The 72,089-nt window shown below is 44.4% G+C and overlaps 2 protein-coding genes across 10 annotated transcripts in view; one reads left to right on the plus strand and one right to left on the minus strand.

Annotated features, from left to right (window-relative positions):
* Positions 1-4,374: 4,374 nt before the first annotated feature.
* Positions 4,375-48,051, plus strand: LOC142497908 (myelin-associated glycoprotein-like). Of its 2 annotated transcripts, none has more exons than XM_075606328.1 (9): positions 4,375-4,513; positions 5,665-5,767; positions 13,901-13,956; positions 15,453-15,824; positions 16,198-16,497; positions 36,124-36,316; positions 37,453-37,546; positions 39,399-39,588; positions 47,674-48,051. In XM_075606328.1, exons 3-8 carry the CDS (start codon positions 13,917-13,919, stop codon positions 39,585-39,587), a joined length of 1,188 nt encoding a protein of 395 aa, XP_075462443.1. In that variant the 5' UTR covers positions 4,375-4,513; positions 5,665-5,767; positions 13,901-13,916; the 3' UTR covers position 39,588; positions 47,674-48,051. The 2 variants fall into 2 exon arrangements, with proteins under 2 accessions (XP_075462443.1, XP_075462442.1); XM_075606327.1 differs by having other exon boundaries at positions 36,124-36,396; positions 47,674-48,049.
* Positions 48,052-59,566: 11,515 nt separating this feature from the next.
* Positions 59,567-72,089, minus strand: part of LOC142497909 (sialic acid-binding Ig-like lectin 16) — a 242,733-nt gene continuing 230,210 nt past the window's right edge. For 4 of the 8 annotated variants that reach the window (XM_075606330.1, XM_075606331.1, XM_075606329.1 and 1 more), the window contains 2 exons: positions 71,226-71,337; positions 59,567-62,956 (listed from right to left, as the gene is read on the minus strand). In XM_075606330.1, the coding sequence (XP_075462445.1) occupies positions 62,722-62,956; positions 71,226-71,337 (347 nt within the window). In that variant the 3' untranslated portion in view covers positions 59,567-62,721. Of the gene's footprint in view, positions 62,957-64,386; positions 64,493-71,225; positions 71,338-72,089 lie in introns of those variants that run through there. The other 4 variants (XM_075606334.1, XM_075606333.1, XM_075606335.1 and 1 more) reach the window with 4 other exon arrangements.

Genomic DNA, 72,089 nt, shown 5'->3' on the forward strand with positions numbered 1-72,089 from the left:
ATGGATGGATGGCACTATGTAAGAGATGTGTGCAGAGGTACATATAATGGAGACCGATTTGGGTGCAATTATATCTTAGCTTTATTGAACCTGTTCCTTTATCCAGACAAAACATACAAAAACAACAAAATAACAAAGCCCCTATCCCTGTGTAAGGGCGAACTTACTTCCCTAGACCCTATCTGCAGGAATGGAGGGATATTCCCATTACCAGCCTATCACCCCAAAGTCTCAGGAAGTACCTTGAGCAGGTGGCCCTCCATGCCAGTCTCTGGCAGGTTCCTGGGTCCTTTGTGTCCAAGAAATGTAGGTCTCTGGGTGTCTTGATCTCAGCACAGCCTTTGTGCTCAAGACAGTGTCTGTGTGCTGGCTTCTCTGCTCTCCTTCTGTCAGCCCAAATGTGAGCTAAGGAATCTCTCTCCTGTGTCTCACTTTTTACAGAGCTCTCATTGGTCCAGGTGGAGGCTAGTTAATTGAGTGGCTGCAATCAACTATCTCTCTGCTGGATTCTCAGAGCTCTGAGGCTGCTTTATTTAAGCAGGGAGAAGTCCCTGTTACAGGGCTGCTTTAGGTAACGTGGGCGTGTATTAGTGGGACGTTTCCTGCAGAGCATTGCACCATACTAAAGTGCCTTAAACTTGAGACGGGGAACGTTTCTGCCTAAATCCGCTGCAGATTGTTCAGTTCCTTTGAGCCGCGGATTTTCACAGATTAGTCTTAAAAAGGCAGATTTGCCACGGGGCTCCCCCTTCCCTTGGCGCCTCTGACCCTGGTGCTGAGCAAACCCATCGAAGATCTTCCTCCGCCGATGTCAAGGCTGATCACGGCAATGCTGATAGCATCCAGATGCTCCATAGCGGCCGCCTGGAAACAGGTTAAGCCCCCCTCGAGAACTACAGGAGTCAGAAGAATCAATGAGGTCATCACTATGGAGAAGCTGACAGCTATGCTCCAAAAGAAGATGCCTCAATTTCGGAACACATGGGACCCCTGGTTAGAGAGATAAAGCCCAAAAAGGCCAACCACCTAGACCTTTAGTCCCCTCCAGACAGCAGGAGAGAGAATCAAGGAAGCCTCTGGACGTACCTTTACCCAATTCACCCATTCCCCCCCCCCCCCTCACATGTTTGATACCCTCTCTCCCTCCCCTCTTTCCCACCCCCCTCTCTCTCTTTTCCCCCTATGAAAAATGTGAAAACGTTACTGGTCACCACCTGATTGTATTGAGTTGAGATGATGCGGACTCGTGACATTTCTGTATATAATTTTATATGTGAACGTGTCCAATAAAAAAAAATTGTTACAAAAAAAAATAGGCAGATTTGCGCTTTTTCCTATTACTAAAACTCAATTTCAGGGATCTGACATCCGAATCCATCAGATGGAATTATAATAGGGGGGGAGTATATAAATAGTGGTGCATTTATGTTGAATCCGATATCGGATTCGATATAAACATGTTCCGTGGACCAGATTTCCGTTAAATCCAACGTTGGATTTTGTTTTGTTTAATCCGAGGATTTCAGCCACCTGGGTGGGTTTTAAACAATCCGACGCGGGCTAAAGTGGAGCAAATCCGACTCCAGATTTCAGTACACCGATCGGATTTGGCCGGAAACACACCAGGAAAATCCGCCAATCGGATTCTCACAGGTTCGCCCACCTCTGATTAAACCCATCGCCGTAATACAGTACAGACCGTGGAATGGTTTGTGTGTGTGTGTGTGGGGGGGGGGGGGGGGGGGTTGTAGACTAGTTTTGGGACAGTGAGAGAGAGGGAGAGATTCGCAGCTCGTTTGCTAGTTGTACATATATTTCACAAATTAAAATGGCTATTTCAGAGCCCCAACCCTTACTCTCCGTTCTGTGCGTCCCCAAGAGGTTGAGGAGGCGCAACCAAAATAACATTTTTGTTTGTGTGGGAGGGCTTTGTAAAGAAACAATGACGCTGTGTGTGCCGAGCACGCGCGTTCTGCGTGAAACGTCTTCGTGTTTTGTCAGTGAAATTGTATTTTGATGTTTTTGATTGAATGAAAGACTTTTGAGAGTATAATTACAATTTCAGTGACAAAACACAAAGCAGTTTCACTTAGGAGGCGCGTGCTCGGCGCACACCGCGTCTTTTCTTAGGATATGGATTGCCTTCTATTTTTATTTTTTGTGGTCTTGTTTTATTGTCCTATTATTGTGGATCTAAAGATAAAAATGCTGAATACATGGATGATCTGTAAATCGTTTGTTTCTTCCCCCTCCCCCCCAACCCATGGCAGAGGAAGAAAACGCTGTGTGAGTGAAAGAGATGGGGGGCCGCCTGCAATCCCAGAGCTACTAACACCTAAAAAAGGCATCAGATGCGGGGACATTTATTTTTAATTGCTGAGCATGGTTTATGTTTTGTATATCTACATAAAAAAAATTGTTATGGGTACAGAGCATTAGTTTGATAAATTCACAGACCCAGAGGTAAGTGACTTGGGTATGTAGATGCAAGGAGGAGGCTAAGGCTGAGGTCCCGCTGCTTCCGATGGCGCATGCGGCCGTGTGTGCGCCTCTCGCCCGCGCCTGACTTCCTCCCGAGTCGGCCCCAGTCCCTCCTCGCTGCCAGGCTCACTACGCACTGTGACGCATCAGCCAGCAGGGGATGCCACGGGATTGCGTTCCCGTGCGGGGACGCGTCACGCGGTGCGCCGGGAGCCCATACATCTTTAGGTAGTGGGAAAGCAGGTTGTCCTGGTGTGTTTAGGGCTGTGAATGTCCTTGCTGTTGTAACATAGTTTTAGCCCTGCAGGCTGGAGTCAGATGAAATCAATGAGAATCTATTTCCCAAGCCTAGTAATTAGGAGACACACTGTAGCCTCTTTAAACCCATCGTTGGCGTCCCTGCAACTGATCCCCATAGTCCCCTCATCCTAAAGAAATTAATGACAGACTGGGAAAGCAGAAGATATTAAAAGTGCGTTTGTGGGGAAATTACAAGAATTAAATGCGACGGCCAAACCAAGAAGTATTTCCCTTGTAACTTCAGGGAAGTTCCTGAATAATTTGCTTACTTTAGCTCTGAAAAGTTCCTAATTTTTCTTGTATTCTCAGTTCCTTAAAAATAAATGTGTGTGGGGCTGCTGCAGTGCTATGTGCTGCTGCAGTGCTGTGAGCTGCTGCAGTGCTGTGAGCTGCTGCAGTGCTGTGTGCTGCTGCAGTGCTGTGAGCTGCTGCAGTGCTGTGTGCTGCTGAAGTGCTGTGAGCTGCTGCAGTGCTATGTGCTGCTGCAGTGCTGTGAGCTGCTGCAGTGCTGTGAGCTGCTGCAGTGCTGTGAGCTGCTGCAGTGCTGTGAGCTACGGCAGTGCTGTGTGCTGCTGCAGTGCTGTGAGCTGCTGCAGTGCTGTGAGCTGCTGCAGTGCTATGTGCTGCTGCAGTGCTGTGAGCTGCTGCAGTGCTGTGAGCTGCTGCAGTGTTGTGAGCTACTGCAGTGCTGTGAGCTGCTGCAGTGTTGTGAGCTACTGCAGTGCTGTGTGCTGCTGCAGTGCTGTGAGCTACTGCAGTGCTGTGTGCTGCTGCAGTGCTGTGAGCTGCTGCGGTGCTGTGAGCTGCTGCGGTGCTGTGAGCTGCTGCAGTGCTGTGAGCTGCTGCAGTGCTATGTGCTGCTGCAGTGCTGTGAGCTGCTGCGGTGCTGTGCTGCTGCAGTGCTGTGAGCTGCTGCAGTGCTATGTGCTGCTGCAGTGCTGTGAGCTGCTGCAGTGCTATGAGCTGCTGCGGTGCTGTGCTGCTGCAGTGCTTGTGTTTTGGCCCCAGATAGCGGTGAAGTGCCTTCCACGCGCCGCCTGGACGCAGTGCGGGCGCGCTGGCACGTGTAGCGGGGCCTCTGCCTAAGGCCGTCACACACAGGGGGTGAGCTGATATAAACTAATCCTACGTAAATGCCATTTGTTTATAATCTAATGTTCAGCATTGATGGAGGAAAAACACTGGTTTACACACCGCTACATGATAGAGGATAAAGAGTTACTGTGACCGCACACTGGGTTCTGCTGCTGTTCACAGACTTTGCTTGGAGTGGGGCAAGGGAGAAACAACTTTGATTATTAAAAATCTGCTTTGGTGTTGGGGGTGCAATGTGCGTAGGCGGCGCCGGCTGCTTCCATGCCCGCACCTTATCGCATTTCTGTCTCCAGCAATGATTTTTAGTGCTTTGAGATTAGCCAGCAGAGGTGCAGGCGCATGCGTACGCTCGGGCGCGCGCCTTACTTCCATTATGCATTTTCGTCTCCATGAAGGCGTTTTGTCCTATGAGGAATTTAGCAGGTGCCAGCAAACAAGTTTCACTTCAAAAGCTCTGGGTTACTGTGTGCTAATAAGTTAATGTCCCCACCATGTCATCTATTTCCTGTCAGTCCCGCACAGTCTCAAACTCCTCTGTGTCTCCTCTGTTGCTGTAAGGAGGAGAGGGAGAATGAGCCGCATTCCCCCGTAACACAGAGCGGAGAGAAGGACCAGGTGCAGACTGGCATCCAAAGAAGTGAGTACAGAGGGGGAGAGGGGGGATTACAGGAGGAAAGTCATCTATAAACCCCTCTACCTCTCTGCTGTTAGAGGAAGTAACAATGGGCATGTTTCTTTAGTATCACCGTTGTTAAATATTGTTGCAGTGACATATTGTAATAAGTGCTTCAGACATAAAAGTAACATTGTGGAAGAGGAGTCCCTGCTCCAAAGAGCTTACAGTCTAATTGGTAGAGAGAACATACCGAGCTTGTAGGGGGCCAAGCTTTATGTATGAGGTGTATAATGTTAGCCACGGTGCTACTCATATGCTTCTTTAAGCAAGTGTGTTTTAAGGTGGGTCTTAAAGATGGATAGAGAGGGTGCTAGTCGGGTATTGAGGGGAAGGGCATTCCAGAGGTGCGGGGCAATCGCTGAGAAAGGTTTAAGGCGGGAGAGGGCTTTAGATACAAAGGGGGTAGAGAGAAGACATCCTTGAGCAGAACGCATGAGTCGGAATGGTGCTTAGCGAGAAATTAGGGATTATTAACGCTTGTTAACAGGGAGACTGCAGTAAACCTTCCTATTAGCTGTTTCATAAAGTCAATAAAGCAGTTCCAAGTCTCAGCAAACTATTGTCGTTATGCTCATCATTACCTACTGTACCATGCAAGTCAGCGTGCAAACTCCGCATTGCAGCTTAGTGAATCTGGCTCTAAATGGTGTTGCTCTAACATTCTCGTATACTCTTTCTCTTCCCTCTACTGCCCCACTCTCTTCCCTCTACTGCCCCACTCTCCCCCTCTTTGCCTTAGTCTGCCTTTATAATAAATAGTAACCCAATATAATGGAATTAACAGGACCTATTTGCAGCTGTGTGTATGTGTGTATATAATTGCCCACATTCTGCCATACGTCCTAAATGCTCGTATAACACTGTAACTCTTCCAGGCAGAGCCAGACAGGAGTTGAGTTATGACTACCTGGTTTTAATATATTTTTTGCTTGAATCAAGATGTGTGTTAGCCACAGCCTTAAATTCACACCCCCCTCCCCCCAGCCCCCGCACAGCTTTCACCCCTTACTGAGCTTTTCTCTGTGCTGTGGGTGCTGTGATTTCCTGTGTGAACTTTTAGCCTTTGCTCATCTTGCTGAAAGCGTTGGGCTTATTTTCTGCTTCTCTGATAGGATTTGATAGGGGAAGTTTACAGTGAATTTCATGTCCGGAGAACAAGATCATAAGGAGAGGAGCGCACAAGAGGTTAAAAAGATATCCAGTCTTTTAATAAAGGTAAGTATACACAGCTTACATATGAAATAAATTCAAGCTGTTCACGGGGTATTTTGATGGTCTCAAGCGTTGCTGTCCGCAGATGTTATACACAAGGGGACCCCCTGATATTAGCAAAAATACGCTGCCCGGAATCCCACGGTCCACCAAACATCCTCGTGGTAGCGTGGTTACGGGATAACATGATGACGCAGCAGTATTGCCACCACGCGTTTCGCACAAAATAGTACGTCATCAGGTGGCCAGGCTCAGTGGTGATCTGATAAACTCGTGGGGTTATTTACAGATTGCTGAGACGTTGCAGGAATCAGTTTGGTGCTGCAAAACAGGGCCACGAAATGCGTTGTGATTGCTCTGCAAACACAGCCGGCGTTCTGATTATTTATGCAGACGAGCGCTTCCTTAGGGTCGCACAAAAAATTGGAGGCACAAATAAAAGCAATAATGTGTGAATTCTCCTCCGTGCCGCTAATGATTAACGGTTTCTACAACCGTGCGCAAATAGTGAATAAGTGAACAAAGCGCAAATGAGTCAATAGTGAAAAGATGTGCTTATGAACAGTAAGAATAGTGTCAAAAATAGTGTCCAAAAAAGGTAATCCTTGTGGTTGAAACGGCAACAATCTGTAACCCTTTGCTGCTCTTTAAGTTCGGAGAGCGAACTCCATCTCTCCATGTGTTGTGGCACCTTACTGTGTAGTGATACAGGGAGTCACTGCACACACCCTGAATTTAAAAAAAAGTGTGTGTGCCGAGCACGCGCATTTTAAGTGAAACTTCTTTGTGTTTTGTCACTGTTTAGTCACAAAAATTGTATTCGTGATGGTGATGTTTTTAATTAAAAATCAAAACACAATTTCAGTGATAAAACGCAAAGCAGTTTTGCTATTTGCACTTCTATTTTTATAGTAACTGTGAATTCCTTGTGTGTGTGTCTGTGTGTATGTGTGTCTGTGTGTGTGTCTCTGTGTGTGTGTGTGTGTGTATGTGTGTGTGTGTGTGTGTGTGTGTGTGTGTGTGTGTGTCTCTCTGTGTGTGTGTGTGTATATCTCTCTGGGTGTCTGTGTGTGTGTGTCTGTGTGTGTGTGTCTCTGTGTGTGTCTGTGTGTGTGTGTGTGTGTGTGTGTGTGTGTGTGTGTCTCTGTGTGTGTCTGTGTGTGTGTGTGTGTGTGTGTGTGTGTGTGTGTGTGTGTGTGTGTGTGTGTGTGTGTGTGTGTCTCTGTGTGTGTGTGTATCTGTGTGTGTGTGTGTGTGTGTGTGTGTGTATGTGTGTCTCTCTCTGTGTGTGTGTATCTGTGTGTGTGTGTGTCTCTGTGTGTGTGTGTGTCTCTCTCTCTGTGTGTGTGTGTCTCTGTGTGTGTGTGTGTCTCTCTGTGTGTGTGTCTCTCTCTGTGTGTGTGTGTCTGTGTGTGTGTGTCTGTGTGTGTGTGTGTGTGTCTCTGTGTGTGTGTCTCTGTGTGTGTGTGTGTCTCTCTGTGTGTGTCTCTGTGTGTGTGTCTCTGTGTGTGTGTGTGTGTGTCTCTGTGTGTGTGTGTGTCTCTCTCTGTGTGTGTGTGTGTCTCTCTCTGTGTGTGTATCTGTGTGTGTGTGTGTGTGTGTGTGTGTGTCTCTCTCTGTGTGTGTATCTGTGTGTGTGTCTCTGTGTGTGTGTGTCTCTCTGTGTGTCTCTCTCTGTGTGTGTGTGTCTCTGTGTGTGTGTCTCTGTGTGTGTCTCTCTGTGTGTGTGTTTCTCTGTGTGTGTGTGTGTGTGTGTGTTTCTCTGTGTGTCTGTGTGTGGCTCCAAGGGGGTTTGGTTGGCATGTCCCACGCTCCTGAGCTCCATTTACCAGCACCTTGGCAGCAAATCAAATCAAATCAAATCAGCTTTATTGGCATGACGAAAGAACATTTCAGTATTGCCAAAGCGTGAATAATAGGGGGTGGGGGACAATAATTACACGAATACTAGGGATAGGGTATAATGATTGCAGGGTATATGGGTAACAGTTTCACACAGGGGTGTGGGGGTTAATGTACGTCTCTCAGCTTGTGGCAGGTGCTGATATAGTGTGCAGCTAGTTCTGCTGTGGTTTCATCTTTTCCCAGGAGGATCGCATCTTTTTTGGTTCTCTTCTATATTATTAAAGTTCTGGATAACAGCAGTGAGTTTCTCTAGGTGGGCACTCCTCACTTCAGAGTATTTTGTGCATCGCAACAGGAAGTGAGTTTCATCTTCTACCTCTCCTAGCTCACATCTTTGGCACAGTCTCATCTCCCGGGGCTTCCAGTTCTGTCTGTGTCTGCCTGTTTCTATTTCTAGGCCGTGGGCACTTATTCTGTACTGGCCCAGGGTCTGTCTCTGTTTTGGGTCTTTTACCTTCAGTAGGTAGGGTGCCAGAGTGTATTCTCTCTGTAGGCTGTGGTAGGTTTCCAGCTTCTTTGAGCGCTGGATATCATTTCCCCACCTTGTCACATACTGCTTCTTCATTTCGTTGGAGATTGAGTTGATTTCTTTTTTCGGCAGGTTGTTAAGCTGTGTGGGGTTTTGTCCTTGGAGTGAGAGGACAAGTTGTTTGATGGCACAAGGTTTAGTGAGGAGGTCCTGACTTTGCATTGCTCTGTAGCAGTAAGACTGTGGATGGCTGGTGTTTAGGTGGGCCCAGAATGTCAGTGCTCTCTTCTGTACCGTGAGCAGTAGAGGAAAGCGGCCCAGCTCAGCCCGGCATGCATTGTTTGATGTACTTCTGTGTACTTGGAGAAGGTGTTTGCAGAATTCCAGATGCAGTATTTCTGTTGGGCTGGTATCCCATTTTGTGGAGTCTGGGTATGTTACAGGGCCCAACACCTCGCTGCCATACAGAAGGATGGGTGTGATGATGCTGTTGAATATTTTCATCCAGATTCTTATTGGTGGTTTGAGGTGGTACATCTGTTTCTTTATTGCATAAAATGCTCTGCGGGCCTTCTCCTTCAGTGTATTTATGGCCAGGTTGAATTTCCCTGATGAGCTGATTGTTAGACCAAGGTATGTTTAGCTCGTTGTCTGTTCCAGTGCATTGTCGTCCAGTGTGAATTGAGATATGGTTGGATGTTTTTTAGATTTTTTCTGGAATACCATTATTCTGTTTTTTTCTAGGTTCACAGAGAGTGCCCAGGTCTGGCTGAATTTTTCTAGAATTGCCAGTTTCTGTTGGAGGCCTTGTTCTGTTGGAGACAGCAGGAGCAGGTCGTCTGCGTATAGTAGAGACATAATCTCAGTTCCAGCCAAGTTGAGCCCAGGTGCTGAGGAGGATTCTAGGGCTGCTGCGAGCGCATTGATGTAGATGTTAAAAAGTGTGGGACTCAGGCTGCAGCCCTGTCTAACTCCACGGCCTTGATGGAAGAAGTCTGTCCTTTTGTTATTAACTTTCACGCAGCATTTGTTTTCAGAGTACATACTTTTGATTGTGTCGTATGTTCTCCCCCCGATTCCGCTCTCTAGTATTTTCAGCAATAGGCCTGGATGCCAGATGGAGTCGAAGGCTTTTTTGAAGTCCACAAAGCAAGCAAAGATGTTGCCCTTGTTGGTGTTGTGGACGTGCTTATTAATCAGGCTGTGTAAGGTATAGATGTGATCCGTGGTGCGGTGGTTTGGCAGGAAGCCTGTCTGGCTCTTACTTAGTACACTCCGCTCTGTCAGGAAGGTGAGGATTCTGCTGTTCAAGATGCTGTTGAACAGTTTCCCCAGGGTGCTGCTGACACAGATTCCTCTGTAATTGGATGGGTCCATCCTGTCTCCTTTCTTGTGGATAGGGGTTATCAGTCCTTCGTTCCACAGTTCAGGGAAGTAGCCAGTAGTGAGGACCAGGTTGAACATTTTCAGTATTGCTTCTTGTATAGATGGATTGCTATACTTCAGCATCTCTTGTAGAATGCCATCTGGTCCGCTGGCTTTCTTGGTTTTTATTAGTTTTATTTTTTCTTTTATTTCCTGGATTGTGATTGGTATGTCCAGGGGGTTTTGGTTATCTTTTATAGTGTTCTCCAGTGATGTTTGTTTGGTGAGGATTTGTTTTTGTTCTTGCGTCAGGTTTTCTTCTGGGATTTCTTGGTAAAGGTCCTCGAAGTAGTTTTTACAGATCTTGCCATTCTGAATGGCCCAGGTGTCTGTTATTCTGCGTTGTATCCAGATGTTTCCAGGTTTGCCAGAAAGTATTTTCATCTAATGCTTCTTCAATTCTTTCTAATTTTTTGGCAATGTGGTTTTGTTTTTTCTTCCTTAGGGTGTGCCTGTAGTGCTTTAGGTGTTGGTGGTACCTCATTCGTAGTTCTGTGTTGTTTGGGTCTCTGTGTTTTTGGTTTGATATTGTTCGCAGGCTTTTTCTAAGGGTGTTGCATTCCTTATCAAACCATTTTTCTTTGATTTTGTCATTTGTTGTTGGTCTGTTAGGGCTAGTTTTTTTCAGGTTTGATTTCTTTGCTATTAGATGGAATATTTTGCTGAGATTTCTTACTGCCAGGTTTACACCGTGTTTGTTCTGCTCGTAGTTTGTGTCCTGGAAGCTTTGGAGTAGGTTTACAACTTCTGAGCTGTTGATTATTTCTGTGTATGTCGCGAGGCTCTGTTTTGTCCATTTGTTTATGGCTTTCAGGCTATGAAGGTTGGAGAGGGGTTTTTGTGGTGTGCTTGGTTGGTCTGGTCTCTTAATAAAGAGCAGGGTTTGATTGTGGTCTGATAGGGGTGATGGTGGTGTAACTATGAAAGCACTGATGGCTTGTGGGTCTATGTCGGTTATTGCGTAGTCCACTACGCTGCTGCCCAGCACAGAGCTATATGTGTATCTACCCAAAGAGTCTCCTCTTGTCTGTCCATTGATAATGTACAGTCCCAGACCACGACACAGGTTTAGGAGCTCTTTACCATTTTTGTTTGTTGCACTGTCATAGCTGGTTCTTTGACGTGTCACAGAGCTATGACAAGTGTCATTTCCAAAGATGTAGTTATTTCCATCTGAAGATATGTAGTCCTGTTCTCTGCCTGTTCTGGTGTTCAGGTCTCCACATATCAGCACTTTACCCAGGGTCCGAAAGTGGATTGCCTCTGTCTGCAGGGTCTCGAAGATGTCTGGATTGTAGTATGGGGAGTCGAAGGGGGGAATGTATGCTGCACTTAGGTATGTGTCATATAGATGGGTGAACATGGAGCCTTTTATTTGTAGACACAAGTGGGTATCTCCTCTCTTCGTTGGGTTTATTTGGCTGTTATGCTCTTCCTTGTACCATATTACAGTATGATTCCTCCTGAATGACGGCCTCGTTTCACACCTTTGTGTTTTTGGGCTGGGACTAGGAGCTAACCCATAGGTATGAGAGACATCTCCTCCGATTGGATCCATGTTTCGTGGAGAATAAAAATGTCTACGCTCGTCAACTTGTTTATGAAGTCTGGATCTTGTGGTTTAGAACCAAATGCTGACGCATTCAGGCCCTGAATGTTCCAGCTGCTAATTTTAAAAGATCCCATCTTGGATATTGTATAGGTTATATATCTTGTCTTATGCCTTCCAGTGAGCTAATTTGCAAGTGTTTTTTTTTTTTTAACTAGTCTTTGTTGATACAATAAATGTGGGTACGTTCATTCTTGTCATTTCTGTACTTCTCTTTCTCTGCATGTAGTGGTGTATGCTTGTTTGTGGTAGTGATTTTGGTAGGATTATGCATTTTTACATCAGTCTGGTGCAGATGGTAGTGAGCAGTTCCTGGATTTCCTTTAGTTCGTTGCTAGCCTTTAGTCTGGTTCTGGAGGTTGTTGTTGTGATGCTTTTCTGTGATGCTGTGTGGTTGTCCCAATGCTGCTGTCTATATGGGTATCCCTGTGTCTCGTGAGATCTGTGTAGTCTAGGTCCCTGATGCAGTGTCCTGTCCTGCAGTGGGTATTTGGCTGTTCTCTCCAAGGTGACATCTTTCAGGGTCTTTGCAAAGTAGCGCATCCCTTGCTGGTTGAGGTGCACGTGGTCATACAGGTGTTGTGGTATGATGGAGTCATGTTTAGCCAGGTGTACATGGGGGAGAGATGTGCATGTTTTTGCCAACTCTGTGTTGATGTTCTGGATGGTATCTGTTGGGATATCTCTTCTTGGTAGTAGGGTAGACATAATTATCTTTGTGGTGGCGAATTTTTGTGTTGCTCTCTGCGCTACTTGTGTCAGATTCTCAGCAAGATTCCTCTGCTGGGTCGGGAGGTCATTGGTACCAGTGTGGATGATGATGTATCCAGGGTTTCTGAAGTCTGGTTTGTTTAGGATATCCAGAGCTTTCTGTGTTGTGGGGCAGTGGATCGTGGTTACGTGTTTGCCTGGGAATAGTCGTTCACTGTTTAGATATCTTCCATTTGAGTCTATGAGTATTATTATGTCAGTGTTGTTGTGCCTGGTGTCTGTTCCAGTTGTTTTGCTGTACTCCCTGTTGCGTTCCAGGTGTGCATTGTTGTGGGTTGTTTTGGGGACATTAGGTTATATTGTTGAGCCAGTGGTTGGCGTTGAGTCTGTCTTTGTTCTTGCTGTTTCTATGTTTGAGCTGGGGGTTTGCTCTGTGCTGTGTGCTACTGTCTCCTGTCTTTGTTCTTGCTGTGTCTGTCTGAGCTGGGGGTTTGCTCTGTGCTGTGTGTTACTGTCTCCTGTGTTTGTTCTTGCTGTGTCTGTCTGAGCTGGGGGTTTGCTCTGTGCTGTGTGTTACTGTCTCCTGTCTTTGTTCTTGCTGTGTCTGTCTGAGCTGGGGGTTTGCTCTGTGCTGTGTGTTACTGACTCCTGTCTTTGTTCTTGTTGTTTCTATGTCTGAGCTGGGGGTTTGCTCTGTGCTGTGTGTTACTGACTCCTGTCTTTGTTCTTGCTGTTTCTATGTCTGAGCTGGGGGTTTGCTCTGTGCTGTGTGTTACCGACTCCTGTCTTTGTTCTTGTTGTTTCTATGTCTGAGCTGGGGGTTTGCTCTGTGCTGTGTGTTACTGATTCCTGTCTTTGATGGTTTTCAGTGATTATGGGCTGGTTGTCGCTATCTTGGGGAGCTTTTGTTAATGAGGTTTTTTGTTGCGTTGGTGTTACAATACGAGTCTCTGGGTTTTCTGTCTTATTGGTTGATACTATCATTTTATGTTTCTCTTCGAGTTTCCTCAGTTTGTCTCTGATCTGCTTATTGTCTTGTTGCAAGGTAATAATAGTAGTTTTTTGTTCTTGCATAATTGCCATGGCTTCATTTTTTATGTTACTAATTTCTTCTCTTAGTTGGGCTTGCATCTTTCTCGTGTAGTCATTTTTTATTGTATTAATTTCTTCCCTTAGCAGATCTTGTATATTAGCCACGTTTTCGTTTTTTATTTGAATAATTTCTTCTTTTAGTTGGTCAGTACTCATCTCTTGTTTACTTAACATGTGTTCTTTGAATAGTGTGAGATCTCTCTCCAGCTGGGACAGGCTGTCTGCAATCGTGTTGGGGGGTGGAGACCTCCAGCTCACAGAAGTGCACATGTTCACCCAGACCACGCCCACCTAGCAGGACACGCCCACTGCCCTTTAACTGAGCTCGGGGGAGAGGTATCTAGTCCTATAAGAAGTGGTCCCAATCAGGCACGCCCTGCAGCCACATCACCATGGCCATATAACAATATAGCTGTGCATGCGCCCGAGCGCCAAACCGGCATGCGGCCTCTGTGGCCCACAGTGACGCGCGGCAACGGCCTCTTTTGCCCACAGTGTCTTCCCTTCCGTTACTCTTGTTCCGTCACCATGAAGGTAATTTGTGCCAGCAAAGAAGATTCACTTCAAAACTGCTTCCTCTACAACCGACCCCAACACATGTCTGAAACCGGTCTTCTGATTCCATCGTCCTAGAGACTCCAGGCTTTGCCTATCTGCCCTTGTGTTTCTCCCTCTGACACAGGGATACAGTGCTCCGTCTCACACCCCCTGATCTTCACAATCTTACAGGTGCCTAGACTGTTCCTGTCTCCTGTGCTAGAATAACAGACGCGGGAGAAGGGGTAGGTAGTGTGACACCGTGTATTCCCGTCTCCTGATACTCTCTCTTTCTCTCCTGTGCTAGAATAACAGACGCGGGAGAAGGGGTAGGTAGTGTGACACCGTGTATTCCCGTCTCCTGATACTCTCTCTTTCTCTCCTGTAGGTGACTTTTCCACAAAATGTTTCAAGATGTCCTGACTATCCTTCTCTTGTTGCAAGGTAACATTGATCCCTACACACGTGTTGGAGTTTACTCTCATGTTGGCGTCCACGCCAGCGGGAGGTGTGCTTGGAAACGGAGCAGCCTACTGGCCACTGACACTGCTTTGAGGCGGTCTGAATCTGGTTCCAATCCCAGTGTAGGCTCCGCGTGACCTTAAGCAAACTCACTTTTTAGTTCTTTGTGTTTAACCACCAATATTTAGATCGGTGGTGCTGAAACTCTGTTCTCAAGGGCCACCAACTGGCCAGGTAATAAGGATATCCCTGCTTCAGCACAGGTGGCTCAATCAAACTGCCTGAGCCACTGATTGAGCCACCTGTGCTGAAGCAGGGATATCATTGAAAGCTGGCCTGTTGGTTACCCTTGAGGACTGAGTGAAGACAGTAAGGGGCAGAAACTAGAGTCTGTGGAAAATGATCAATTATGTAAGAAAATATGATTGCTAATTATCTATCCTAACGTCCCTGAGCTACTCCATGAATTCATATCTATTGGATGTACTTATTCTGCCCTCTCTTTCTTTGTCGGCACTAAATAAATATGTGATGCGACACCTTATTTTCACAACTTTACAGTTACCTTGGTGACTTAACGTTAGACGCGGGCGAACGTGTCAGAATCCGATGCGCTGATATTTTACCAAAATTAAACTCGCACGGAGATCCAAAGGCGGATTGGGGCTTGAAATTTCAGGCAGTCACATCCTAATCCGCCATCAAATCCCTTCCACGCAGATTCTGTGAAATCCACATATTATTATTTTCCACATATTATTATTATTTTCCACATATTATTGCTGAGAATTGTCCATCCGGTAGAGGTGCAATTTTTTATCTTCAACTCCATTGATGTGAGTGCTCTCTGTTAACTATCATTCACGGTGTAATCTAGGCGTACTGTGGTGTAATAGGATACATCTTTAATTGATTGGGTTACACCTAGACTACTGATCCAGGCTGTAAAGGGTTAACTGCTTGGTGGTGGTGGGTGTATGTTTATGGTCATTTCCATCACCATTTCCGGAGTGTTTAGGGTGCAATAGCTTCTAGTGTTCCCATTCTCACAGAGGTGACAGCATCTGTAATTAAGTGTGTTACATCTCGTTGTTTCTCTGCATGTTTATACTTTTCATGCATCTGATGAACCACGTCTCGTGGACGTGGAGTGTGGTGACTTACAGCCCCACTTCACTTCCCAGTTGTTTAGCCAATATGGCTGTAGCTGGAAGACATCAGAAGACACAGTCTGACCCGCACCGCTTACTAAATCTACCCATAAATCTTAAAGGAATACTCATGCATAAGGGGCATTTGTTTATTTGGAGTCTAAATGCTATCTGATATTTTGGAGGCTGTAGTAACCTGCGTCTTAATAATAATAAAAATATAAGAGAAATGGGTCTCTTTGTAGTGCTATTGCAGCCTTAATATTTGTTCAGTTTTCTTATGCCCAGCACCACTTCTATGGCTCATAAAGTGTCTATTTTTATCAGGTGTGTTACCATTCACCATGAGTACCAGGTGGGACGCCATCATCCCTAAACACCTCTCTACAGTCAAGAAGTCCTGTGTGGTCATCCCCTGCCTGTTCTCCTATCCAGGATCTGTCAAAACTGGGACAAACTTCGCAGCATTGTGGTTTCAAGTCGCAGAGGACAGATATCCAAAGGAGACACTCTTTTTCCACAGTGAAAATAGGCTGTATCAGAAAAGAGCTTCGCTAGTTGGAGATATGTACATCAAAAACTGCTCCCTTTGGATCAGAAATGTAGGGGGAAATGATGCCACGACCTACCAGTTTCATGTAGAGATTGAAGGTTATCAAAATTACAGCTACCCCTCTGTGGTGAAGCTGGAGGTTAAAGGTAAAGAATGGTCTGGGAGACATTGAACTTTTCTCATGTTCTGGGCTCTTGTATGTGAAAATATTGATGGGGCAACTAAAATGTACATGCACGGACCCACTTGGGGCAATCACTAAATTAGGTTGGCAAGAACATCAGGATGACTGGAGGTAAGCAGGCATGTAGAAAATAAATATCTTACTTTTGTATATACTTATTATATTCTTTATTTATTGGAAAGTGAAATTCTCCAGTGTTCCAGAGCTATAAAAACAGTTTAGATAAATTGGTTATTCAATAGATATCACTACTTTATTTGTTAATCTTGTTGTAGATTTGTACCCTATGGCAGGAACATCTGTGACTTGTACTGTGTCCTGCGTGCTTCTTCCAGACACTCCACCTGGCCCTGACCTCCAGGCCACCACATGGGAAATCGCTGAGGGCAAAGAGGTCACGCTGACCTGCAGGACCAATCACACATGCCCCATGAATCCCCCATCCTTGGAATGGAGTGTTTCGCTTGGGTTTGAACAGAAAGACCACTTGGAGATGAGAGACGGTATATGGCAGGTTGTGTCCAGCCAAACATTCACTGCCTCCCGGCTTCACCAAGGAATGAGCTTCACCTGCACAGAAAAGCATGATGGAGGGGCAAACTCCCAGCGTACAGGAGGTCATCTTAACATAGTATGTAAGTGTCACTCAATTTGACTCTCTATTTGTCTGCCATGCATACAGTAATAATGTCTCACTATCACCCACTCATTTAACCAAGAAAATATTATTATTGAAGAATTTAACTTTATACTTATTACCATATATGTTTTGTCAATTGGATGTAGCATTGGGCACCCGTGTCTCTTGTTGTATACATTTGCCACGCTCAGTAGCACTCCTTTTGACATAAATATATATATATATGTGATGTGGTGGGTGTTGGGGTTTGAGCTTGCTGGGAATGTGTGTGTTGAGTCACCCACTCTCACACTGACACAAGTATCATTTTCGCACCTCTCTGCATATAACATACACAGGCAGCTATTAGTTATTCTCTACCTCTTTTATTGTGGTATTTTGCATTGCTTCTCTTTCTATGCAGAATATTTCATATCTTCCTCTTCCTGGGCACGCCGAGGTTTATGAAGTAAAAGAGCCCCGTTTGTGCATTGAATGCAGTTCGTATTGAAATCTTTCCATTGTGTTCACTGGTAAAATGGAATTGAGCTGTGAAGGGATTTAACATATTAGACATTGGATAGAATAAAGATATACAGGGGCACTCCCAATGCCAACACCAGCCAATTTCTGTTTTACAGCATAATTAGAGCAGAGCTACCGTTACGTTTCGGGGTCACAGCCCCTTCCTCAGACAATAAGGCACCCGTGTTAAATGTACCCCCTAACAGTCTATAAATAGCACCCCTAAGTGCCCATCACCTGCATCCCATCACCACAACTAGCCGCATGTCCGTCCAACCGCTCCTCCGGTACGTCCGCCATTGTTGTGACATCAGTGCACACGTGACGCTGTTCCCCGCTCATGCGCGGTGACGTGACCACACCCAGAAAGAGCTTCAATGTTGCTGCCTGGCAACCAGAATAACAAAAACGTAGTGAGCGTGCCAAGGAGGACGCGCATAAGGCCTCAAAGGAATAGAATGGGGTTTTGGATTGACAGATGAAGATAGAAGATTAATGAAAAGAAAGAAATAATGACAGATGAAGAAAGAAGACGGTGATAGAAGATAAAAGAAAGAAGAATTTTGTTACCTGTTCCGGATTTTCAAGGTGGATGGCGTTGGATAAGTGTTAGGACCTTCTGTGGTCTGCACAGGCCGTTCCTTAATTAAAAACAAAGTCTTGGTACAAATAATTGCCAGATGGCGTTATGCAAATAAAGAAAAAGGTATTCACAGTAAATCCTTGTCTTTTAGATCTTTTGTATGTTCCATTACAGTATAGTTTAATTTTCACAGAGAGGGATCCATTTGATTTCATAATCTTTTTTTTATTTTTTTATTTCTGTATTTACTGTAATCATAAGTATCAGCCGTGTTTGGTTATCATTCCTGCAAACTGAGCCATTGAAAAGCTGTAGGATACAGAAGGAACATATTCCTAAATTTCATTATAGGTGCAAGAAAAGTCTTTTTCAGGAGAAATATCCAAACATATTATTCTCATAGCCAATATTGGGCAAGACATTATCCTGACGTCAAAACAATGGCGGACGTACCGGAGGAGCGGCTGGACGGACATGCGGCTAGTTTTGGTGATAAGGTGCAGGTGATGGGCACTTAGGGGTGCTATTTATAGCATGTTTGGAGTATCTTTAAACACGGGTGGCTTATTGTCTGAGGAAGGGGCTGGGATCCCCGAAATGTAACTGTAGCTCTGCTCTTATTATGTAGTAAAACTCAGCAACGTGTTCCATCAGTACGTGTGTGCTTATAGCATTATTTTTCTGTTTATTAGACAGTGAGTGGGAGCGGGTGTTTGCTTGTCAGAGCAAGTATCAGATTTATAGCAGACGTCATTGCTCTCGCTGGTAACACCACATACTGTATAGGGGCCTATGCACTGAACACCAATAAGCCACTTATCGAGACCTTTTCGTCAAAAAGGCATACTGCGATTCAGTAAGCCCTGATAAGTCACCGCTAAAAGCCCTTTTCGGCATTTTCTTTTTCAGAGGAAATTTTTTTTTAAAAATCGCCAAACGAGCGGCGATAAGCCACATATTGGCAGGTTTTCAAACGCGCACAATTCTTGTAGCTCCGATTTAGCTGATCGGGGACAATCACAGCTCTAGAACGGAGATTTTGCATTTTTTCTGCATCAGATGGATGCCGGGGGTGTCCGGGGCTGATACCCATTAATATCAGCACCGGAGACACCCGGCATGAATCCCATGCAATAAAAATGGATTTACAGACAACTTCATTACCTTAGCGGCTAACACACTTACCTTCCCTTCCAGCGACGCGTCGTCATGGTAACTCGGCGTCAAATGATGCAGTGGGGTCACATGATGTCACAGACCCTGACAAACTGGTCAGGAACTACAACCCTGCCTTGTCCTCCTCTCTTGATCTACATGCCCCGCTTTCTCTCTGCCGCACTCGCCCTTTTAACCCTAGACCCTGGTTAAATTCCCACACACGCATGCTGCGTTCCTCCACTCGTTCCTCTGAACGCCTCTGGAGGAAATCTCACACTCTCGCAGACTTCCTTCACTACAAATTTATGCTATCCTGTTTCAACTCTGCACTCTCGCAAGCTAAACAAGCCTACTTTTCTTCACTAATCAACATGCACAAGTCTAACCCACGCCGACTGTTCTCTGTCTTTGATACTCTACTCAAACCACCCTCAGCTGCCTCTCCTTCCTCCATCTCCGCTCAGGATTTTGCTGACTATTTTAAGGAAAAGGTGGAATCCATACGTCAGAACATCCCCTCTGTTTCTTCCTCCCATCCTACACCTCTTCCTAACTCTCCTCCTGCCTTCCTTGACTCTTTTTCCACTGTCTCAGAGGAGGATGTGTCGCTGTTGATCGCCTCTTCTCCCTCTACCACTTGCCCTCTTGACCCCATTCCCTCCCATCTCCTAAAACCTCTTGCTCCTACTATAATCCCTACGGTCACGCACATTTTTAACTCCTCCCTCTGCTCTGGAACCTTTCCATCCTCCTTCAAACATGCAACAGTCATACCATTACTCAAAAACAGCAAGCTTGACCCTACCTGTCTTTCTAACTATCGACCTGTCTCCCTCCTGCCTTTTGCCTCTAAACTCCTTGAACGTCTTGTATTCGCTCGCTTGCTCCATTTTCTCAACACCTATTCTCTCCTAGACCCTCTACAATCTGGCTTCCGCACTGCTCACTCCACCGAAACAGCCCTCACTAAAATAACTGACGACCTCCATGCTGCCAAAGACAGAGGTCATTACACTCTGCTCATATTACTCGACCTCTCTGCAGCATTTGACACCGTGGACCACCCTCTTCTCCTTCACATTCTCCATACTCTTGGCATTCGGAACAAAGCTCTATCCTGGATCTCATCCTACCTCTCCCATCGTACTTTCAGTGTCTCTTCTGCTAATACCTCCTCCTCCTCTATTGATCTCTCTGTGGGGGTACCCCAGGGCTCTGTCCTGGGACCTCTTCTCTTTTCTCTGTATACACTCTCTCTAGGTGACCTAATAACATCTTTTGGGTTTAATTATCACCTCTATGCTGATGACACACAAATATATTTCTCAACACCCGACCTTACACCTGCTGTACAAACCAAAGTTTCTGAATGTCTCTCTGCTATATCATCCTGGATGGCCCTCCATCGCCTTAAACTCAACATGGCTAAAACAGAGCTCCTCATACTTCCTCCCAAACCTGGCCCTACTACCTCCTTCCACATTACTGTTGGAACTACGATCATTCACCCAGTAGCCCAAGCACGCTGCCTTGGGGTCACACTCGACTCCTCTCTCACATTTGCCCCTCACATTCAAAACATTTCTAAAACCTGTCGCTTTTTCCTCCGCAATATAACAAAGATACGCCCTTTCCTCTGTTGCTCGACTGCTAAAACTCTGTCTCAGGCCCTCATTCTCTCCCGTCTTGATTACTGTAACCTCCTGCTGTCCGGCCTTCCTGCCTCTCACCTGTCTCCCCTACAATCTATCCTTAACGCTGCTGCCAGAATCACTGTACTCTTTCCTAGATCTGTCTCAGCATCTCCCCTCATGAAATCCCTCTCCTGGCTTCCGATCAAATCCCGCATCTCACACTCCATTCTTCTCCTCACTTTTAAAGCTTTACACTCTTCTGCCCCTCCTTACATCTCAGCCCTAATTTCTCGTTATGCACCATCCAGACTCTTGCGTTCTTCTCAAGGATGTCTTCTTTCTACCCCCTTTGTATCTTAAGCCCTCTCCCGCCTTAAACCTTTTTCATTGACTGCCCCTCCCCTCTGGAATGCCCTTCCCCTCAGAACCCGACTAGCACCCTCTCTATCCACCTTTAAGACCCACCTTAAGACACACTTGCTTAAAGAAGCATATGAATAGCACTGTGGATATTCTGAACACATGGCACATAAAGCTTGGCCCCCTGCAGATGCACTTACCAGAACTCCCTCCTACTGTCTATGTACGTTCTCCCTACCTACCAATTAGACTGTAAGCTCCTCAGAGCAGGGACTCCTCTTCCTTAATGTCTAAAGCACTTATTCCCATGACCTGTTATTTATATTATCTGTTATTTATTTGATTACCACATGTATTACTGCTGTGAAGCGCTATGTACATTAACATTAACGGCGCTATATAAATAAAGACATACAATACAATACATAACAATGGCAACGTGATGTCACATGACCCTGCTCATCATTTGACGCCGGGGCTGAGCGGGGGGGGGGGAGGGGCGAAAGACGCCTAGCAGAGCAGGCAGGGGTGTGCATGGGGAAAAGTTTGCGCACCGCAGTACTAACCACCAATACACATACCATTCACCACCTGTGCTCTCACATAAAAACATTTTTTATTTTTTGATACACAGGATGTGACATCATCCCTTAAAGTTATGTCACATCCTTTTGAACTAATGTAACCTATCACATGGTACAGCAACCAATGGGATTGCCTTCAATCCCATTGGCTGTAATACCATGTGATATAGCCATGTAGTGTTAAGGGTGTTATGTACCTCCCTTGGAGATGACGTCACGTCCTTAACAAACAAAAAAAGGAGGCAGGCACATGATACTGCGTCCAATCAGATTGGAGCTGTACCATCTGACCTGAAAATGTTAGTCACAGGCCATATATAAGGCCTGTAGGTCTCATTTAACAAGAAGACGACGAGAGAACATCCTGTTCCGGATTTACCATTAGGTTTTGGATTGACAGATGAAGATAGAAGATTAAAGAAAAGAAAGGAATAATGACAGATGAAGAAAGAAGACGGTGATAGAAGATAAAAGAAGAATTTTGTTACCTGTTCCGGATCTTCAGGGTGGATGGCGTTGGATCGACTTTGATGACGTTGCGGTACGAGAGCTTCCTGATACGCCGAGATTCGGAGGGTCAACTCTTCTAAAGGCAAGAAAAATATTAAAAATATATGAAAGTTTTTAATATAAAATGCTAGTGTATTGTAGCAGGGGGTCCCCGGAGCAGAACAGCGTTGATTTGAGGTCCGGGGACCACCTGCTTCCCGAGATACAGGCCCCGTTATGGGGTGCGGGAATCGCCTATGCATTTTATTCCCACGGTCACGTGACGCAGGACATTTAAATGCATAGGAGATATCGGGACCCCATAACAGGGCCTGTATCTCGGGAAGCAGGGGGTCCCCGGACATCAAATCAAATTCTGCTCCGGAGAACCTGCTATTGTCCCTTAACCCATTCATTGCCTTAGCGACTATTCGCTAAGGTAATGAAGCAGCTTTAATGTCATTTTTATTTATATAGTGTGCGGGAGCAGGCGGTCTCCTGAGATGAATCGCATTGATTTCAGCCTCGGGGACCCCCTGCTTCCTGAGTTACAAGCCCTGGTATGAGGTGCCGGTATCTCCTTCATAATTTAAATCCTCCGGTCACGTGACGCGGATGATTTAAAAATGGCGGAAATACCGGCACCCGATGCCCCATACTAGGGCTTGTAACTTGGGAAGCAAGGGGTCCCTGAAGCAAAAATCAAAGCGCTTCAACTCAGGAGACGCACTGCTCCCGCACACTATTAATAAAAATTACATTAGAGCAGCTTCATTACCTTAGCGAATAGCCGCTATGGCAATGAATGGGTTAAGACACAATAGCAGGTTTATTGAGGGCAGAGCGGGTGAGTGAAGGGGGTATATGGTCCTTCACTCACCCGCTCTGCCCCCAATAAACATTACAATATGTGCTACCCACCCCCTGTGCCCCCACATAAAAACATTTGTATTTTTATCTGCACAGGATTGATACCAGAGGCCGGCGGGGGTCCCCGGGTGGTCCCCACAGGTGTCTGTTGGTCCTCAGGTGGTCTTTGTGGGTCCCCGCTGACCTGCGGTACCAATCATGTTGCAAAAAAATTCCCAGAGCATTATATACAGTTTTGCAGGATAACACTTTTTTTGTGTCAGATCCCCCTGAAAACACATCTGTGATTGTGAAAGATCGGGATATCAGAGAAGGACAAAACCTCTCCCTGACATGCTCCAGCCGAAGTAACCCCGCAATGACACAGTATGTCTGGTATGGGGTAATGGAAAACGGCACTACGGTGACCCTACCACAAAACCGACGTGACTTTCTTATCTTGAACCTTAGCAGGAGCTTACACTATTACTGCTCAGCTGAGAACTCACTGGGATTGCATGCCTCTCCAGTGCTGGCTCTGAATGTGTTACGTACGTTTTTTCTGTATGTAGCACATGTACCCCCCCCCTCCCCCTCTCTGGGAGATACACGGCTAGTTACTGTCTCTGTGTGGCGCTGAGGCATACCTGTTGGTCCAGGAGAGCTGAGTGGATTTGCGATGTAGTGGAGATCGGGACAGGCTTGTGATATCATCGGGTCCGGTGTCAGCGCCTCCAGCTTCAGGGAACTCTCGTAGTACCAGAGGCAGTCTCCATCTGAAGCATTATCCCGTACCCCTCCTCACTGACTCAGTCCAGACAGGTATATCATAGAACAGGGACTTTATTGAATCACTGCAGAGATGTTACAACAGCGGGTACAGGGTCTCAGAAGATTCCAGGCTTCTGGATAATGCATGCTCTTGAGTCTGGAGCCTTTAGATCTTAAAGGCCAGCCATTAGTCCTGACTGGCATCCCCTCCCAGCCGGGAGAGAGGGAACTCACATTCACCTCATAAGGAGGAGGGGATCAGACTCTAACTTTTGGCTCTTCCCTTCAGAGGAACCAGAAGTGGCAGGCTCAAGGTCTGTACCTATACCAGATAGGCTGTTACCAGGCCATGAGTCACTACCACCTTCTGTCACTCAAAAGGGAGCAGGAGGGGGGTCAAAAGCCCACAGATTAACCTGTGACTGCCCCGACTGCTTAGGACTGACGTGACAGGTAGGAGATACAAGTAGAAGGGACTTATCATGTTACACTCTCCCCTGGGTGAAATATCAAAATCTTCGCTTGGGACCAAATTTGGGGCACCATCTGTCAGCCTGGAATTGGCAAGATGAAAAACAGGTTACATGTAAGAGGGTACACATAACCATGATGAGCTCCCTGGTCATCCAATGATAACAGCGATAATATACAATTAACTCTTTAACTGCAAAGAGTATGGAGAAGCCACTTGTAATATTTTGGGCAAGCTTCCTAAGCCCCTGCCCATTGGAACCTTAGGAGCACATTTAGAGTGACAAAAGGAGCCGTAACAGTGGCCTGAGCTGGAACAGGAGGGGTTGTAGCAATGTCCACAGTGTCTGGCACAGGGGTATCATGGGATGGGACATTGAATGCTAGGGCCGGTGTCAGGGGCATAGCACAGTCCGGAGATTGTCTAGATATGACAGGCTTACCCCTACCCCAAGGAGGGGCTATTGGAGTGGCATAAGGTGCACAGTGTTCTTTCAGCTGGCACTGGGCCACAAAGCAGAGAGCATCTGAGGACAACAGTCCAGAACCGCACTACTATGGGAGCCGGCGGCGGCTCAGTAGAGGCACTTGGTTCCTCAAGCGCCATCTTGGTAATGTCACAGCGCATCGCCAGTCTCACGAGACCACCAGGACAGCTCAAATGACAACTCAAGCCCGGTGCCAGTGATGATGCCACTTCCGGTGAAACCGGAAGTTTGTCACCGAGTTGTGCACCGGACAAGGCCACACCCGGCGCCTCATCAAGGTAGGCCGCAACCGGACCCTGGAAAGCAGAAGGAGCAGGAACCTCACCAGACTACAAGTAGGCAAGATTCCCAGATTCCTCCGCAGGCTGGTCGGAAACAACGATGGTGACATCTGGGGTCGCGGAACTCCTCGGATGAACTGGAACTTCCGCAGCCTCAGGAATGGACACAGTTGAGCTGGAACTCTGCTCCGGGCGGCAGGTAAAATGTGGCCTCTTCTCCACAGGGCCTGGCTGGCCTCTCCCTCCCAGCAGGGAGAGGAAACTCACATTTACCTCCTAAGGAGGATGGGATCAAACTCTAACTTTTGGCTCTTCCCTTCAGAGGAACCAGAAGGGGCGGGCACAAGGTCTGTACCAATACCAGATAGGCTGTTACCAGGCCATGAGTCACCACCACCTTCTGTCACTCAAAAGGGAGCAGGAGGGGGGTCAAAAGCCCACAGATTAATCTGTCACTGCCCAGACTGCTTAGGACTGACTTGACAGGTAGAAGGGAATTACCATGTTACATGTATGTGACTGCTAGGACTATGAGACTCGGAACAGACCTTCAAGGTGTTAGTACTCTTTAAAGAAGAGGCATCCAAGTGAATAATTTAATCAAAATTAACTGCTTTTACTTGGAAAGTTAGTAAGAGTTGGAATCTACTACTGGGCTTTTTCAAATTCGTTCTACACATTGCAATAGCACCAAATAACAGTTGTTGTTGCCACAGTGTTCAAGGCAAATTTAATTAGTGTATAATAGGCCTGTATTAAATGTATTAAGTGTATTTATGGGGTAATGCAAGGGGTCATGTTTATAAATAGAACACAAATGTAAAAAGTACCCCTTAATTGCACGCTTCCGCATTATTTATTTTAACACAAATAATACATGGTTCAAAAACAGTTACAAAAAGTGGGTGCACGGAGTAAGAGTTGGTAAAAGCAAATACCATATACAGTATAAAGCCTCATACAAATACCGTACTTATTGCACATACAAATACCGTACTTATTGCACATACAAATACAGTTCTTATTACACATACAAATACAGTTCTTATTGCACATACAAATACAGTACTTATTGCACATACAAATACAGTACTTATTGCACATACAAATACAGTTCTTATTGCACATACACATACAGTTCTTATTGCACATACAAATACAGCACATACAAATACCGTACTTATTGCACATACAAATACCGTACTTATTGTACATACAAATACCGTACTTATTGCACATACAAATACAGTACTTATTGCACATACAAATACAGTTCTTATTGCACATACAAATACAGTTCTTATTGCACATACAAATACAGTACTTATTGCACATACAAATACAGTACTTATTGCAAATACAAATACAGTACTTATTGCACATACAAATACCGTACTTATTGCACATACAAATACAGTACTTATTGCACATACAAATACAGTACTTATTGCACATACAAATACAGTACTTATTGCACATACAAATACCGTACTTATTGCACATACAAATACCGTACTTATTGCACATACTAATACAGTACTTATTGCACATACAAATACAGTACTTATTGCACATACAAATACAGTATTTATTGCACATACAAATACAGTACTTATTGCACATACAAATACAGTACTTATTGCACATACAAATACAGTACTTATTGCACATACAAATACAGTACTTATTGCACATACAAATACAGTATTTATTGCACATACAAATACAGTACTTATTGCACATACAAATATCGTACTAATTGCACATATAAATACAGTACTTATTGCACATACAAATACAGTACTTATTGCACATACAAATACCGTACTTATTGCACATACAAATACAGTACTTATTGCACATACAAATACCGTACTTATTGCACATACAAATACCGTACTTATTGCACATACAAATACCGTACTTATTGCACATACAAATACCGTACTTATTGCACATACAAATACAGTACTTATTGCACATACAAATACAGTACTTATTGCACATACTAATACAGTACTTATTGCACATACAAATACAGTACTTATTGCACATACAAATAACGTACTAATTGCACATATAAATACAGTACTTATTGCACATACAAATACAGTACTTATTGCACATACAAATACCGTACTTATTGCACATACAAATACAGTACTTATTGCACATACAAATACCGTACTTATTGCACATACAAATACCGTACTTATTGCACATACAAATACCGTACTTATTGCACATACAAATACCGTACTTATTGCACATACAAATACCGTACTTATTGCACATACAAATACAGTACTTATTGCACATACTAATACAGTACTTATTGCACATACAAATACAGTACTTATTGCACATACAAATACAGTACTTATTGCACATACAAATACCGTACTTATTGCACATACAAATACAGTACTTATTTCACATACAAATACCGTACTTATTGCACATACAAATACCGTACTTATTGCACATACAAATACCGTACTTATTGCACATACAAATACCGTACTTATTGCACATACAAATACAATACTTATTGCACATACAAATACAGTACTTATTGCACATACAAATATCGTACTTATTGCACATACAAATACAGTACTTATTGCACATACAAATACAGTACTTATTGCACATACAAATACAGCACATACAAATACCGTACTTATTGCACATACAAATACCGTACTTATTGCACATACAAATACAGTACATATTGCACATACAAATACAGTACATATTGCACATACAAATACCGTACTTATTGCACATACAAATACAGTACTTATTGCACATACAAATACAGTACTTATTGCACATACAAATACAGTACATATTGCACATACAAATACCGTACTTATTGCACATACAAATACAGTACTTATTGCACATACAAATACAGTACTTATTGCACATACAAATACCGTACTTATTGCACATACAAATACCGTACTTATTGCACATACAAATACCGTACTTATTGCACATACAAATACAGTACATATTGCACATACAAATACCGTACTTATTGCACATACAAATACAGTACTTATTGCACATACAAATACAGTACTTATTGCACATACAAATACAGTACTTATTGCACATACAAATACCGTACTTATTGCACATACAAATACAGTACTTATTGCACATACAAATACCGTACTTATTGCACATACAAATACAGTACTTATTTCACATACAAATACCGTACTTATTGCACATACAAATACCGTACTTATTGCACATACAAATACCGTACTTATTGCACATACAAATACCGTACTTATTGCACATACAAATACAATACTTATTGCACATACAAATACAGTACTTATTGCACATACAAATATCGTACTTATTGCACATACAAATACAGTACTTATTGCACATACAAATACAGTACTTATTGCACATACAAATACAGCACATACAAATACCGTACTTATTGCACATACAAATACCGTACTTATTGCACATACAAATACAGTACATATTGCACATACAAATACAGTACATATTGCACATACAAATACCGTACTTATTGCACATACAAATACAGTACTTATTGCACATACAAATACAGTACTTATTGCACATACAAATACAGTACATATTGCACATACAAATACCGTACTTATTGCACATACAAATACAGTACTTATTGCACATACAAATACAGTACTTATTGCACATACAAATACCGTACTTATTGCACATACAAATACCGTACTTATTGCACATACAAATACCGTACTTATTGCACATACAAATACAGTACATATTGCACATACAAATACCGTACTTATTGCACATACAAATACAGTACTTATTGCACATACAAATACAGTACTTATTGCACATACAAATACAGTATTTATTGCACATACAAATACAGTACTTATTGCACATACAAATACAGTACTTATTGCACATACAAATACAGTACTTATTGCACATACAAATACAGTACTTATTGCACATACAAATACAGTATTTATTGCACATACAAATACAGTACTTATTGCACATACAAATATCGTACTAATTGCACATATAAATACAGTACTTATTGCACATACAAATACAGTACTTATTGCACATACAAATACCGTACTTATTGCACATACAAATACAGTACTTATTGCACATACAAATACCGTACTTATTGCACATACAAATACCGTACTTATTGCACATACAAATACCGTACTTATTGCACATACAAATACCGTACTTATTGCACATACAAATACAGTACTTATTGCACATACAAATACAGTACTTATTGCACATACTAATACAGTACTTATTGCACATACAAATACAGTACTTATTGCACATACAAATAACGTACTAATTGCACATATAAATACAGTACTTATTGCACATACAAATACAGTACTTATTGCACATACAAATACCGTACTTATTGCACATACAAATACAGTACTTATTGCACATACAAATACCGTACTTATTGCACATACAAATACCGTACTTATTGCACATACAAATACCGTACTTATTGCACATACAAATACCGTACTTATTGCACATACAAATACCGTACTTATTGCACATACAAATACAGTACTTATTGCACATACTAATACAGTACTTATTGCACATACAAATACAGTACTTATTGCACATACAAATACAGTACTTATTGCACATACAAATACCGTACTTATTGCACATACAAATACAGTACTTATTTCACATACAAATACCGTACTTATTGCACATACAAATACCGTACTTATTGCACATACAAATACCGTACTTATTGCACATACAAATACCGTACTTATTGCACATACAAATACAATACTTATTGCACATACAAATACAGTACTTATTGCACATACAAATATCGTACTTATTGCACATACAAATACAGTACTTATTGCACATACAAATACAGTACTTATTGCACATACAAATACAGCACATACAAATACCGTACTTATTGCACATACAAATACCGTACTTATTGCACATACAAATACAGTACATATTGCACATACAAATACAGTACATATTGCACATACAAATACCGTACTTATTGCACATACAAATACAGTACTTATTGCACATACAAATACAGTACTTATTGCACATACAAATACAGTACATATTGCACATACAAATACCGTACTTATTGCACATACAAATACAGTACTTATTGCACATACAAATACAGTACTTATTGCACATACAAATACCGTACTTATTGCACATACAAATACCGTACTTATTGCACATACAAATACCGTACTTATTGCACATACAAATACAGTACATATTGCACATACAAATACCGTACTTATTGCACATACAAATACAGTACTTATTGCACATACAAATACAGTACTTATTGCACATACAAATACAGTACTTATTGCACATACAAATACCGTACTTATTGCACATACAAATACAGTACTTATTGCACATACAAATACCGTACTTATTGCACATACAAATACAGTACTTATTTCACATACAAATACCGTACTTATTGCACATACAAATACCGTACTTATTGCACATACAAATACCGTACTTATTGCACATACAAATACCGTACTTATTGCACATACAAATACAATACTTATTGCACATACAAATACAGTACTTATTGCACATACAAATATCGTACTTATTGCACATACAAATACAGTACTTATTGCACATACAAATACAGTACTTATTGCACATACAAATACAGCACATACAAATACCGTACTTATTGCACATACAAATACCGTACTTATTGCACATACAAATACAGTACATATTGCACATACAAATACAGTACATATTGCACATACAAATACCGTACTTATTGCACATACAAATACAGTACTTATTGCACATACAAATACAGTACTTATTGCACATACAAATACAGTACATATTGCACATACAAATACCGTACTTATTGCACATACAAATACAGTACTTATTGCACATACAAATACAGTACTTATTGCACATACAAATACCGTACTTATTGCACATACAAATACCGTACTTATTGCACATACAAATACCGTACTTATTGCACATACAAATACAGTACATATTGCACATACAAATACCGTACTTATTGCACATACAAATACAGTACTTATTGCACATACAAATACAGTACTTATTGCACATACAAATACAGTACTTATTGCACATACAAATACCGTACTTATTGCACATACAAATACCGTACTTATTGCACATACAAATACCGTACTTATTGCACATACAAATACAGTACTTATTGCACATACAAATACCGTACTTATTGCACATACAAATACCGTACTTATTGCACATACAAATACCGTACTTATTGCACATACAAATACCGTACTTATTGCACATACAAATACCGTACTTATTGCACATACAAATACCGTACTTATTGCACATACAAATACAGTACTTATTGCACATACAAATACAGTACATACAAATACCGTACTTATTGCACATACAAATACAGTACTTATTGCACATACAAATATCGTACTTATTGCACATACAAATACCGTACTTATTGCACATACAAATACCGTACTTATTGCACATACAAATACCGTACTTATTGCACATACAAATACCGTACTTATTGCACATACAAATACCGTACTTATTGCACATACAAATACCGTACTTATTGCACATACAAATACCGTACTTATTGCACATACAAATACCGTACTTATTGCACATACAAATACAGTACTTATTGCACATACAAATACAGCACATACAAATACCGTACTTATTGCACATACAAATACAGTACTTATTGCACATACAAATACCGTACTTATTGCACATACAAATACAGTACTTATTGCACATACAAATACAGTACTTATTGCACATTTAAATCTATGGAAACACCTAATATAAACGTGAGTAAAGATTTACAACCCTTGAAGACCCTTAAAAAGTGTACATATACAGTAGATATAGTGTACATATAGCTTACATATCACAGCCACACTAACTCCTACAGTTATACAGTTAGTTACTGCACTATAGTATTCATTCCTAATGCAGCATTTACTGCAGTTCTCACCACCTGTACTGTATATAAATCTATATATAATCACATTGCAATCCGACAGAGAAAGAAATACACATTAATTGTTAAATAGGACTAGTCAGACTGGCCCATTTCTCCCAATTGTTATTGTCCTTTAACATCTGTACTCCATTTCTCATCAGCATGTAGTGAATGGCAATCTTTATCCGTCGCCCACACTGACCCGACACGCATTTCACACAAGCTGTGCTTAAGTAACCAAACTGTCCCAATAGCATTCAGAAGCCCAGCATGTGTGAAACGCATGTTGGGTCTACGTGGGGGATGGAGTCAGATTTCCCTCACTACATGCTGTTGAGAAACGGAGAACCGAGATGAATTGAATCTAACAATCATGAAATTTGGGCCAGTCTGGCCAGTCCTATCCAACAATGAATGTGTATTTTTTCTCTCTGTGCAATTGCGAGGTGATTATATATATATATAACTAGCTGTACCTGGCGTAACCTACGCTGATTTAGGAGTTCTGAAAGGCTATTAATTAAACATTACTTTTTTGTAACCCCTCCCTGTAATGCCTTGCTGTCTCTTGTCCCCTCTTCCCCACCTTACTCTCTTATCCATCACGCCCTGCTCCTCTTGGCACTCCATGCTTTACTATGTCTGCTCCTCTCTATGCACACTACACTCCCTCCTCTCATACTCATCTTATTTGTCTCCTCGCTGTCTCTGTTTCCTCCTCCTATTGACATTGCTGTCTCTCCTCCCCTCTCTGTGTACTCCCTCCTGCCCCATCTGCACACTGTTCTCCATTCCATCCTCCTGTCTCCTGGTCATCCCTCTGTCTCCTCCTCTCCTTGCTGTCTCTCTGTCTCCTCCTCTCCTTGTTGTCTCTCTCTGTCTCCTCTCCCATTCTTCCTCTCTCCTCCCCTCCCTCCTCCATTATGTGCTTCTCCTCTTTGCACTCTCTCCCCACCTCTCTTTGTACACTCTCCCTTACTGTGCCTACTCCTCTCTGTACACACTACACTCCCCCCTCTCCTACTCATTTCACCTGCCTCCTCTCCTTTCTGTCTGTCTGTTTCCTCCTTCTACTCACCTTGCTATCTCACCTCCCCTCTCTTTGCACTCCTTCCTGGCCCATGGGAACACTGCTCTCCATTTCATTCACAGAGGAGTGAATACCAAGGCTAACCTGCTAAAACCATAACTAATGGTAAATGCAGATATACCTCAGAGTGTAAGGAGAGGTAAGACCGGCAATGTGCAGTGTCCAAATAGTGTTTGGGCACTGCCGAGCAGAGAATGTCTCCATCCGTGGGGGCACACAGCCGCTGTACCGTCAGCAGGGATTGAAATGTATTCACTGCTGCGGAGAGTAAGTAAGAGGAGGCAGTTAGTACATATAAAGATAATACAAGGATCATATGTAAGGATCAGGGAGGCAGTAGGTGTCTTAAAGAGAATAATGTCCCTGTATGTAGGATAGGTTAAATGCCTGCTGCATATACCAGCAGCACAGTAGCCCGATGTGAGTGAGCGGCTGTGCTGTGAGGTTACTGAGGATTTCCATCCAATCACCCGACAGATCCCAGCTGGCAGTTGAAGCGGATCCACGGCAGGTAGATAATGCCGTGAATAGATCCGTAGAGGGAATGTATACACTGAACGGCTTCCCGCAGAGACCACCCGAGATGGTTACAAAGGGGATAGACACAATGTGCATTGGTGGCATAAAGGAATCACTAGGTGCAGTGTTTCTATTCGGGCGCATCCAGAACCAACTAAGTAGATAACCATATTATGCTGCTATTGAACACTATCTCTTACATGCACTGTCCCCTACATCAGCACTGATCATAGCATATCAATGTTGATATGCTCGAGGACATGCCTAAATAAAGACAGCAGTGAGGAATAGAAGTCCCTTGTGTAGAGAGATCCTGCGATGCTGAGTAGCTGCACGCAGGATCGTGTTAGAATAGTAGTAGTAATACTGAACACTGGGACTCCGCAACTTAGAGTCAGTATCAATCAGTGTTGCGGTCACAATGATAGCGTCCCGCGTGTGTGGGGGAGTATGGCCAACGCGCGCGTTTCACGTAGGAACGCTTCTTCAGGGCACATAACTCATAGGGGGAGGTCCCATTGGGTTAGTGAGGGTTTATATAGTCACTGTTAATGTGGCTGTCATAGTTAACCCCTGAGTTGCTGGATCTGAACAGGCAAAGGGCTCCCACTATAATAATTCACTAATAGTGGTCAAATATTTAGCAGCTCAAATTGCCAGACCCTTAAGCCCTCTGCTCAATGCATAAAATATATCTATAGATAAAGCATTGGGACTGAGTATCAGTGGCAGAGTGAATGTAATAGTGAGTTATTGAGTAATACAGTAGCTCACATAGTTGGAGATAACACATAATCAAGGTATTATATTCATTTAATGTATCTTTTATGGTTAGTCACTATGATGACATATTTGTAGGGATAGCCCTGATATGAACAGTCCCTAGTTGATGTAAGTTATCAACCAAAAGATTAAATGCATACTGCCTCCTTGATCCTTGTATTATCTGTATATGTACTAACTGCCTCCTCATACTTACCCTCCGCAGCAGTGAATACTGTACAGTTCAATCCCTGCTGACGGTACAGCGGCTGTGTGCCCCCACGGAGGGAGACATTCTCTGCTCGGCAGTGCCCAAACACTATTTGGACACTGCACATTGCCGGTCTTACCTCTCCTTACACTCTGAGGTATATCTGCATTTACCATTAGTTATGGTTTTAGCAGGTTAGCCTTGGTATTTTAGCCCATACCCACCTAGTTATATTTACTTATATTTCATTAATAGATACCATTGGCGTTTGAGGCAGTTTCTACTATACAGCAGTGTCAATACTGGCCCCTTTACTCTATTTCACATCAGGCTGTTAATTTACAGCATGAGATTCTGACTATTGGTCATGAATCTCCCATATGTATAATCAACAGAGCTGTTACAGCAATGTCACTCTGATTACAGTCACAGTCAATGCTGTTTGATTTGAAACCCCTATATTTTATATTCATTGATGACAATAAAGAATAATTTTAATATTACCATAATACTCTCGCTGTGATTGAGTGCTCGTTCACTAGGTTTCCTTTTTCTTCAAGTTTATGCTATTGTACCCTACCTAGTGAGCACCTCACTCCTACTCTCTAGCTGTGCGGGGGCTCCCCTCTTAGTGTGTGGTAGTTATATGTACACTAGTTACTTGAGGTATCCAGTTGGTTCCCTTAAGGTTTGCACACCATTACTCACGCTTACATTAGGTGTTTCCATAGACCTGAATGCGCAATAAGTATTTGTACTGTATGTGCAATAGATGTTTTATATACTATTTGCTTTTTCCAACTCTTACTCGATTCACCCTCTTTTTGAACCATGTATTTTTTGTGTATAAATAATTAAATAATTAGGAGGCAATATAGGGTTACTTTGTTTCTATTGTTGTGCCTTGCCACACGTTACCTATACTTGCAATGCAATGTTAAAGTCCGTACGTAGAGGAAGTTTAATTAGCGGACTCATTAATAAATTACAGACTTCATTTGTCATTTCTTTCAAGAGTGATGATGGTACTAGCACAGTGTTTCCCGACTCCAGTTCTCAGGGAACCCCAACAGGTCAGGTCTTAAGGATATCCCTGCTCCAGCACAGGTGGGTCAATCAGCGGCTCAGTCATTTTGACTGACCCCCCTGTGCTGAAGCAGTGATATCCTTAAGACCTGACCTGTTGGGGTTCCTTGAGGACTGGAGTCGGGAAACACTGTACTAGAGAAAGCATTTCGTAATTTCTCCTTGATAAGTTAATTCAATCATTTCCCATCATTGAGGAGACACAAAACACTGCACATCAATCCAACTACATTCACACCCAGCTGTTCCTACATTATTTAGCAGGATCCTGTCTGACCAGCTGTACTGTACCTATCATTACGTTTTCATGTGTGTCGCAAGCTGCATAGGTTAAAGGATTTTCACAGGAATTGCTTAGAAGTGCCTTTAACCAGGTGCAGTAATCTTTATTCTATTTTTATGTGCAAAATGTTGGAGGAACTGCTTTATTATCTTAAAAATGTTAGTTTTAAGCCCTGGTGAAGGACACTGTACATAGCCCATTCTGTACTAGGACATACTCTGATAGGACATACTGTATGTACATCCTGTATGTTCAATGGGTCCACACAGCACTATGGGGCACATACATCCCTTCTATCTGTGACAGTACTCCACCCTGTAGTGGTGCAGTATCCTGGGTCATTATGCATCCTAATGGCTCTTGGTTTGTTTTGTATGTTTTTGTTTCTTCCAGACAAGCCAGATATCACCCCAGAATCGCACTGCAGACTGAATCTGAATGGGGTAGAGTGCCAATGTGTGGTACATGCCAATCCCCCTGCCTCCATCATCTGGCGCCTCCCGGAACGTAACATAACCCAATCAGGAGAGGGATTTGTCTTGAACTCTTCCTCTACTGGTCATGTGACACAGAGCATCCTTAAAGGGTCGGTGCCCTCTATGGGCGAAGTTTGGTGTTACTCTATTAATGAAGAAGGGACTGCAGGAATGGCTCTGCCTCTTTACTGTAAGATGTAATACTTCATACAGAGGAAACCATGTACTTACCGAATGTAATGAACTATAATACAATGCAGATATTCGAGAGGTGCAAATCTGTCCCAGTTTGCTCCACAAAAGTTCCTTCAAAAGTTTTAAGCAAATTAGTGTTTATCTTTCACAGACAACATTAACAGCTTAAATCTGTAGCGGGGAGCTCAGAACATTTCTGCTCCAATTTAGACGTGGCGTTTCCATATCAACTTGAAGTAAAGTATGTAAATGCCTGACAGTTGGAATAGCCAACATTGGGGGTTAGTTACTAAAGTCTTTGGCTACAAAACTGGGGCAAAGTCTGTGCAAAGTCTGTGTAAACTACAGTATGTGCACCATATTTATTAAAGGAAAACGCCTAATCAATTGGATTATTGTTCTTTGATGAATACAGCTCTGGTTTTTGCGTTGGTTTTGCCCGACCTTTGCAGCTGGGAGACTTTAGTGAATAGACCCCACTGGGTGTTGTAAATTCTGACTACTGATTAATCACTCTATTGACCATTTAAGCCCCCTATATTGCATTATAGGCACCTATTGTGAGTCAAGGATTCATAATGATGATTATTTAGGTACGGACATTAATACTAAGTCTTCAAAGTATCCGTCATAATGTCAGGCCGAGGCCATGCTAGGCGTGTGCGCGCCTGCAGGAGAGGCGATATGTGGCCTATGGGGAGGCGTCGCTGTGACGTCACGGCGCTGGTTCGCCCTCATTGGCTGAACCGCTCACGTGACCTGACCGTCGCGTGACAAAATCAAATTATCTTGACGCGCAAAAAATTTGGCCGTGCCGTCCCCCCAGCGCACGCTCTACCGCCGTCCTCATTGAGGCACGCCCATTTGTTCACGCTGCATGCGCCATCGCGCTAAGCATGGACGTGTCGTTAGGCAGCTACAGAGATGGTCATCTCCACTTAGTTGGAAACAGAAGTAGTGACAAAGCAGCCAAGTTTAACTTAAAACGTAGCACAACGTGACCTTCGGAAACTGTCTTCACGCTGCAGTGACCAACGTGTTGTTATTTTAGTGGATGTAACAATGTATCTTCTGATTTTCGGAGCGTCAGCGGGTGTCCTGGGGCTGGGAGTCACGGTGGCTCTGATAGTGTGCAGATATCGCAGGTAAGAGAGTAGAGATACTGGGTGAGTGATAACTGTGCGTGTTTAAGAGGTGATACTGTATAAACATGAAAGTGAATGAGGAGTGGAGTGAGAGAGGACTGTGTTTTACAAAGTAGGTACGTGTACATCCTTCCTAACATCCTGCACTCGCTCCTGGGTACCGCTGGAGGAAATCCCACACTCTCACTGACTTCCTCCACTACAACACTTTCCTTACCTGCTTCAGCTCTGCGCTCTGTCTAAACAGTATTACTTTTCTATGCGAATGAATTCTTACAAATCTAACCAACATAGAGAAAATGTTATCTTTAATTCCCTCCTGTGACCTAATTATTCCTGTTTCTCTCTTTCCATTTCAAGACTTTGCTGACTAGTTTAAGGCAAAAGCAGATCTAATCCATTATGCCCCCCCCCCCCCCTTGCATCTCACACTCTACTTCCTAACACCCGCCTCATTGTCCTGGACTCCTTACCTGTCACAGAACTGAAATGGTCTCAGCTAGAATCTGTAGCTCCGACTTCTGATCACATGACCTACTTTACCCTATCAGAGGACAGCAAGCCAACAACCAATGCAATACAAGCACTGGGAGCATTGGGAGCTTGTATTGCATTGGTTGTTTACTCGCTGTCCTCTGATAGGGTAAAGTAGGTCATGTGATCAGAAGTCGGAGCTACAGATTCAAAGGATTTGTACTCTTGAAACTGAGCGCCGAGGACAGCTCACGGGCACGCGCAGGGGCAGCGCTCACGCAGGCCACACGCACTGTCGCAACGTGACTCAGCTTGGCGCCACCCTGGACGAGCCCCAATGAACCACCCCTTACACTAAAAGTGTCCTCGCTAAATCTCACATGCTTTCCTCCCTTCTCCTTTTGCTCGTCCTCTCTGCTGCTTTGATCACTGTAGACCACCCTCTACGCCTGCAAATTCTTCACTCTTTTCTTAAATGTTATTAGGACCTTTGGTTCAAAATATCAGCTCCATGCAGATGGTACACAACTGTATCTTACACCCCTAATATTATTCTTAACTTCCAGAACCCCCCCCCCCCCAGCCCCAAATACATATTAAAACCCCCCAACAAATAAATACAAACGTACCTACCTTGGCGATGGTCTCAGGCCTCTGCTCTCCCCGACTTCTTTGCCTCGGCTGCCATTCCTCTCGTTGCCGCCGGGCCTAGCTCTCCCCAGTCTCCCCAGCTGCGGGCCTCCCTCACGGACTGTTTTCTGATGCCGGGGCGCGCCGGGCCTCTCTCATGCCGGCGGCGCACATCAGAAGCTGGGCCCAGCTTTCTTCCAGAGAGGCCCGGCGAGCACTAGTGTCAGAATCTCGGTGTGGGACAGTCGGTGAGGGAGGCCTGCAGCTGTGGAGAGCTTGGCCTGGCGGCAACGCAAGGACCGGCTGCCGGGCCCCCACCGCAGGCACCGGGCCCAGGACACTTGACCTGGCTCTCCCCCCTGTCGGCGGCCCTGATCTTTCTTGTCCCTTCTGCTGTGCTGATGGCCTGACAATTGCTCTCCTCAAAGACGTATTAGGGTACTTTAGGCCCGTGGCTTCTCCTTGTCCCATCCATATTCTATTTAGATTATAAACTCTATGGGGCGGGAACTCCGTACTTCCCATTGTTTATCTTTATTTCTAATGCACTGTGAAACTTAGTATATTACCTCCATGTGCTGTCTGTATTGGAATTCTGTAAAGCACTGGGTACATTGGTGGCACTATAGAAATATCATATCCATTGATACAAACGGAATAGATGATAGTTATGTATATCACTGTGAGGGAGGAGTAATTTAAGAGGAACAGTTACATACCACTGTAACAGTCCACCTGTCTCCTACAGAACCAGCACAGGGTCTCCAGATACAAAGGATTGCTCAGTTTACAAAGATCCAAAGAAAAAGACCATTGTCAATTCAGTATATGGTTTGGGGATGGAGGAGCTGCACTCACATGTCTCTCCCAACGCAGCACATACCAGTGGGACAGAGGAGATGTATGCAAATTTCCCATGCAGGCCCATGATGCATAAGGTAACTGCTCATTCCATGCACACGCACAGCTTCACCGCTCTGCAACATGCACACGCACAGCTTCACCGCTCTGAGACATGCACACGCACAGCTTCACCGCTCTGAGACATGCACACGCACAGCTTCACCGCTCTGAGACATGCACACGCACAGCTTCACCGCTCTGAGACATGCACACGCACAGCTTCACCGCTCTGAGACATGCACACGCACAGCTTCACCGCTCTGAGACATGCACACGCACAGCTTCACCGCTCTGAGACATGCACACGCACAGCTTCACCGCTCTGAGACATGCACACGCACAGCTTCACCGCTCTGAGACATGCACACGCACAGCTTCACCGCTCTGAGACATGCACACGCACAGCTTCACCGCTCTGAGACATGCACACGCACAGCTTCACCGCTCTGCAACATGCACACGCACAGCTTCACCGCTCTGAAACATGCACACGCACAGCTTCACCGCTCTGAAACATGCACACGCACAGCTTTACCGCCCTGAAACATGCACACGCACAGCTTTACCGCTCTGAGACATGCACACGCACAGCTTCACCGCTCTGAGACATGCACACGCACAGCTTCACCGCTCTGAGACATGCACACGCACAGCTTCACCGCTCTGAAACATGCACACGTCTCTGCTTCCTGTGGTACACCCCTATTTATTGCTACAATGTACACAGCTTTCTTTCCCTTTTGAGGTGTGTGTCTCTCTTTCTGGGAAGTTCGCAGCCTGTCTTACTGATACATGCACAGCTACCTCTGCATAATGTCTGCAGCTTTCTTCCATTGGAGTCACTACCTCTCCCTGACACACAGCTATCTCTCAGAGAGACATGCACAACACTTTCTTTAAGATACACATAGCTATCTCTCCCTGGAAAGCACGTGGTTTTCTTCGTGGGAGATGCAGAGTCCAACCACCTCTTCCTATGGCACAATGTCAGCTTCCCTGAAACACCCTGCTGTACTCCCATCCTGCAGTTCCGCCACTCGTCCACTGGGACTGCTGCTCCTCTCCCCGAGTGCTGCTCGCTTCCACCTGACCTGTTTCAGATTCTCTCTGTACCAGTCCTCTGCCGTTATAAACCTCCCTTTGCAGTCTCTGCCTTGCCATTGTTTACTACTTCTGACCCTTGCTCACCCCTTAGGCATTGCTACAATGTGTGTGGCCAGCGTGAGTGTGCCGTGAGCGCACGGCGCTCAGCTGCTTGCAAAGACACGTGAATTTGTTTCTGCCGCTCGCTGGTGCGTCATGTGAGCGGTTCGCCCGATGAGGGGCGAACCAGCTATGTGACGTCATGGCCACGCCCCCTGCCCCCTCAAGCGCGCAACTGGCTTGCCACAAATCCCCCAACAAAATGAGCGCCGAGCTCGAGCACCACCGCGCTCAGCATTACCCTGACCGCAGCCTTATGCTTGTCCTCTGCTGGACTTCTGCTTTGCTTGTTGCTTATGTTTTGGCTGGTATTTGTGTCACGGGAGACCAGGTTATTTACACCTTTTTACCGGGATCATTCATTGAGCAAAACAAGGTAATGAAATAAATTGTAATTCATTCGGCATACATTCGCTTGCACACAATGATACACAAAATACAGACACAAAGACACACTTACTTTGCGACTGGGGGTGAAAACTAGACATTCCTAGGTGCAGGGAACTCTATGGGAGAGTTTTACCCTTACCGGGACTTAGCCCGGAATCTCATGGAACCCAAATCGGCATAAAATTCCATACACCACCGCTACGTTCTCTTCTGAGAACCTGGTCCCTCCTGACCGCGAGTTAGTCCAAATCTCCTGGAACGCAAATCGGCATAAAATCCCAGCCACGGCCGCTATGTTCGATTCTGAGAACTTGGGCGAAAAATGCTGGACTTAGACTCTGGCGGGCAGGCTTTCAGGCTCTAAATCGAAGCCGGTTGCTCTGCTATTCACACAGAAGCAACTTTGAAAAGCCCGCCCGCGCTCTTACTACAGGGAACCGCAAATCTGATTGGCTCATCGATTTTTATAGTATGCTCAGTTTCATTCACAAAACTGAGCAGCCAATAAACGTGTGTGAGCAACCAATCAGAGCCAGGCCAGCTAGAAAAGTCGGGTCAGTGGGAAATCTGAAATAGCCAAGAGACATGCGCAAGCCTGCCACCTCTCTCCCTGGCTATCTCAATGCCACCCGCTGTGAAGGCTCCATCAGGTCTGGCAGAACAAGTGGCATCCTGGAGGACTGCCATTGATCTCCGGACCTGGTACTCCGCCTTTCCCCGCTGACCAAATGCTATTCACACCTCTGGGATTACTCACTGACACCTATGAGTTAGCTCGGGCAGCCTGTTTGGACATCGGTTCCGAATGTAAAAAGCACATTTCATTATATTAAAGTATCTTGTAATACACTTCTGAGTCTTGGGGACAGGGAATAGAAAAGGAAAAATGTTGCAGTTTTATTTCTACCTGCCTTATTCCCCACACATTTCCTCTTGGACTCAGTTTGGACTCTCAGAGTCCCCCCTCAACCTTATATACGGTTGGGGCACCCACAAACCCTATACTGGTTGTGGGTCACCTTGGCACTAGCTGGGTTACCCTTCTTAATCTAGGGATTTCCTCAGTTACAGGAATACATGTTTTATCCCTGTGCCTCATTCTCAACTCTGGGCTGTGCTGAAGCAGGGTACCTTAGTGGTGAGTCGCACTTGCGTTTTCAAGGGGAGGTATTGCCGGGAAATGTGCATAAATGTATCCGAGAATCAGGCATGATTCCCGGGTACATTTATTGGGGAATCCGTAACTCCGGACCCCAACCTCCTAGGCACATTCTGTCAACGGTTCCTCCGCAAAAAAAACCTTTGAAACTCATCCCCTAGCAATCCCTGCTTGATTTCATGCCCGGAAAGGAAAAAAACAAAAAATACTTTTAATACATACAGTATAACACAGTGATACAATGTTACTGGGTCCAAGAGCTGACTTTCTGGGGCCCTTATACACGGAACAGGGGTAACCAAATTGAACTTGACCTTTATTAGAGAGTCTGGTTACCCCCTCCCATCTCAATTTGGTTTAGTATTATTAAAAGTCCTTGCCTGTAATTGGCTTGCCCCTTTTGTTCCTGAGTCCTGAGACCCTGTTCCAATCCTGTTCCTGCCTGGCTATTGTTCGCTGCCTGCCTTGACCTCTGCTTGTAACCCTGATGATGCCATTTCGTTGTCTGCCTTGACCTCTGTTTGTAACCCCAACTACACTTTGTATTTGGCAAAGGTTTGTTTTTATTTAATTGTAATGTATTTTATATTACGTTTTTTTTAGGTTGCCATTGTGGCAGTCCATGTCCATATTGTGGCAGTCCATGTCCATATTGTGGCAGTCCATGTCCATATTGTGGCAGTCCATGTCCATATTGTGGCAGTCCATGTCCATATTGTGGCAGTCCATGTCCAGATTGTGGCAGTCCATGTCCATATTGTGGCAGTCCATGTCCATATTGTGGCAGTCCATGTCCATATTGTGGCAGTCCATGTCCATATTGTGGCAGTCCATGTCCATATTGTGGCAGTCCATGTCCATATTGTGGCAGTCCATGTCCAGATGGTGGCAGTCCATGTCCAGATGGTGGCAGTCCATGTCCAGGTGGTGGCAGTCTATGTCCAGGTGGTGGCAGTCTATGTCCAGGTGGTGGCAGTCTATGTCCAGGTGGTGGCAGTCCATGTCCATATTGTGGCAGTCCATGTCCAGGTGGTGGCAGTCCATGTCCAGGTGGTGGCAGTCCATGTCCAGATTGTGGCAGTCCATGTCCAGATTTTGGCAGTCCATGTCCAGATTGTGGCAGTCCATGTCCATATTGTGGCAGTCCATGTCCATATTGTGGCAGTCCATGTCCATATTGTGGCAGTCCATGTCGAGATTGTGGCAGTCCATGTCCATATTGTGGCAGTCCATGTCCATATTGTGGCAGTCCATGTCCTGATTGTGGCAGTCCATGTCCAGGTGGTGGCAGTCCATGTCCATATTGTGGCAGTCCATGTCCATATTGTGGCAGTCCATGTGCATATTGTGGCAGTCCATGTCCAGATTGTGGCAGTCCATGTCCATATTGTGGCAGTCCATGTCCATATTGTGGCAGTCCATGTCCATATTGTGGCAGTCCATGTCCAGATTGTGGCAGTCCATGTCCAGGTGGTGGCAGTCTATGTCCAGGTGGTGGCAGTCTATGTCCAGGTGGTGGCAGTCCATGTCCAGGTGGTGGCAGTCCATGTCCAGGTGGTGGCAGTCCATGTCCAGATTGTGGCAGTCCATGTCCATATTGTGGCAGTCCATGTCCATATTGTGGCAGTCCATGTCCAGATTGTGGCAGTCCATGTCCATATTGTGGCAGTCCATGTCCATATTGTGGCAGTCCATGTCCATATTGTGGCAGTCCATGTCCATATTGTGGCAGTCCATGTCCATATTGTGGCAGTCCATGTCCATATTGTGGCAGTCCATGTCCATATTGTGGCAGTCCATGTCCATATTGTGGCAGTCCATGTCCAGATTGTGGCAGTCCATGTCCAGGTGGTGGCAGTCCATGTCCATATTGTGGCAGTCCATGTCCATATTGTGGCAGTCCATGTCCATATTGTGGCAGTCCATGTCCAGATTGTGGCAGTCCATGTCCATATTGTGGCAGTCCATGTCCATATTGTGGCAGTCCATGTCCATATTGTGGCAGTCCATGTCCATATTGTGGCAGTCCATGTCCATATTGTGGCAGTCCATGTCCAGATTGTGGCAGTCCATGTCCAGGTGGTGGCAGTCCATGTCCAGATTGTGGCAGTCCATGTCCAGGTGGTGGCAGTCCATGTCCAGATTGTGGCAGTCCATGTCCATATTGTGGCAGTCCATGTCCATATTGTGGCAGTCCATGTCCATATTGTGGCAGTCCATGACCATATTGTGGCAGTCCATGTCCATATTGTGGCAGTCCATGTCCAGGTGGTGGCAGTCCATGTCCAGATTGTGGCAGTCCATGTCCAGGTGGTTGCAGTCCATGTCCAGATTGTGGCAGCCATGTCCAGATTTTGGCAGTCCATGTCCAGATTGTGGCAGTCCATGTCAATATTGTAGCAGTCCATGTCCAGATTGTGGCAGTCCATGTCCAGATTGTGGCAGTCCATGTCCATATTGTGGCAGTCCATGTCCAGGTGGTGGCAGTCCATGTCCAGATTGTGGCAGTCCATGTCCAGGTGGTTGCAGTCCATGTCCAGATTGTGGCAGCCATGTCCAGATTTTGGCAGTCCATGTCCAGATTGTGGCAGTCCATGTCAATATTGTAGCAGTCCATGTCCAGATTGTGGCAGTCCATGTCCAGATTGTGGCAGTCCATGTCCATATTGTGGCAGTCCATGTCCAGGTGGTGGCAGTCCATGTCCAGATTGTGGCAGTCCATGTCCAGGTGGTTGCAGTCCATGTCCAGATTGTGGCAGCCATGTCCAGATTTTGGCAGTCCATGTCCAGATTGTGGCAGTCCATGTCAATATTGTAGCAGTCCATGTCCAGATTGTGGCAGTCCATGTCCAGATTGTGGCAGTCCATGTCCATATTGTGGGCATGGTTTAGCACGGTGACAATCAATGGGTTTATTGGCTACTGTGTAATGTATTGTACTATTATGTAAATGTTATTTTATTGTGAATTTATTTTGTTTTGAAAACAAATGGACAAATGTCTGTAGCGGGCGGGGGAATTACCCCTTAATTACCATAGTGGTTAATAACTGCTAAGGTGATTAAAGGGTTATAGGCCAGTGGTTAGTTTTTATTATTTTACTGTCAATGTCCACTGAAGATTAGGAGGACGAGGACGGCTTTCATTGTTGCTATTTGCTGGATATGTAATGTTTTATTTTTATTGGCCAAATGCGCTATTATCCAGATGTGGATAATAGGGATTTAGCCCGTTACTTTACTGTATGCGTTGGTTGGGGGGGGGGGGGGGAGGGGATTGGTGTGAATAATGGGAGTAGAGGGGGTGGGTAGGACCGTGTCCATTCATTGCCATTGGGGTTTTTTGTTCCCATTTAGGGCATAGGTAACCACACAGGCAATCAATGGGTGTATTGGATAGTATTGGTTGTTGTATTGTATTTTAATGTTTATTGGGGTATATGTGGTGGGTGAAGGGGGTTGTTGCCCCGGGGTGGGTGCTAAGGCCTCTCGGGTGGGTAGTGGGAGGGGTTACCCACTAAGGTAATGAAAGGATTAACTCCTCTGGCAACCCACCCGGTTGACCTAACCACCCATCATGGAGCAACTATGAAGTTGTTATTTGGCCCATTGTGGGTGTTTGGGCCTACAGGGTGGGTAGCAGAAGCGGTTAACCCCTTCATTACCTTAGCGGTTGTAACTGCTAAGGTAATGAAGGGGTTAACTCCTGCCAAAATCCTCCCGGTAGGGCTATACACTCACCCTGGGGCAACTCCAACCTTCAACCACCCCCTCTACCGCAAACAAACCGGGCACTGGTTTTTAACCTCTTCATTACCCTAGCGGTGAGCTGTAAGGTAATGACGCTGCCTGTAAATGTATTTTTATTACATAGGATGGAAGCAGGGGGTCTCTGGAGCTGATATTAATGTGTCGGCTCCGGAGACTCCCGTAAGTATACCTTTTTTTCCATCCGAGTCACATCGCGGATCCCATCTCACCACCGTTAAGGTGGCGAGATCAGAATCTGCGAGTTGCAGGCGCGATGTGAATCTCGGCGCTACCTAAATAGCTCGATCTGGCAAAAAAAATGCAAATTTGGGCATTTTTGGAGCTACCGCTCGGTTTGTCTCAGCGGCAGAGCTACCGATCGGGCAGAAGCAGTTTTCGAGCGAGTTTGGCATATTATTATTATATTTCTGGATAGCTACACATGCAAACTCACTCGAAAAGGGCTCAAAACTATCGATAAGTCACTTATTGAAGCTACCTGAATAGACCCCAAAGTATTCCGGCTGCAAAACTGGAGGAAAGACCTGCACCCGACGGTGTGTATCAGAGCACTCGCTCCTACAGTATCCAATGGGACTGGAGATGGGCAGATGTGTCAACAATTGAGACGCACATTTTGAGGTTTTAGACAATATTAAATTTGTGGCCGAATATTCGACTGCAAACATGTTGTAAAAAAAAGTGAAGCAAATGTATGAAATTTCGCCGGTGGCCAACATTTGCAAGGAGTTCCAGACCGTGAAATATGGGTTTTGCTGGAGAGGGAGGGAGGGAGAGGGACAGGGAGGGAGAGGACAGGGAGGGAGAGGGACAGGGAGGGAGAGGGACAGGGAGGGAGAGGGACAGGGATGGAGGGAGGGATGGAGAGGGAGGGAGAGGGATGGAGGGAGAGGGAGGGATGGAGGGTGGGAGAGGGAGGGAGAGGGATGGAGGGAGAGGGATGGAGGGAGGGAGGGAGAGGGAGGGATTGAGGGAAGGGGAGGGATGGAGGGAGAGATTGTGAATTTCTGAGCTAATTGAATGTGTGACTAGTGGCCGCCGGTGGGATTGCATTCATTTGAAAGATCGGTAGCTGAATGTCTCTTTCTTCAAACCCAGCTGCCTGTGAATATTCGCCCGTGAGTGACGAGGAATAATTCACACATTTCTATATGGGACCTGCTTTACTGATAAATCTGGTACGATATAGTTGCTCTAGTTTTACCCCGATGAGAGATCTGAATACATCTCTCCCTCATGGTTACAGCAATCTCAGAAATACTATATTCATTGTAAAGCCTTAACGTCAGGGAAGGAAATAGGTGTTTGGTACAGAACCAGCAAACCTCACCCGCATGTGTGTTTAGACCGTGACAGTAACAGGTATATGAGAGAACTGTAACGTTCAATAAACAGACTTTAACGAGGCAAGGAAACATTGTAAAACGTGTGATTTGAACATCCATTTTCGGTACATGAATGTGTAAGGAATGGTGTTTGTGGGAATAATGGGGGAAGTGAAGGGTGAAGGCTCCAGGAAAAAAAGATAGTACTGCCACACATTCTGTATATTACCCAGCTACCTCTCACCAGGGTGCTGTACCTGTGTCTTGCTGTAGGTGGAGCTGAGCAGTGCGGAACCGGCAGGAAGTGGTTATCAGTCGGTGTTTCCTCCCCCTGAGCCAGACTCTATTTACGCAAACTTCTGAGACCAGCGGTGACATCATCACCTTGAGCTGAATGTGTGACGCAAGGAACAAATAAAAGCGTTTTTTTGTCTCTGATTGGATCACGTGCTTTATATGAAAAATTTTAGTTTCTCTTCTCCTTCACAAGAAAAAGCATCCGCAGAGCGCTGCATTGCTGCACAGCCACCTGGAGGGCCAAAAGATGTCCATCAGAAACTGGGATTTTACTCAATATTGTGTTACTGCTGTTAGATGTGTGTACACACAAAGCCCACACTTGCACATGGTTGTGCTATCATGTACAGATTGCACCTTAGGTTATTGCACCCGCTGGTGGGTTATGGTGGTGCAGTATATGCTGCGATATTCTGCATTATAAAAGAATGCAATATTCTACAGTATTTTATGTACTTCTAATTATAAGGACAGAGTGGAGAAGGAGGGGAAGATTAGAAAAGCAACAGAGAGAGGGAGAGAGCAGAAATGAGGAGGTGACCTACTGTAAGAAATAATGAAAGGAGAAACAAGAAGGAAAAAAGCGAGAACATGAGTAATAACGGCACGTACAGGAGGCGAGGTGAGAAATCATCATGGGGATTGATACTGTAGCTTCTCCCTGATATGATGTTTAGGGGTACTGTCCCACCGAGCAGGTATGGGGGATATACAGTGTTTGTACACCTGAAACTCTACATATATACGTGGAGCTGGCACGGTCCTAGATGTGCAGTATATGTATAAAATGCTTTGGCCATTATCACCCAGTTATGTGTTGTTGTTTTCTATGTAGATGTTTAAGAGCCAGGTGTGTGAGGGGCATGGCCACACAGCAAAGGGGCAATTTACAATTTCACAATCGGGAATTTCATTTGCTAAGGGGAACTAGTTAGGGTGATTGGGGGGCCCCTGCTGCAGCCACAGTAGTAAGGTGGGATGATGAACGGTGCTTAGGGTGTACATACAGTTGTGAGAGGGGAACTAGTCGGAATGTGACTCATTTCTTTCCACTTGTTACAATCAGTTCTACGTTTTGATACTTTGTGCCACTAAATTGTTGCATTAAGTATAATGACAGCTAGAGACATAGAAACAGGAGGCGCTCAACGCAGAATAAGGCTGCGCTTATAGTGCCGGCGACAGCGACACAACGTTGTGTCAAAACAAATGCATTGCCGCCGTCGCGTGCGCTTATAGTAAGCGTGACGGAGCGAGGCCTTGGTCGCGATCGCTGGAAGTCATCTCACTATAAGCGTAGCCTAAAAGAGCAAAACGGAGAGATTGGAGACAATGCCAGACGGCTAAGCAGAAAGAAGAGAATTGCTACAACGGATTTTTGGTGTGTTAAAATGTATAGTTTTCTCTATAATAAACAGGGACCTGAAACCCTCGCAAATATTTATTTGACATCTCTTATTTGCATATCCCAGGTGGTGGCAGCGTATAGATATGATTGAAATTGAGAAGTTTAATATTAACTCACTGGAGGTACACTTTGCGCAGGTGGAAGGTGAGCTACAGTGGCGGCAGCTTTTATTTGAAGTAATGCCGGCGGCATGCCGGGATCTACTCCGGCTGCCGCCAGTCAAAACCGCGCACCACCGCGTTTCCCCCACGCACCCCCCCCTCCACTTCGCGCGCAATTTACCCCCCCTTCCCGACCCCGAACCCGGCTCCTGCTCTGCCCCTCTGCTTCCCCGCACCCCCACTTACCTTACTTTAATCTCCAGGGGTGTCGGGGAAGCCCGGGGAAGCCGGGCGCGCACGTGACTGTGATGTCACAGTGCGCCGCAACGTGCCGCGTCTCCACGCTGCGCACACGCACCCGGCCGGCGGCATTGCTTCAAATAAAAGCTGCTGCTACTGTAGCTAGAGTAGCCGTGTGTTTTAACCCTGATTGCATATCTACGTCACATGCTCACGTGTGTGCTGTTCATGGCGGCGGTATATTGGGAAGGATTTAGGGGAGAACTCATTTGAGGGACCTTTGCGAAGGTGAAGAGTGGGGCAGCTTGCGAGCTGTGTATTGATCCTTGTCCTTTAGGGGAGATATTGTCCAACTGAGGGACCTCTGCGGGGGTGAAAAGTGGGAGCACCTGCGAGCGTGAGTATTAACCTTTGTCCCGTATGCAGGTCACGTGCTCACAGGGTGCCGAACGTGACAGTGGGTATAAAGAGAAGAAAAAGCAACAGAAGGAAGTGAAACAAATAGTGAGAGAGAAGGTCCAAAAGACATCCAGATAATGAGACATTCAGTCACATAGCAAGAGTGTGAGGGTCAGAATTGAACCTGCTATTTTCCATTATAGCCCAGTCAGTACCAGCCTGTAACTGTATGTTGCATGCTTATTACAGTATCTTATCTAGCCTTAGTTCCTAGTAAAGCATCGCCATACAATTGCTTTACTAACTGCTAAGGTAATGAAGGGGTTACCCTATTCTGCCCCTCTCCCCCGGGGGGTGGAGGGACAGGTTAACAAGAAATGAAGAACAGAAAATGTGAAGAGGCAAAAACAGAGAATCAGTGCCAGTATGCAATGGAGAAATACATACCAAAATAGAATAAATATGTATAAAGTATGTGCCAAAAATATCAAAATGTGCTTACGATTTAAAAAATGTGCAAAAAATGCAAAAATAAGATTAAAAATTAATTTATTTAAATTATTTGCCTATAGAAAGTAAGGTCAACCCTAAACTGTTCTTTAAGTACCTTAATAACAAAAAAATGAGAAAAGAAAATATAGGACCCTTTCAGTGTGAGATGGGCAGGAAAATTATTGGAGATAAGGAAAAAGCAGAGGTATTAAACAAATTCTTTGCCTCTGTGTTTACCAGGGAAGAATCAAGTTCAATAGTATTGCCACAGGAGGAAGCCACAACCTCCATATTAATGAACAATTGGTTAACTGAGGAAGAAGTTCAGAAGCGGCTTGAAAAAATTAAAGTAAATAAGGCACCTGGCCCCAATGCCATACATCCAAGAGTTCTCAAGGAGTTAATCCCGGTAAGGAGTTAAGCTCAGTAATAGCCAAACCATTATATTTAATATTTAAGGACTCCATTTCCACAGGCTCAGTACCACAAGATTGGCGTAAAGCAGATGTGGTGCCTATATTTAAAAGGGGAGCTAGATCACAACCGGGGAATTACAGACCTGTAAGCCTGACTTCAATAGTGGGGAAACTACTTGAAGGTTTAATACGGGATAATATTCAGGAATACCTAATGGAAAACAAAATTATAAGTAATAGTCTGCATGGATTTATGAAGGATAGATCATGCCAAACTAACCTTATTTGTTTCTTTGAGGAGGTAAGTAGGAATTTAGACCAGGGTAATGCAGTTGATGCGGTCTACTTTGATTTTGGAAAGGCTTTTCATATGGTTTCACACAAGAGGTTGGTGTACAAAATAAAGAAAATTGGACTCGGTAATAATATATGCACATGGAATGAAAACTGGTTGAAGGACAGACAACAGAGGGTTGTTATAAATGGAACTTTATCAGGTTGGGCTAAAGTCGTGAGTGGAGTATCGCAGGGATCGGTACTGGGACCCTGCTTTTTAACGTGTTTATTAATGACCTTGAGGTTGGGATCGAGAGCTAAGTCTCCATCTTTGCTGATGATATTAAATTGTGTAAGGTAGTAGAATAAGAGCAGGATGTAATTTCTCTTCAAAAGGACTTGGAGAGACTGGAAACGTGGGCAGGTAAATGGCAGATGAGGTTTAATACAGATTAATGTAAGGTTATGCATTTGGGAGGCAAGAATAAACAGGCGACTTACAAATTAAATGGGGATACATTGGGGGAATCCTTCATGGAGAAGGATTTAGGAGTGCTTGTCAACAGCAGGCTTAGCAATAGTGCCCAAAGTCATGCATTAGCTGCAAAGGCAAACAAGATCTTATCTTGCATTAAACGGGCAATGGATGGAAGGGAAGTAAACACACTTATGCCCCTTTACAAAGCATTACAGTAATACGACGACACCTTGAATATGGAGTACAATTTTGGGCACCAATCCTAAGAAAAGACATTATAGAACTAGAGAGAGTGCAGAGAAGAGCCACCAAATTAATAAAGGGGATGGACAATCTAACTTATGAGGAGTGGCTAGCTAAATTAGATTTATTTACATTAGAAAAGTGGCATCTAAGAGGGGATATGATAACTATATACAAATATATTTGGGGATAGTACAGGGAGCTTTCAAAAGAACTATTCATCCCTAGGGCAGTACAAAGGACTCGGGGCCATCCCTTAAGGCTAGAGGAACGGAAATTTCACCAGTGACAAAGGAAGGGTTCTTTACAGTAAGGGCAGTTACAATGTGGAATTCATTACCCATGGAGACTGTGATGGCAGATACAATAGATTTGTTCAAAAAAAGGTTTCACATCTGTTTAGATAGGAAAGGTATACAGGGATATACCAAATAAGTATACATGGGAAGGATGTTGATCCAGGGATTAATCCGATTGCCAATTCTTGGAGTCAGGAAGGAATTTATTTTTCCCCTTATGAGATATCATTAGATGATCTGACTGGGGTTTTTTTTTTTTGCCTTCCTCTGGATCAATAAGTAAGTATAGATATAGGATAAAGTATCTGTTGTCTAAATTTAGCATAGGTTGAACTTGATGGACGTACGTCTTTTTTCAACCTCATCAACTATGTAACTATGTAACTATGTAACTATGTAACTATGTGACATAAAGCAAAGGGAGACCCAGCCCTGAACAGCTGGGTCATATTTATCAATGGAAAGGAATCCCATTGAAAGAAATCGACGCTTTTTTATTTGATACGTTTGTAACTCTTGTGCCTGAGATTTGCCTCCAGGAGACTTTAATACATATTTCCTTTGTGCCTTAATCCAGAGGTTCTCAACTTCAGTCACTGATTGAGCCACCTGTGCTGAAGCAGGGATATCCTGAGAACCTGACCTGCCGGAGTGGAGAACCTCTGCCTTAATCTATGTTTGAAACACATTCAGATGCATGCACTGCCTTTATTGGCGCAGCAGATGGCGCTGCTACATAAGAATGGGATACAACTCAATGGGAGATTGCTATATGGATTTCCCAGCCTGGTGTCTCAGTAGCGGTGTGAAGGAATACACACCTTATCATTGCAGGCTCACAGTTATACGTGGAGACCTGGCAACTTACCCCAAAACATTTTGTAAAGAACTGGTCACCTTAAACAAATGTAACCATGCTTGGAGCCAATATGGGTGCAAGAAATCCCATTCAACAATAATTATACTGGAATGCGTGAATCCAGTTATCAAAGGCAGAACGTCATAAGTATACCGTATATTTATTTATAACATGTGTTACCAGGAAGTAATACAATGAGAGTTACCGCTCGTTTTCAAGTATGTCCTCGGCACAGAGTTATGACAAATAATACATGGTTACATAAGTGAACAGGGTATACATTATATACAAGACATTGCGTGCACAGTTAGAGATAGTATATATTATGGGCGTACACTGGCGACACGTTTTATTGCAGTGCGGCCAGTTCCGCAAGCCGGGAGATTTCCCGGCTTGCTAGTGGCATCCCCGCGCGGTCACGCGTCATCGGGTGCCTGCGCCCCCTGCACGCGTGTCCAGGGCTCCCCGAGGGAGCCCTGGTGTCCCGCAATGTGGGGGACGGCGGCAGGGGGTTCCGGGGGAGCCGGCGGACCCGGCAGCGGGAGGAAGAAAGCCCCGATCGGAGGGCGCTCCTCCGCTGCTTTGGCGCGCGCCCGGCACCCTCCGGCGTGCGCCAGGTTACTGCTGCGGCCGAGAACGGGCAAATGCTCGAATAAACTCGGCCGCAGCAGTATGTAACAGTTACAGACCAGATTAAAATGTGAGACAGCCTTAGTTATGAAAGAGCAGACGATCCCGGAAGGGAAAAGGAAACAGAGCACAGCCGTGCAATGAGTGGGTAATCCGGGGCTTCAGCGTGGTACTAATGAAAAAATCTTTCATGTACAATCGACAGCATGGTACAGACTGGTTAAAAACGACTCTAACGGGTTTCATGCTGTACACAGCGCTTCGTCAGAGAGCGAGCATACTGTATGTGAGTACTTTCTCCCCATTCATCGTGTATACCGCATGGGAAATTACAGGCATTGACATAACAGGGACATTTATGCTCTAGGGAGGTAGTCCAAATAAGAGGAGAACCAGAGGGACGGACATATCACCTCCCATCTGTATTATCTACCAGGACATTCATTTACACATCCTTTCAATGAGCCCGACACCTGTGGTCACCAGTACTTACTCACTCTATGTCACTTTCATGATTTGTTCTCTTCAAGCAAGTTTATTCATATCAATTGTCTCTGAGACTGGGTACCCAATTCGTTTGTAGCACCGTTTCTATGGAACTTTGTTCTGTTGTTACCATTAGTTATGAAAGAACTGGTGGCGGATGTGAGAGTCTCCGGTAGACTGTTCCAGTTTTGGGGTGCACGGTAAGCGAAGGAGAAGCCAACAGATACTTTACTTGGGACCATGAACAGTCTTTTGGAGTCAGATCTCAGATAAGTGCTGCATGTGGTAGGGGTGAGGAGCTTGTTCAGATAGAAGGGTAGCTTGCCCAGAAAGTATTTGAAGACAAGACAGGTGAGATGAACTGATGGTTCTTTCTATATATATAGATATTGTTTTTCTTTATACCTGAGAGTGCTGTTTCTTTGCTCTCACTTTGGTGATAGCAGCTGTTACATATATATATATATTTATGATAAACCAGAATAGATTGCACTCCAAGCAAAATAGGCAAAGTTCAAGGTGCCTGCTTCATAATCACAATACATGTAACAGCTGCTATCACCAAAGTGAGAGCAAAGAAACAGCACTCTCAGGTATAAAGACAAACAATGTATTAGGCAAAACAAAATGAACACAGAGACAAACCAACAGTTGCATTACAGGCCACTAGAGGGCGGTCCTCTCCTGACACATGCTCATTTGGATTTGTTTAAATAGGCTCCAAGATGGCCGCCGCCTGTCGGCGCTGGATAATGATGTCATGAGTTCTCAGTGTTTGGTTAATTAGTGGATCCCCAATTAGTCACAGAGGGTGGTTATCAGTATTATATCTTCTGTGTGCCAGTGCCCCTTAACACTACCCTGAGGAAGGTAGAGGACTGAAACCCTTAGAGGACCGAAACGTTGGTTTGTCTCTGTGTTCATTTTGTATTGCCTAATACATTGTTTTTCTTTATACCTGAGAGTGCTGTTTCTTTGCTCTCACTTTGGTGATAGCAGCTGTTACATGTATTGTGATTATGAAGCAGGCACCTTGAACTTTGCCTATTTTGCTTGGAGTGCCATCTGTTCTGGTTTATCATAAATATATATATATATATATATATATATAGGAAAAAAATCACACTCAGTTGGCACACTGTAAACAAATGAAAAAATGCTGATGCTTGTCTCATATGCACATGTAAAAAGTAGATTTTACCAGATTGGAGTCCGGAAAAAACGAGACAGCACACAGTCCAGTAGGTCCAATAAAACTGTATTCAGTGTAACATGGCACCACCTCCAACGTTTCGATCAATCAAGCGTGACCTTCCTCAGGGACGTGCAATAAGTGAATGCTACTGATCCCCCTTATGTACCCATACTAATCAAAAAATAAAATGAACTCACCCGTGTAAGGACAAGATTGCCCGCGAAACCGCGCCGCTGTGACCCGCAGGCATGTGTTGGAACGCATCGCCATCTTGGATATGCTGATCGGACTGTTCAAAAGCAACTACGGTGGCTGGTGTAGCGCATAAAGCAAATAGAGCAAACCTAGTCACGCTTCGCGATAGCTATAATGGGCTGCTGCCCAGAGATCACTGTGTCCCTGTGTATCTGCGTTGTGACGGTTCGCGCATACGCGAACCCCACAGAGCCCCACAGTGTATTAACGCGTAGTGCCTGTGTCTCCCTGTGTGCTTGAATATATCCCTATATCAAGTTTTGGTTACATCATTGCGCATAAATATATATATTTATGATAAACCAGAACAGATGGCACTCCAAGCAAAATAGGCAAAGTTCAAGGTGCCTGCTTCATAATCACAATACATGTAACAGCTGCTATCACCAAAGCAAAGCAAAGCAAAGCAAACCAATACACATACATACATATATAATACATATGTTGAATATTCTTAATTGGTATATAATTGTTATATATTGGGGAATAGTCAGTGACCGTACATTGGAGAGTTACATTGGAGTGTACAGCTGTCTGTAGATTCAGTTACATGTGAAGTATTTTAAGTAAAAGAGGTGTGATTAACCTATTCTAACAACTAGAATAGACAGAAAGGTCAAACAATGCTTTTAAGTGAATGCTTGAACTGCCCTGTTTAGGTGGACATGGAGTGATTATTGACAACTTGTAGGTCCTAGCTGAGAGAAGAAGCTATGACAGTTAGGTTGTATTAATAAGGAGATCGGAGAATATTCCAGTATTCTATGTATGGAGGTGTGGGCAGTTCCTGTGACATCAGTTTGAAGCTGTTGGACCTAATTTGGAATAGAAAAATATGTTAACAGCTGATTCAAGGAACATCTTAATATCACCACGATGTAGCAACAGGCGACAGACACAGGATGATTGGCTTCACCATGAACAGAGAGAGAGACAGGTTCAAACCAAGATGGAGGAAACAGACGTTTTATAATGATATTAAGATCCACAAAACACAAAACGCCAGCAAGCTCTTTTTGGGAACCCCTGAGCCCCCACAAAATATACATATACACTGGCGACACACTTTATTCGAGCTTGGCTAGTCCCACGAATTCGGGTATACCCGGGTGTATTGAGGTTTGTGACTGTTTTCTGCCCGAGTACATTGAGTTATTTTCCAAGCAGGGATTGAAGCATTTTATTCCCGCTGGCTGCAATACTGCACAGTATATATATATAAACTGCATTACAATTCATGAATTTATGCCATCTGGTAGACACGCGAAGCATTGCAGCCTATTAAATCCTAATCATTATCATTTAACAGATCAGCCGCCCATCAGCCAGGCATGAACCCAGGCTGGGAAGGCAAATGCAACGGGGCTTGTCAGAGGTTAGGAGTGGCGCATTCCAGGTATCTGCCAGGTACATACTGGGTATTTGCTCGAATAAAGTGTGTCGGTGCAGTATGTATATGTGTCAAAATGGAGTGCTATTGAGCGTGGCATATGTATACAACAGACGACAGAGAAGCCCAATGCTACATCCAACATGACAAAAATACACAGTAAAATACTTATATATTCTATTGCAAAAGGGTCATTTAGTTTAACCCTTTGGCCAAAGCGTTGTAAGCTTGAGATCCACTCAGAAACAGAAAAAAAGCTGTGCAACCATTTTTTTAAGAATACAATAATTTATTTGGAACGCCAACTGCCAGTACTATTTTTATGTAATTATCTTCAAAATAAACGTGTTGTTTTTATGTGATGAACCAGAATTACTGAGGTCTGTTATGCAGGCGTAATTAGGAAAAAGACGTAAAAAGACATTTAACAACGCGACTGCTGTTGTTTCTTTCGAAATTGAGCGTAAATTCATTTTCTTCAGGAACTCTGATCTGTGTCAATCAAGTGTTTGCCTGTGCAAGCTCTTGTCACAGTAACATCAGACGAGAGCAAACGGCTCTCAATCCTCAGATCACCATGATCACAAACTAATATCCAGTCACGGAATATCATGGACTTAGATGGCTGGAATCCATCCTACACTGGGTCTATGATGGCAACCCTGCATATTAGGGGTGCCAGGCGGCTTCTCCAAAAATACTGCCCACAATGGTGAAAGGTGCGATGTGCTCGAGACACACACACACACACACACACACACACACACACACACACACACACACACACACACACACACACCTCTCTCCGTTCCATGCTGCTTACTCCTCTCCTGACACCTCTTCCTTATTGGCTGCATTACCCAGCAGCAGCCAATCAGGATGGAGGAAGATACCCAGCCCCCGAGCAACAGCCCTGCTCTCTTCCTGTTAGGGGATATCACGTGACTGCCAAAACCGGTCAGGTCACTACAGTATGTCCAGAGAGGTAATAGCGGACACATACATGTCCAGTTTTACCTCTAATTTTTCACTGGACAGTGTACAAATAAAGAACAGTCCGGTTCAATACCGGACACCTGGTGACCCTAACTTATAAGTGTAAGGATTTTTTATGTCATTTGAATATACTTTGCATATGTAAATAAGCATATATCCCAGATATCATAGCTACAGTATGTTCAGTTTTCTTCACAGGTTTCTCTCCCCGTTTACAATAAAAGAGAGTGTTTGGCAATGTCCCTTGGTACATTATAAAAATAGGACTCTCTCCCTCGCACCATTAGCAATAATGACCATTATATTTAATGCAATACCCTTTTCGGATGAAAACATAACGGGGGCAGGTGTTTTATTGAAGGAGTGGGTCTAGGGTACAATCTCCAGGCTCCAATTCATAATGGGGGAGCAGAGGGGTGCATGGTGTGTTCCCAAGGGTTAGGGAGGTTGTGGCTAGGGCACCTCAGCATGAGGTGGGTAGGGGCAAGGAGGAACACTGTTCCAGCAAGGTGGGTCAAGAGAGGTTCAATGAAAGCAGGAGCGGAGGAAGTGTAGACTAGAGGGGGTGCTATGGAAGGTTCGGGCAGGTCTGGGGTGGGGACCCTGGGGAAATGAGACCAGGTGCAGGGGGTTCGTGTGTCTGGAATTGGGAGTGAAGCAGGGGCCAGTGACAGTGAAGTATTCATGGGTGTGTTAAAGGGAGTTGATGGGCAAATAAGGTTGGTGGGGGGGGAGTGTCGCGATCCCGGCAGCGATGGTTGTTCTGGGCAAGCTTCGAATTGAGCTAGCATGAAAACATTGAGGTGCGGGCAGCGTGTCTCACAGGTGTGAGTGTCTGGTGCTGGGCACTCAGGATTGTGTGGTGCGAGCGGGTGGAAAGGGTGCCTGGTGGATAAAGTGATGCAGAACAGAAGGTATGTTACAACCTGCTTGGGGTACAATACCCCTTAAACTTCATGATGCCCTCCTGTGACTCTGACCCCAACAGGATCTATCCAGGACCCTTAATGATAATGGAACACAGAAAAAAAGGGGGAGCACAGGGTGAGGGATGATGCAGCACAAGTAATGGATGATAATGGCTGCTGACAGGGTTCCGGTGGGGTATAGTGTACCCAAGTGGATCTCCTGTTTGGAGGGTGGTGGGTGTAACTAGTGTCAAAAACTATTAGAATAATAGATATTCACTTACACGGCCTTGTGCAAGTGCTAGTGCATCCAGGTTTCTTTTCCTCCTTTCTCTTCCTGCTGATGTAGCAGTGAGAGGCATGAACCTCAGTGGGTGGTGCTACTAGCCCAGTAGACAAGCGTGCATCACGCGGAGGCACCCACATTAACCCTTAGTATACCGGAGTCCTGAGTATAAAGCGAAGAGCTGTAGCTGTAACTCATAAATCTTTTTTTCATAAGCAATCACATAGATTAGGGAAAAGTTGACCACGGCGATCATGAGGTCCCCCGACGGGAACCAGCAGACCCCCGCAATGCCAAACCAAATCCCCTGGGGACGGACAATAAAGCAGCATACAGTTCATTGATTGGGGTACTCACAGAATCAACCGCTGGTGAATCGAAGACATCAGGTAGCAGCAGCGTGCATCCACAGGTAAGCAGGATAAAGGAAAAGAGGAACGGAGAACACAGCAAAAAGCGTGGAACTGGAGGCCAATGGAAAACATAGGAAAAACTTTATTGAAACATGCCTAGTTTAAAAATAGAAACCTCTAACGCGTTTCTCGCCAAGGGCACTTTATCAAAGAGTAATTTCAGTGGTCTTAATCCAACTCTTTATAGCCCTCACTCTCAAATGCACCACCCACCTGTGTCCAGGTAAAACATCCCCTGGAATACAAATCCTCGTGAATATGAAGACACGGAGGAGAGGTGGTGCACCCGAGAAGGGAGAGGAACAAAGACATAAAAACATATACAGACTAGTACAAAGACCAACATCCATAAACATAATAACATAAATAAATAAACACTGTGGAGAAATGTAAAACAGGCATTTGATACTATATAATGCAATAACCTTGAATCAAAAATAATAACTATCTAATAAATCAAATAAATGATAACACTTTAATTATATATCCATCTTACTTTGTATTAGCCCATAAATGATAAACATTAACTACTTGATCCATAGTCATAACCAAAATCATACATACTTAAAATAAGCACAACATAAAAAAGAATGTACAATGGTTGAAAAGCATAAGAACACTAGCATTAAAGTATATCAAATATTCACAGGCAAAAGAAAGTTCAATAGTAACAAATAACCTGACACAAGAAGGCAGCTGACACAAGAAGGAAGCTTACAGAAGAAGGAAGCTGACACAAGAAGGAAGCTGACACAAGAAGGAAGCTGACACAAGAAGGAAGCTGACACAAAGGAAGCTGACACAAGAAGAAAGTTGACACAAGAAGAAAGCTGACACAAGAAGGAAGCTTACACAAGAAGGAAGCTGACACAAGAAGGAAGCTGACACAAGAAGAAAGCTGACACAAGAAGGAAGCTGACACAAGAAGGAAGCTGACACAAGAAGGAAGCTGACACAAGAAGGAAGCTGACACAAGAAGGAAGCTGACACAAGAAGAAAGCTGACACAAGAAGGAAGCTGACACAAATTTTTCAAAGTCCAGCTTTTTTATCACCTGCCTTTAGCTGGCGAGCTCTGTTGAACGCAACTTTCGCGTACGATAAATTTGCGTAGCTTAGTGAATCCAGGAGAAGGGCAGAATTGAACGCAAACAAGCTGGATAAGCAAAGTTGGACTTTGAAAAAATTCCTGAAAAAAGCCAGTTTTAGAACGCAAAGTGCCTGTTTGGGTGGCTCTGTGAATCGCGTTCGGCGGAACATCACGTTCTAAGAGCACTTTGCGTTCTTAAAACGACTTATCACTGCTTAGTGCATAGCCCCCTTAATGTTTAAGTTACTCTGTTTGCTGCGCAAGGGTTTTTCTTAAAGTTTTTATTCATACCGTTATGGACATTGCCTGCTGACTTTCCAATCTGGAGAATCTCCTCCCCCTTAAACATTGGTGGAGACATGTTTGTCATGTCCTCTCTGTGCTCGGTGCGGGTCGCCCTGCAGTGTGTTGGAGGGTTCATCAGCAGATCCAAGTTCCAGCGGTGTTAGCCGGTCGTCTTCTCCGTTGCAGGAAACGTCATCTGATCTTCCTCTCCAGTGCAGTAAACACATGTTAGTGTTAAATGAAATGCGTAAAAGAACTGCTTTGATGTACGCCTAATACGCACCTTTTACATTGATTGGCACACAATATATGCACTTATTTCACCATGAGCGTTGTGCGCTGTTTTTCTTCTTTTTATTCTGGCAAGCCAGAAAACATACAAAATACACAGTAACCATATACACTCACCACCTGGGGACCTGGGGGGAATACTCTAGCCTCGACTAGCTGCAGGGGCCGGCTTCAGAAGACTTACCCTGTCCGCTTCACATCCCGGTTCCTCAAAGTGATATTCTCGATATAGCAACTTTGAAAACCATGCCACTCGAGTCTGTCAAACTCCAAAGTTTTTCTGTTACTCTGATCGGCAGAGCTCCTTACATAGGCCTCGGTGCCTATCTTTTCTATGGAGAAGGCGCCGCCACCAATCAGAGTACGGATCGAGATGGTGCAACCAATCCCAAGCCGTGGGTTCGTCCTGCGGCACCAATCAGAGGAGGGGGCAGGCTTAGGCCCTCAGGACTGCCCCGTGATGACGGAGCTGCTGGTGAGCGGGAAATTTAAACTGACCAATGGAAATCGAGCCTACAGGGCTCTGACCCAGCAATGGCTTCCCCTGGCCAGCCCCATACCGCCAGCTGGGTAGGCGCCACAGTGTCTGCAGGGAACAAAGGCTCGACCCCGCTGAGAGCCCATCCCCCAACCTGATCCTCCACCCTTCTTCACTCACCAGATGTCCCAACACCTAGCCACTCCCCCCAGCCTTTGCTTTGATCCAGCATTTCCATGCAAGCAGCTCGGCTAAGTGAGTTACTGAGTCTGCCAACACAGAAATGAATTCACAAAATCACATTTCTGGCTTGCTAGCTGGGGTGACATACAGCTACCGGGAGTAAAAGTGCGTTTAATATAATACATGTTTTACGTTCCCTGTTCCCCCAACATATACACAGATTTCCCCCTTCCAGATCACACAGTGATTATGCTCTGTTCTGAAAGGGGTTACAACACACAGAATGTACCGGCCATATGAGTCCACAGAAAGGCCATTTAAACACGGTTTTAGGGGTAGCCAGCCGGGCTTCACCTTTATTATGTGAGGCCAGCTACCACTACCGTCACCGTGTTTATGTGTTCCCCCCCCCCGTCAGCTGAATCCTTGTTTTTGTTCTCTCACAATTTTGTTTACTCCGTCTTTTTTTATTTTTCATCTGTTTTTATTTTTCATCTGTTTTTATTTTTCTGCTACCATACGTTTCCCCTGTTGGAGACTGTTTGATACCGACACTTTTACTTTATGCATTAATAAACCAGGATCACACTATGGGAGTTTGCGCTTCTTTTTTCCTGTTTTTGTATAATTATATAACCTGTATGTTAGGTAACTTTATTCATGGGCATTGTATTTGAGGCGCTCTTATAACAAGAACATATCTGAAGTGCATACAGATTAGCCTGTACTCTGTGCCCGCTGACGCCTCCTAGTGGTCAGAGGGGTTCGGACATGGGGCAGCAGGCATCGTTTTCTTTAGTTTGTAGCTGGGGAATATGGGTGGAGTCCCAATACATATCAATGCAGATACAGTACCTATTCTTTCACTTATATGAAATTGTCCAAGAGATTATCAGAGGGGCTGAAACTCATTAACTGCTAGAGATCCTCAGAAGACTGCCTGCATGCCAATCCACCAAACATAGGGGCAGATGGATTTCCTGAGGGACAGCAGTCCGTTATCCAACATCGCAAAGAAATGCAGTCCTCTATTTGACATTGATCTCCGAATACTCAGTCTCTTCATGGCTTGTACAGGCTCTGGGTCGAGATGTGGAGAAATGCATAGGGGCGTAATGCAGGTTCTGTTAGTTCCTATTGGAGTGGGCTGGGTCCGTGGGATTCTGGTGAGGAAACAGTAACACATCACACACTAAACCCACGTTCTTCTTTCTACCAATGTGACAGTACAGGAGCATTGGATAATTTTTAAGATTAAACAAGAAAATGAACCTTGAGTCTGCAGATACAGGGTAACACAGTTTAACACACACAGGGTAACACAGTGAGTCTGGCAAATATACCACAATACTAGATGTTATACTGTAGTTGCAGCGCCTCTGTTTCTCCCTGACACAAATTAGTGTCTGAAAGACTCAAAAGTTATCTTCTTTGTAACCTGTGGACTTTGGAGAACAACTCCAAGAACACCCCCAGTTATTGGATTCATTACACAATAATAAGCCTCAGAATCCACAAGTTAATTATATGCAAACAGCCCTAATTGTTCTCATTAGAATAGGATAAATGTCATGTTATCTTTGGATAACATTGCATATTTAATAGCATTATTCTATTAAAGCCCGAAATAGGCTTTTGAAGGGGGAGTAAGGGAAAGAAATATATAGTAGTGATCCCATTTACTTATATAATATTAACAACTTTATTTCCTATAACTAATTTCTCACCATGGGACCGAAAGTGCTTCACAATTAGAATATGGCATGCGGTGCGTATAATGTCTCAGACACATGCCCTGACATGGTGTGGTCACTGTTATCTCCCCATGTGGAAGTCCCTCTCCTCTCTATTTCAAGGTCGGGGTGCGAGTGATGCCAGAATTAGGTATGACCTAAATAGTGTTGTGTTATTTGCAGGTGTTAAACGTAACCGAGCACAGTGAATATGGGACGGATATTATTTATGCTTTGAATTTCACTTAGAATAACGGCCATTACCAATGACACCATGGTTCTTACGCAAGTAAAACCTGGTTACCGCCATGTTATTTGCTTTAGAGAACACGGTGTTACTTTTAACAGGCGTTAACTTACATTAATGTCACGTTAAATAGGCTAACAGACCTTAGCGAATCTTTCCTCTGATCCAACAATTTGAAGATTTTACAAGTAATTAGTAATTATTTCTGTTATCACAAATCATAGTAACACATTTGCCACAGACTCTAATGTCTCTGCTCCTTTCTGCAGACCTTTGCCAATCTCATAGGTCCCACATCAGTGAGATTGCAGGTCTCTGGATCATAATATTGTATTTTAATGGAAATGACCGACTTCTATAAGACTCCACAGAACTATGTGAGACCGCGAAAGCAAAACATCAGTGAGACTGACACCAAATTATTAATACAGAAAATCTTTAAGAGCTGATGTATGGTTTTTATTTTGGAAGTTTTATATACCTTGGTTGGTTTAAGTAAAGAAAGAAATAGGCAAAACATTATATTTGGGAAAACCAAATAGAAATTAATTTTGATGCTAAAATCTTGGCTTGTCACCCCACCTGTAGTGACTTCTATCACTCACCCGCTTACCTTAGGCGTTGCTTTATTAACACTGCTGTATAATAGACTGACACCTACTGCAGGCTGCTCTGTAGAATCAGGATTTTGCTCCCTCATCCTCATCCTCCTCACCCTGCTATGAAACACAGATTACCAGAGTATAAAGCACCAGGGCATAAGGAAGCTGCAATGGCTACAAACGTGAAACGCATCATATTTGCAATGCTTTGAGATTAAGATCATAAATCAACAGTTTGAATGATTCTGGACTAGCACCACAAAGTGAAACTTGTACCACTGCAGGACTGACACCCTACTTTTAATAACTATTTTATTTTTACCCCAAGACTTGTACATCAAAGACTAATTTATGATTATGTATTTTCACTGCAAGCAATCCAATACAACACTGCTGAGTACTGCAGTGTTAAAGTATATCTCTGTGTAATTATAATGACCAAAAGCCCCATCAGTCACCCTTGGTTAATAGGCCATTACAGTACAATACAAGGGTTGGGGTTGGTGTTTGCAGGAGAGAAGGGAATGGGGCAGGTTGGAGTTGGGGTTAGTTACCACAAGGATAGTGGCTAGGACCCCTGTGGTGGTGTTAAAGGTTAACCCATTGTTTACCATAGCAGGTTACTAGGCACTTAGGTAGCAAAGAGGGTATATACAGTAGTGTGGTTTAACCACAGGCATCAATGGTATTCATGTATTTTCTGTTATAGGGTCATGTAATAATTACCCTCTTCCATTTCATTGCGATGCAGTAATTAACTGCTTATTATCAGTTGCGTAAATTAACGCACCACAACTCAACTTAAAATATCACACCCGGTAACATTTTACTGCAATCTTGGTGTCGTAGGTCATAAAAATGCTGTTAAAGCAGCCGATACTTTATTTTACCAGGTGTTTTAGCAGAGTTTGATGACTTTAAGCTCCTGTATTGAGTCATCTCTCGTTTGGGAGCACATAATATGGTGACATCATTATATGTTCGTTTGAAACATGTTTAAAATATGTACAGTAACAGCCAAAGTCCTGAAATATCTCAAACAGAGGGTAGTTATATGTAACACAAAGAGCGGGAATAAATGGGGAAATGGAGGTCTGAGAAGATGTCAGGGAGATTTAACACTAATTTCATGTTTAACTTCACAAAAGAGGAAGTTGCGAAAAAAGGAAAGTGCGTTTCAGATATATACAGCAGCGCAGTGCGTGCCAGATATATACAGCAGCGCAGTGCGTGCCAGATATATACAGCAGCGCAGTGCGTGTCAGATATATGCAGCAGTGCAGTGCGTGTCAGATATATACAGTAGCGCAGTGCGTGTCAGATATATGCAGCAGTGCAGTGCGTGCCAGATATATACAGCAGCGCAGTGCGTGCCAGATATATACAGCAGCGCAGTGCGTGCCACATATATACAGCAGCGCAGTGCGTGCCAGATATATACTGCAGCGCAGTGTGTGCCAGATATATACAGCAGTGCAGTGTGTGCCAGATATATACAGCAGCGCAGTGTGTGCCAGATATATACAGCAGTGCAGTGTGTGCCAGATATATACAGCAGCGCAGTGCGTGTCAGATATATGCAGCAGTGCAGTGCGTGCCAGATATATACAGCAGCGCAGTGCGTGTCAGATATATACAGCAGTGCAGTGCGTGCCAGATATATACAGCAGCGCAGTGCGTGCCAGATATATACAGCAGCGCAGTGCGTGCCAGATATATACAGCAGCGCAGTGCGTGCCACATATATACAGCAGCGCAGTGCGTGCCAGATATATACTGCAGTGCAGTGTGTGCCAGATATATACAGCAGTGCAGTGTGTGCCAGATATATACAGCAGCGCAGTGTGTGCCAGATATATACAGCAGCGCAGTGCGTGCCAGATATATACAGCAGCGCAGTGCGTGCCAGATATATACAGCAGTGCAGTGCGTGCCAGATATATACAGCAGCGCAGTGTGTGCCAGATATATACAGCAGCGCAGTGCGTGCCAGATATATACAGCAGCACAGTGTGTGCCAGATATATACAGCAGCGCAGTGCATGCCAGATATATACAGCAGTGCAGTGCGTGCCAGATATATACAGCAGCGCAGTGCGTGCCAGATATATACAGCAGCGCAGTGCGTGCCAGATATATACAGCAGCGCAGTGCGTGCCAGATATATACAGCAGTGCAGTGCGTGCCAGATATATACAGCAGCGCAGTGTGTGCCAGATATATACAGCAGCGCAGTGCGTGCCAGATATATACAGCAGCGCAGTGCGTGCCAGGTATATACAGCAGCGCAGTGTGTGCCAGATATATACAGCAGCGTAGTGTGTGCCAGATATATACAGCAGCGCAGTGTGTGCCAGATATACAGCAGCGCAGTGCGTGCCAGATATATACAGCAGTGCAGTATGTGCCAGATATATACAGCAGCACAGTGTGTGCCAGATATATACAGCAGCGCAGTGTGTCCCAGATATATACAGCAGCGCAGTGCGTGCCAGATATATACAGCAGCGCAGTGTGTGCCAGATATATACAGCAGCGCAGTGTGTGCTAGATATATACAGCAGCGCAGTGTGTGCCAGATATGTACTGCAGCGCAGTGTGTGCCAGATATATACAGCAGCGCAGTGTGTGCCAGATATATACAGCAGCGCAGTGTGTCAGATATATAAAGCAGCGCAGTGAGTGCCAGATATATACAGCAGCGTAGTGTGTGCCAGATATATACAGCAGCGCAGTGTGTGCCAGATATATACAGCAGCGCAGTGCGTGCCAGATATATACAGCAGCGCAGTGCGTGTCAGATATATGCAGCAGTGCAGTGCGTGTCAGATATATACAGCAGCGCAGTGCGTGTCAGATATATGCAGCAGTGCAGTGCGTGCCAGATATATACAGCAGCGCAGTGCGTGCCAGATATATACAGCAGCGCAGTGCGTGCCACAAATATACAGCAGCGCAGTGCGTGCCAGATATATACTGCAGCGCAGTGTGTGCCAGATATATAAAGCAGTGCAGTGTGTGCCAGATATATACAGCAGCGCAGTGTGTGCCAGATATATACAGCAGTGCAGTGTGTGCCAGATATATACAGCAGCGCAGTGCGTGTCAGATATATGCAGCAGTGCAGTGCGTGCCAGATATATACAGCAGCGCAGTGCGTGTCAGATATATACAGCAGTGCAGTGCGTGCCAGATATACACAGCAGCGCAGTGCGTGCCAGATATATACAGCAGCGCAGTGCGTGCCACATATATACAGCAGCGCAGTGCATGCCAGATATATACTGCAGCGCAGTGTGTGCCAGATATATACAGCAGTGCAGTGTGTGCCAGATATATACAGCAGCGCAGTGTGTGCCAGATATATACAGCAGCACAGTGCGTGCCAGATATATACAGCAGCGCAGTGCGTGCCAGATATATACAGCAGTGCAGTGCGTGCCAGATATATACAGCAGCGCAGTGTGTGCCAGATATATACAGCAGCGCAGTGCGTGCCAGATATATACAGCAGCACAGTGTGTGCCAGATATATACAGCAGCGCAGTGCGTGCCAGATATATACAGCAGTGCAGTGCAGTGCGTGCCAGATATATACAGCAGCGCAGTGCGTGCCAGATATATACAGCAGCGCAGTGCGTGCCAGATATATACAGCAGCGCAGTGCGTGCCAGATATATACAGCAGTGCAGTGCGTGCCAGATATATACAGCAGCGCAGTGTGTGCCAGATATATACAGCAGCGCAGTGCGTGCCAGATATATACAGCAGCGCAGTGCGTGCCAGATATATACAGCAGCGCAGTGCGTGCCAGGTATATACAGCAGCGCAGTGTGTGCCAGATATATACAGCAGCGTAGTGTGTGCCAGATATATACAGCAGCGCAGTGCGTGCCAGATATACAGCAGCGCAGTGTGTGCCAGATATATACAGCAGCGCAGTGTGTCCCAGATATATACAGCAGCGCAGTGCGTGCCAGATATATACAGCAGCGCAGTGTGTGCCAGATATATACAGCAGCGCAGTATGTGCTAGATATATACAGCAGCGCAGTGTGTGCCAGATATGTACTGCAGCGCAGTGTGTGCCAGATATATACAGCAGCGCAGTGTGTGCCAGATATATACAGCAGCGCAGTGTGTCAGATATATAAAGCAGCGCAGTGAGTGCCAGATATATACAGCAGCGTAGTGTGTGCCAGATATATACAGCAGCGCAGTGCGTGCCAGATATATACAGCAGCGCAGTGTGTGCCAGATATATACAGCAGCGCAGTATGTGCTAGATATATACAGCAGCGCAGTGTGTGCCAGATATGTACTGCAGCGCAGTGTGTGCCAGATATATACAGCAGCGCAGTGTGTGCCAGATATATACAGCAGCGCAGTGTGTCAGATATATAAAGCAGCGCAGTGAGTGCCAGATATATACAGCAGCGTAGTGTGTGCCAGATATATACAGCAGCGCAGTGCGTGCCAGATATATACAGCAGCGCAGTGTGTGCCAGATATATACAGCAGCGCAGTATGTGCTAGATATATACAGCAGCGCAGTGTGTGCCAGATATGTACTGCAGCGCAGTGTGTGCCAGATATATACAGCAGTGCAGTGTGTGCCAGATATATACAGCAGCGCAGTGTGTCAGATATATAAAGCAGCGCAGTGAGTGCCAGATATATACAGCAGCGTAGTGTGTGCCAGATATATACAGCAGCGCAGTGTGTGCCAGATATATACAGCAGCGCAGTGTGTGCCAGATATATACAGCAGCGCAGTGTGTCAGATATATACAGCAGCGCAGTGTGTGCCAGATATATACAGCAGCGCAGTGTGTGCCAGATATATACTGCAGCACAGTGTGTGCCAGATATATACAGCAGCGCAGTGTGTGCCAGATATATACAGCAGCGCAGTGTGTGCCAGATATATACAGCAGCGCAGTGTGTGCCAGATATATACAGCAGCGCAGTGTGTGCCAGATATATACAGCAGCGCAGTGTGTGCCAGATATGTACAGCAGCGCAGTGTGTGCCAGATATATACAGCAGCGCAGTGTGTGCCAAATATATACAGCAGCGCAGTGTGTCAGATATATAAAGCAGCGCAGTGTGTGACAGATATATACTGCAGCGCAGTGTGTGCCAGATATATACAGCAGCGCAGTGTGTGCCAGATATATACAGCAGCGCAGTGTGTGCCAGATATATACAGCAGCGCAGTGTGTGCCAGATATATACAGCAGCGCAGTGCGTGCCAGATATATACAGCAGCGCAGTGCGTGCCAGATATATACAGCAGCGCAGCGTGTGCCAGATAAATACAGCAGCGCAGTGTGTGCCAGATATATACAGCAGCGCAGTGCGTGCCAGATATATACAGCAGCGCAGTATGTAATGGTCCCTCTGATAGTGAAGGGCTTATAACAGCAGTAAATAGCAAGCAGCAGCTTTCACATCACATTCCCAGTGCAGTGACCGGATTTACAAACATGTATTTCTTCCTATGTTTGAGTCAGACATTATTGGTCATATTTTCAAAGTGATGCTAAGCCATAAGGTTCCTTCGACCCCACTCCTTGCAATGCAAGGTGAGTTACGGTATTGCACTCATTATTAAATATGACCCTATATCCTATAGGGGCAATAAATCTGTGCCCTAAATACTCTGCAATCGCTGCCCTGACCCTGTTGGGCGTTGGAAATCGCAACTTTACACTGAGTGACTTAATTTGTTTGCCCCCCAGAGTAACATCTCAAAGAGCTATTCTAGCGGTGCAGAGATCATAACATGCAGATTATTGTATTACAATGATACGACCAGTTATGGTTTTACATAAGATGTTATCCTCCATGTGTACTGGCCACCAAAATCAGGTCAAATAGGTGGCTTATTTCCTGGATAATGACACCGCAACAAGTCAGTAAGAATCTGCCAAAGAGGATAGGAAATTACAGACTGTAACAGGGGACTTATCCCTGTTCACAAATATGCCTCTAATCCAGCAGTGTGGGGGTTAACTGCTGGTAGCAAATTAACTAACACCACCTGCCTGATTAGAGGTGGTAGAAAAAGCCTGCCTTTGAGACAGGAAGTGACTCCTTAGCTCTGAATGAGAGCTGACCTTTGGAGAGAACACACATCTCTGGAGCTGACCGGTCTTGAGCTCTGCCCAGCATAGCTGATTGCAAGACACCAAATAAGACTTCTAAACCTGGATGCTGATTTTCTGTGAATGCACGGGTGCGGTTTCAGGAGAGCAGAGAAGCTTACTCTACAGCAGCTAACAGATAAGACTTTCATTCTAAAGAGACTTCTTATATCTGCTTATGTCATGCTATGTGTTTGGGGCTGGGAGACCTGCTTAACTAGGAGTTGTGAATTGCATGGGATTTCACTAGAAATACTCCCAAGGGAATTAAACTTTGTTCCCCCCTCCCCCCCCCCTGTGTTTGGATGATTTCCTGATGAAAAGGAAAAGGCACAATAAAGCCTTATTATAATTTCACCTTATAAAAGCCTCCAATTGTGTACCTCTGTGAACGTCCGTCTACACAGACCAAGCCCCTAATGTTGCAGGGTTGACCTTTTCAGAGCCATAGCTGCAGATACCCACTCAATACTAGCCATTGTCATGTGGCACTATACATTCCAGGACAGTTATAGCCCTGAAGGTAATAATTACGATAACACTGCGGTTGATCACTATGCCATAATGGCTTCCAGGATCTTACTTTACAATTGTTAAACTTCTGGTTGTCCCAAAGCTTAAAAAAAAATAATCGAAGATGGTGGTGTATAAAATTATTGCAGGACAGTAATGAGATCATGTGATTGCATTTGAATTCTTACTTTGCGATGAACTTTGCTATGAGGATAATCCAAGTACAAATAATCATCCCACACGATCCCCCGATTATCGTATCCCGTATTGCATTGTTGATTGGTAGTATCTTCTCCGTGGCTAGATAAGGAAATACATCCAAGTTTGTAAATTCCTAGAATTGTTGTTAGTATTTTACCAAACAGAAGGTCTAAAATGTTAAATTCTCTTCTTGTTCGTAAATACATTTTAATTTTTTTGTTCTTAAACGCATACGGAAGCGATGCATGTTTAAGAATAACAGGGATTCTCCATGTTGATGCTATATGAGAAGAACAGATGTAGCCCCCCGTTACTCTAAACTCGCACACGTTAACATGAGTTTAAGCACCATAATTATCGTGGGTCCACTGAAACAAATCAAGCTGACGGTAACAAAATATTGTGATACTGAAACTTTTAACACGTTTGCAATTAGAATAACGCCACACCTGTTTAATATCACTAAATTACCCAGCAGTGTAGATGCTAAAGAAGCCAAGTCTGAAATGAAATAGAATATCCATATCCCACTCCCGCTGTTACCAAATGGTCCCTGAATGACACAGGCAATGACACTTCAAAAGAGGAGACATTTGGACAGCAGAGAGATGCAGGAAACTGAACATGGCAGCACACAGAGGGAAACCATCAAGTCAATTACATATAGTAGTGATGTATATTATTTTATTGATATCTACAGTATACCTTTCTTAATATATTAAACACATCCTGCGACAGGGTTTTCTTAATTGGGTTGTAGCCAGCCTTTAATGCAAAAAAATCCATACTACATCTTATTAGTAATGTTGTATTATAATGTATATAATGTCTACCCTGTTCACTCATGTAAC

Source organism: Ascaphus truei, chromosome 6 (genome assembly GCF_040206685.1).
Source record: "Ascaphus truei isolate aAscTru1 chromosome 6, aAscTru1.hap1, whole genome shotgun sequence".
In the NCBI taxonomy this organism is placed as follows: Eukaryota; Metazoa; Chordata; class Amphibia; order Anura; family Ascaphidae; genus Ascaphus; species Ascaphus truei.

Bases quoted from the DNA above. Each gene is read 5' to 3' on its own strand.
- LOC142497908 (XM_075606327.1), top strand. From the start codon at position 13,917: ATGTTTCAAGATGTCCTGACTATCCTTCTCTTGTTGCAAG. The intron at 13,957-15,452 runs GTAACATTGATC...TATTTTTATCAG, and splicing joins TATCCTTCTCTTGTTGCAAG to GTGTGTTACCATTCACCATG. The intron at 39,589-47,673 runs GTAACTGCTCAT...GTCTTGCTGTAG, and splicing joins GCAGGCCCATGATGCATAAG to GTGGAGCTGAGCAGTGCGGA.